General features: G+C 36.6%; 9 protein-coding genes across 12 annotated transcripts; 3 read left to right on the top strand and 6 right to left on the bottom strand.

The window, feature by feature from the left end:
- Positions 1-23,695: 23,695 nt before the first annotated feature.
- LOC149951892 (decapping and exoribonuclease protein-like) lies at positions 23,696-24,879 on the bottom strand. Its single transcript, XM_090169691.1, has 5 exons — positions 24,456-24,879; positions 24,156-24,396; positions 23,962-24,097; positions 23,870-23,890; positions 23,696-23,812 (listed from the first exon to the last, which is right to left on the bottom strand). The coding sequence occupies exons 1-5, from the start codon at positions 24,625-24,627 to the stop codon at positions 23,696-23,698; spliced, it is 687 nt and encodes a 228-aa protein (XP_090025817.1). The 5' UTR covers positions 24,628-24,879.
- Positions 24,880-30,732: 5,853 nt separating this feature from the next.
- On the bottom strand, positions 30,733-34,096 carry LOC149951891 (decapping and exoribonuclease protein-like). Its single transcript, XM_090170148.1, has 6 exons — positions 33,495-34,096; positions 33,193-33,433; positions 33,000-33,135; positions 32,908-32,931; positions 31,199-31,284; positions 30,733-31,124 (listed from the first exon to the last, which is right to left on the bottom strand). The coding sequence occupies exons 1-6, from the start codon at positions 34,009-34,011 to the stop codon at positions 31,007-31,009; spliced, it is 1,122 nt and encodes a 373-aa protein (XP_090026274.1). The 5' UTR covers positions 34,012-34,096; the 3' UTR covers positions 30,733-31,006.
- A 14,988-nt stretch (positions 34,097-49,084) lies between these two features.
- LOC149951889 (decapping and exoribonuclease protein-like) lies at positions 49,085-61,822 on the bottom strand. The gene is made up of 12 exons (XM_090169690.1): positions 61,754-61,822; positions 61,605-61,691; positions 57,938-61,183; positions 56,652-56,904; positions 55,835-56,024; positions 55,743-55,763; positions 55,600-55,685; positions 55,414-55,529; positions 50,423-51,031; positions 49,603-49,831; positions 49,316-49,546; positions 49,085-49,259 (listed from the first exon to the last, which is right to left on the bottom strand). The coding sequence occupies exons 3-12, from the start codon at positions 57,957-57,959 to the stop codon at positions 49,151-49,153; spliced, it is 1,866 nt and encodes a 621-aa protein (XP_090025816.1). The 5' UTR covers positions 57,960-61,183; positions 61,605-61,691; positions 61,754-61,822; the 3' UTR covers positions 49,085-49,150.
- On the bottom strand, positions 55,906-56,628 carry LOC149951890 (decapping and exoribonuclease protein-like). The gene is made up of 2 exons (XM_090168341.1): positions 56,329-56,628; positions 55,906-56,269 (listed from the first exon to the last, which is right to left on the bottom strand). Exons 1-2 carry the CDS (start codon positions 56,498-56,500, stop codon positions 56,025-56,027), a joined length of 417 nt encoding a protein of 138 aa, XP_090024467.1. The 5' UTR covers positions 56,501-56,628; the 3' UTR covers positions 55,906-56,024.
- On the bottom strand, positions 61,571-62,249 carry LOC149951888 (decapping and exoribonuclease protein-like). Its single transcript, XM_090168339.1, has 2 exons — positions 62,041-62,249; positions 61,571-61,984 (listed from the first exon to the last, which is right to left on the bottom strand). Exons 1-2 carry the CDS (start codon positions 62,247-62,249, stop codon positions 61,720-61,722), a joined length of 474 nt encoding a protein of 157 aa, XP_090024465.1. The 3' UTR covers positions 61,571-61,719.
- Positions 62,250-62,501: 252 nt separating this feature from the next.
- LOC149951887 (decapping and exoribonuclease protein-like) lies at positions 62,502-62,960 on the bottom strand. The gene has a single exon (XM_090169689.1). The coding sequence runs from the start codon at positions 62,958-62,960 to the stop codon at positions 62,502-62,504; it is 459 nt and encodes a 152-aa protein (XP_090025815.1).
- A 1,160-nt stretch (positions 62,961-64,120) lies between these two features.
- Positions 64,121-68,324, top strand: LOC149951885 (acetyl-CoA acetyltransferase, mitochondrial-like). Its single transcript, XM_090168335.1, has 4 exons — positions 64,121-64,252; positions 66,814-67,035; positions 67,101-67,352; positions 67,427-68,324. The coding sequence occupies exons 2-4, from the start codon at positions 66,823-66,825 to the stop codon at positions 68,144-68,146; spliced, it is 1,185 nt and encodes a 394-aa protein (XP_090024461.1). The 5' UTR covers positions 64,121-64,252; positions 66,814-66,822; the 3' UTR covers positions 68,147-68,324.
- On the top strand, positions 64,140-66,715 carry Acat1 (Acetyl-CoA acetyltransferase 1). Of its 2 annotated transcripts, none has more exons than XM_090168333.1 (2): positions 64,140-64,252; positions 65,373-66,715. In XM_090168333.1, exon 2 carries the CDS (start codon positions 65,421-65,423, stop codon positions 66,612-66,614), a length of 1,194 nt encoding a protein of 397 aa, XP_090024459.1. In that variant the 5' UTR covers positions 64,140-64,252; positions 65,373-65,420; the 3' UTR covers positions 66,615-66,715. The 2 variants fall into 2 exon arrangements, with proteins under 2 accessions (XP_090024459.1, XP_090024460.1); XM_090168334.1 differs by having other exon boundaries at positions 64,177-64,252; positions 65,414-66,715.
- A 68-nt stretch (positions 68,325-68,392) lies between the features above and the next one.
- LOC149951884 (acetyl-CoA acetyltransferase, mitochondrial-like) lies at positions 68,393-69,974 on the top strand. Of its 3 annotated transcripts, none has more exons than XM_090168337.1 (4): positions 68,393-68,515; positions 68,592-68,763; positions 68,818-69,069; positions 69,156-69,974. In XM_090168337.1, the coding sequence occupies exons 1-4, from the start codon at positions 68,508-68,510 to the stop codon at positions 69,849-69,851; spliced, it is 1,128 nt and encodes a 375-aa protein (XP_090024463.1). In that variant the 5' UTR covers positions 68,393-68,507; the 3' UTR covers positions 69,852-69,974. The 3 variants fall into 3 exon arrangements, with proteins under 3 accessions (XP_090024463.1, XP_090024464.1, XP_090024462.1); XM_090168338.1 differs by lacking the exon at positions 68,393-68,515 and having other exon boundaries at positions 68,536-68,763; positions 68,818-68,873; positions 68,994-69,069; XM_090168336.1 differs by lacking the exon at positions 68,393-68,515 and having other exon boundaries at positions 68,536-68,763.
- The last annotated feature ends 295 nt before the right edge of the window (positions 69,975-70,269 follow it).

The following is a 70,269-nucleotide window of genomic DNA, read 5'->3' as shown; positions in this document are numbered from 1 at the left end:
CTCCTATTTTTCAAGATGCATCTCCTTAAAGCACCTTCGATAATAATTAATTTCCGTTGCATCTCTGACGTCATTAATGCTAGTTAATTTGGTTGGCTCGAATGTAAACCTAATTTAATCCGTGTCACTAATAAACTCGTTTAGGCTACCGCAGCGCCAACGGTTAAATAATTATTCCTTCGTCGAAATTTTTCTTTTGTGCGTAGATGGGGTAAAACTAGTTTCATCCTTTGGTATTTCAAATCATGTTACGGTAAACAGAGCCCTCTATTGTTGTAATTTTTGATAGACTTTTATCGTATCACGCGATTTAACTTGCCCTGGAAATTTAGCTTTGTTATTTCTAAGGTGTTTCCATACCTAATCATCACCTAGCCAATTTGGCGGTTTAAGTTACATTGATTTCGATTGTCTTCTAATACGTCATCAATTCAAGATTTCGGGTATTCCAGTCAATTGAAAACCGAAGTTTGTCTGCTAAAACTTGCGTATTCAATTTGCAATAACTTTTATTATTTTAGGTTGAAATTTTTACAGCGTCGACAATTAAACATAATTCATAAAATATTGAATTTAAATGTTTCGTTGCAGGTGGACTTTAATGGATAGAGTTGAAAAGAAAATCATCTATTAATTTTTCAAATATTTTATCCCTTCTTAGATTAATTTAGACTACACTTAAAACAGCTTAACTTAAAATATAAATTTTTAATTACAAGGTGTCCCATAAATATCCCCCTATTTTCGGATTGAGATAGGACAAAAAGTATCCAATGAATTTTGATAAATTTTCTATTTAAACATTTAGTTTAACATTTCGCTTAGTGGTTTCGCCACAGCGCCATCTATCTAAAATAAATTCCAATTCGTAGCTTGCTCGTGGGTCTGGCCTGTATTTGTTGAAAAATTATTAAATTCATGGATTTCTGTTAAATTTAAATTTTCATAACTTTCGATCGCTCATTATTTATTATACAAATTTCATTGAATACCTTATTAATGAAAAATAGGGGGTGGGAGGTTTTTTGGACCCCAGTATAATTGTTAATTATTTTACATATAGTACGTAGAACACAATCCCTTTAACGTCTGAACGAACAAATATTTTAATTTTTAGGAATATGGAATGTTCAAGTGTCCAGTTCCAAGCTGTTTTTCTACAAATATTTACAAAGAATATGTGAGGCACTTATCTTTTCACAAATATGAGTACAATATGCAATATCTATGCGCAATCAATCTTGTAGGAAAGTATATGCAAATTATGCGTCTTTCCAAACCCACGCGAAACGTATTCATAAAGATTGGATAAACAAAAAGCCTAATGATACCACTTATTCGACATTATGCGGACTAGAAACCCACCAGTGCAAAGTAAATGACTGCACCGCTACTTTCCGCAATCCAACTCTTCTAATTGCCCATCTGAAAACTCATATTAAAAATAAGACACCGGTCTCTTGTCCTTTGTGCACGGCTTCTAAGGTTAATTATAGAATAATTGGATCCTTTACAAGTCATATTACGAGAATTCATAAGACAGATCTCATTCAATTTCGAAGTCACAATTCAGACCGGAATGTATTTCTACTACAGATACCACAGTGAACTATAATCATTTAGAACAATTAACTTCAGTTGATGAACATCAGTTAGTAGATAAATCTGACGGTCAACCTTGCAATTTGGTTGAATTGTACAAGAGAAATTTAGGCCTCTTTTATTTAAAGTTACAAGCAGTGAAGTTTGTTCCGAGCTCGACAATTCAGATAGTGGCTGAAGAGATAGGAAATTTGCAATCACTTGAAAATAAACTTCTTACTAACAAACTATATAACAATATGAAAAACACTGGTATAAAAGAGAGTGTAATAAAAGAAATTTTAGAACAGGATAATGGCTGTAATTTTGCCGAAAAAGCCAGCGACGAACTAAAATCTATTTATCGACGACATGAATATTTCAAGGAAAATTTCAATTATATTGAACCAGTACCTGTGTTTCTTGGTTTCCACAATCTAAAAAAACAATTTCTACATTACGTTCCGATTAAAGAATCTTTGAAAGCTTTACTTTCTAACGTTGATATTGCTAAGATCTTAACATTCCCCAAACCTTCGTACATATTCGGAGAGGATCAAACTCTTTGTGACATTTCCGATGGAAAAATATTTTGCCAAAACTTTCTTACTAGTGAAAATAAATCTATACAACTATTAATTTTTCAAGACGCTTTCGAAATTGTTAATCCTCTTGGATCTGCCAAATCCATACATAAAATATTAGGAATGTACTACACCCTTGTAAATATACCCCCTGAATATAGATCTACCATTAATCATATACAACTTATATCATTATGTAAAAATAAATACATTAAAAATCATGGACTTGCCAACTGCTTGAAAATGCTCGTTAATGAGCTGAAGCACCTTGAAAATAATGGAATAGATTTAAATGATAGTACAAATTTGAAGGTACATTTAATAAGCCTTATTGGGGATAATCTTGGTCAACACGAAATTGGATATTTCCAGTGTAATTTCTCTAAAGGCTACATTTGTAGATTTTGTTTGGCAAGAGCGGAAGAACTTAATAACAGAGATTTTTTCGAACGTAGAACTATAGAAAACTACAATCAGACAATTTCAAAACTAACAGACGAACCAAATTTGAAAACCTTTAACGGAGTGAAAGGCAATTCTCCTTTAAATGAGCTTGCATACTTTCATGTTTGCTCTCCGGCCCTAGCACCATGTCTAGCTCATGATTTATTCGAGGGAGTTGTTGCATATGATATATTTCAATTTCTATCATATTTTATCGAAGAAAAAAAATGGTTTTCTTGGGTAAACTACAACTGGCGTGTATCGGAGTTCCCATTCCAAGGCACTGATACTGGAAACAAGCCTTGCCAGATTAGTAAAAGTAATAATAAGGTAACAGGGGATGCGTCGCAAATCTGGTGTCTACTTCGGTTCTTTTCACTTATTGTTGTAGACAAAATCCAAGATGTTTGCGATCCAGTGTGGGAAGCGTATTTATTGTTGAAATCTATAGTCGAAATAATTACGTCTCCCAAGATTTCCAAAAATGGAGTCGCTGCATTATTATTTATGCTACCTGACTATAAAAAGCGCCTTCTTAAAGCTTTTCCTGACTTCAAGCTTAAAGCGAAACATCATTATCTAATCAACCACTATCCAGAGTTAATTTTGCAATTTGGGCCTCTAATAAGATTATGGACTTTGCGTTTCGAAAGCAAACACACCGTTTACAAAAAAATTTCCAACAGTACAAAAAACTTCTTAAATATCACTAAGACACTATCAGAAAAACATCAATATCAACAAGCTTACTTTGGAGGGGGGTCACTTTTCCCCCCGCGAATACAATATACAAATTCAACGCAGTATCATTCGGAAAATTTTTAAGAAAATGTGATAATAGATGCTCGTGACCGTGATTTTAATTCGAACAACACATTATGTACTACAAAGTTAAAATTCAAAGGCACATCATATGAGAAAGGAAACTTTTTAGTGTGCGAGGTACACGACAACTATATGGTTATGGGACAGGTTATATCTAACTTTGTAAGAAATCACAATGACGTGTGTCATTTGATGGCTATGTATAAAACTAAATATTTAGCTAATTTACATGCATATGAGCTTATAGAATTATATCAAACGAAATTAGTACCCAACACAGAACTAGCGGATTACTATCCACTGTCGAGTTATCATATTTTGGGGAAAAGTATAATCACCCTAAAACATGACGTTTACCACCGTTAGCTATTATATTTCATGTATAGAAAGTCTTTTCTAATACTGTGGGTATTTAAATATATTTCTCTAATTGTCAAATTAAATTTAAACTATCTGGTTTTAATTTCAATTTGTCTCGAAATATTTATATGGTTTTTGGAATCTCAATAACTGTTTCAACTTTAAAAACTATTTTTGGTATATTCTTTTCATATTACAATATAATGAAGAATAAAATATTCCCTCATTCAAGTCTGTGCTTTCTTACCAAGACACTATTTGTTAAACTTTAATATCAATATTTTCCATCATTAATCCGACTTTTATTATTTAGATAAATGAAAATCTTGCTTCTGCAAATTTGGTTACTACACACGTGTCTGTAAACGCCACAGATGATTTAAAAAAGTGTGTTTCTGGTCTTTGTACTTCCTTCTCTGTAGAAGAAATCTCGCAAATAGTGTCACAATTTAGAGATTTAGGTATAGACGACGTAAAGGATATGGAGTTTTTGACTGAAGATGATTTAAAGTCTATAACAAATTTAAGACCAATTCAAATTAGAAAAATTCTTCAATTCGGACATTCCCAAAAACACGGTAAGAAAAATAATCATTTTTAGTATAAAAAAAGGGACAAAATCTGACTTATTGAAAAATAATGTTAAATAGCTACAAGAGAAATTATGGATGATTCAAATAAACCTGGCAGTAGTACTGGTAGCACGACTAAACTTGACCAAGGGACTTCAGAGACTATGATGCCAATTACAGGGGAATTTCTCAGTGTAGATTGCCAAATCAATTCGAAGGTAAATATTCCAAAATATAGAAGTGCCTGGGATTTATATTATTTTTTGTAGAATTTGGAATGCAATCCACCGCGATGTGATAAATGGCTCGAAAACTACAAACTATCCGATGAAATATTTCCAAAACATGTACAACAATGTTTAAGAAAGGGAAAAAAAATTAGCGAATCTCTGAAGCGCGAAATTATTCGATCAATTTACATAGATATTTTTAAAAAATGCGAACGACCTAGTCGTAATAATATTAGAATAATTACGGAAAAGTTTGTCAAAAGATATCCTAACGCAATTGATGATAGGATTAACGGCGAAAAAATTGGAACAGGGTATTCTAGTTTCCTAAAACAAATGTTCTACAAACTCGATAACTTGTCAAGATCCTCGGAAAAAAAAATGCCAGCAGTAAAGAGAAAGTCATCTGAAAAATCTAAAAATTCTAAAAGACCATGTGAAATCTTGCCAACGAATAGAGCATTCCTACCAGATCTTACTAATACAGACGCTCAAAGTGGTCGAGAGCTCATGGAACAACTGAAGCAAATGTTTTGTCTAACGAGTAATCCTGATAAGGAAGTTGTTCAGGATATGTTAAATCAAAGCTACGCTTTCCAGAGATCACAAATCAATGAAGGTATGGTAGTTGAAGAACTAAAGTAAAATTGGCCTTTCCTCTTTGAGAGCTACGGCATTGCAACCCATATAAAACAACTCTTAGGCAAAGACCTATATGCCGTTTTCGAAAGATTTTTTGTCGAGAAAAGCATCCAAATTATGAGTTACTTTTCTAAAAGTAAAAAACCTAGCGTGGAAAACATCATCACCGTTTTCAAAGAGGATGAGCACCGAGACAAAAATCAAGCAATGGTTGCAGCGGTAATCTTATTAATAATGGATCATTTCAAAGAAGACTATAAAACAATATTTCCAGTTTTTGAGGTAATTTCCTAAATATAGTGTTTTTCAAAATTATATATCCGAGTTCTATATGGTTCCCTAAACTTATGAAAAGTTTTAATCATTTTTTCAAATTAGTAATAACTTCAGACGGTTTTCCATTAAATTTAGGCTGGAACGCATTTAAGTGATATAGAAAAACGAATTCCTTCATATCCATGTCTAATTATTATAGGTATTAATAAAATATTTAAACCAATAGTATTTAAAAATTCCAAAAATTACATTTTATCCTTGTACAGGTGAAACATTGGGCAAGGCTAGCCAATATCTTGTGTCAGTTGACCGAAAAATTGTTAACGATCACATTTATCCATCTAATTTGATCACTGGACTTTTCATGTTCTTTGCCCTGTATTACATTCTGAATATAGAATACCCAAAAAAAGCACTTATTACTATGGAGTTTATACAAAGGTATAAAATTTCATTAAAATTCATTGTTTCAAAGACATTCTGAAAATTGGAGCATAAAAATATTTTAAAAATGTTATTTTACAGATGTATTGCAAAAATTTCTCCCGAAAATCCAAAAGAAGAAATTAACGTAAAAGTATTGTTTTTAACGAACAAAATTTTTCAGTTTGAATGGTTGTAATGGTTGTAATAAGAAAATAAACAAAACTTGAACATTTGATTTAATTTCCTATTTAAAATGTACGAAGTACATAGAATTGCCATTATGTTTTGAAAAATGTATCGATATTTCTGTTAAAACTACAGACTATGAACACGGGGGATAACAGTCAAATGTACCGATATTTCTGTTAAAACTACCGACTATGAACACGGGGGATAACAGTCAAATGTACCGATATTTCTGTTAAAACTACCGACTATGAACACGGGGGATAACAGTCAAATGTATCGATATTTCTGTTAAAACTACCGACTATGAACACGGGGGATAACAGTCAAATGTACCGATATTTCTGTTAAAACTACCGACTATGAACACGGGGGATAACAGTCAAATGTACCGATATTTCTGTTAAAACTACCGACTATGAACACGGGGGATAACAGTCAAATGTACCGATATTTCTGTTAAAACTACCGACTATGAACACGGGGGATAACAGTCAAATGTACCGATATTTCTGTTAAAACTACCGACTATGAACACGGGGGATAACAGTCAAATGTACCGATATTTCTGTTAAAACTACCGACTATGAACACGGGGGATAACAGTCAAATGTACCGATATTTCTGTTAAAACTACCGACTATGAACACGGGGGATAACAGTCAAATGTACCGATATTTCTGTTAAAACTACCGACTATGAACACGGGGGATAACAGTCAAATGTACCGATATTTCTGTTAAAACTACTGACTATGAACACGGGGGAGAACGGTCAAATGTACCGATATTTCTGTTAAAACTACCGACTATGAACACGGGGGATAACAGTCAAATGTATCGATATTTATGTTAGATATACAGATCACAAACACAGTAACGAGCGGGAAAAATTACCGATTGTTCTGTAACATGTACTGATTTACAATACAGACGTACCCTGTGGATATTACATGAATATTTACTGTAATTTCGAAAAAGTGAATACCTGTTAAATTTGCAGAATGAAATTGATATATCCAGGTAGCAGACATAGCTGTAAAATTAACAGACTTTTTCTGGACCTTTGCGCTGCCAGAGGTTTTCTGTAATTTTTAAAGAATATTTTTCTCTCAGTGTGCGTACACTGAGAGAAATTTAGGTAGAATTTACTGAAATATTTTACAGTATTGAATTGTTTTCAAATTTTACGGTACTTTTTCTTATTTGGATAAAGCAGTGAAATGGTATTTACGAAAAGCAATATTCGTCTGTATGTTCTACTATGGGCTCTGATAATTTTATAACTTACTGATGAAATTACAGAAATGCTCCTGCAATCTATCAACAAAGTTTTTTCTGTCACTTTCACAGAAACAGTTGACTGGTTCAACTGTAAATTATACAAATCGTTGTAAAACTTACAGTGGTTTTTGTAAATTGTTTGAAAAACAATTCTGTAAATATAACGGACATATTTTATAAGGAAAGCTGTAATATTTACGTATAAAAATTGAATAAATTACAGTCGAACGTCTTTGATTTGAAATAGGTTTTCCTGCAAATGTTTCATAAAACGTTTACTATTTTACAGTTATAACAGTATTACAGCTTTAATGCGTTTAGGTTTTTTTTCTATTTTTATAACTGTAAATATAACAAAACCCTTAAATAAAAGTTTATAAAATAATGCTGAAGGAGTTTTAAAACATTTTACTTTTATGTCTAACTATGTTTCATATCCGTTTTTGGACCGTGATCATGTTGCTTCCTCAGCCAACGACGAAGTTAAATTCGGATTACTTAATTATATTTATGCATCGTTTACGTGTACGTTTATTCAATATGAAGATTATTTTCTAAATATTTCCGAGAGTCAGGTCACTCGCTTCATAATTTTGACACCCTCGGATGATTAAACGATGATTAAAAACAAATCTGTAGCTTTGACTGTATACAGATTAAATCATTATTAAATTTGTAATCAAGATTATTAGGACATCCTGTAACACGGTGAATTGCCTTCACCAGTGGCGTAGCCACTGTCCTAGGGGGAGGGCATTCGAAATTAGGACCATACATTTGAAAAATACAAAAATAAGAACTAATTGTCAGTCACTAAATCCACTGACTAACTTTTGCTCCTTAAAAAACATCCAAAAGTAATCATTTAGTTATGTATTTAGCTTCTTTCGTCTCATCTATGACTTCTACCTTAAGTTCAAACAAATTTGATTACGACGGACGAACGTTTTCTTGTTTTTAGTCGTTTGCAGATTTATCTCATTTGTAGATAAATTGGTAAATTCCAAAAAAAAGGGCCCATGGAGTCTAGTTGCTGGCGGGCCCAAAATCTGAAGCTACGCTACTAACCTTCAGTCATGTTTTTGTATTCTATATCAATTAAATTTTATATCTTCCGAAGTTATCAATTCAATATGTTTACCGTCTTCTATATTTAAAGTTCATTTGCCTAGAGAGCTATTTACTTATTGCTTATCTAAAACATTTGTTATATAATCGCAGTCATATTTAATGATTGTTTTCGGAATTTTATTTCCATATTTTTTACTCACATTTTAGACAATATTCTTTGTCATTTCATTACTTATTTTCTTAATTGTTCTGTATACTGATTTACAGTTAAATTCATACAGGGTGGCCCAATTTGCTCTGACCAGGCATTTTTCTCGAAAACTAAAATAGGTAGAGCTTTGAAATTTTCAGGGTATCCGTATGAAGCAAGGAACTATCTAATGTCTAAATTTCAAAAAAATTAAGAATATTTTCATGTTTTTCAATAATTTATGTTTTGACCGGTAGGTGATAGACAAAAACTGTCAATGATAAAGTTGTTGATCATACTCGAAAAAGTACAAATGAAGTTGATTTGGTCGAAAAAGACCAATTTCTCATAGAGATATGAGGTCATGAAAAATAACAAGGTGGTCAAAGGAGGCAATAGCTTTTTTCGGGAATTGTAAGAAAACAAATTTTAAGCATAACACAAATTAACCAAAGATTGATATTTTTATTTAGATTTGTCTAATTTTTGTCAATATTCAGATATTTTTGTATTTAAAGCGACAGTTTCCTGTTGTGAAATCATTTTACCTAGCTACCGGAATCTAATTAAAATTTTTATTCTCGTGATTATCGTGCATCAATGGTTCCATTGTTTTACGGCGAAGTGAATCGCTATCCGAACAGAGCATAACGTCTGAACGGGCAGAACTATTATTTGGAGCTCTTACCAGACTTAAGTAGCGAATGCGTTGGACGAAATTCCTATGGCCGACTACTACCGGCTGTGCATTCAGCATGACGGCGCACCACCACCATATCAGCGAGGGATTGGAAGGAACTGTCCCGTTCGATGGCCTCCAACATCACCAGAGGCTTCATTATGGAGTATGTTTACCAGACGCCTATTACTACCATCTAAGAACTGCGCCAACGCAATTATTGATGTCTTCTAACTTGTCAATCCCGATATGATACAGCGTTCATTTCGAGACATACGTCATCGTGCGGAAACATGTATTGCATCAAACGGATGAATAATTGAACCACGCCTGTAATTTGTTGATGCTTGTTTTTTTTTGGTTTTTATAAAAGAAAAATATCAATCTTTGGTTAATTTGTGTTATGTTTAAAATTTGTTTTCTTACAATTCCCGAAAAAGCTATTGCCTCCTTTGACCACCTTGTTAGTTTTCATGACCTCATATCTCTATGAAAAATCGATCTTTTTCGACCAAATCAACTTCATTTGTACTTTTTCGAGTATGATCAACAACTTTATCATTGACAGTTTTTGTCTATCACCTACCGGTCAAAACATAAATTATTGAAAAACATGAAAATATTCTTAATTTTTTTGAAATTTAGACATTAGATAGTTCCTTGCTTCATACGGATACCCTGAAAATTTCAAAGCTCTACTTTTTTTAGTTTTCGAGAAAAATGCCTGGTCAGAGCAAATTGGGCCACCCTGTATAACTAATCCTTCATTTTTGGGAAAAAAATAAATGTGTTCATAAATTAACTTTAATTAAGAGTACAATTAATTTGTTTAAAAACAATATGTACTGTCTCGCTATCGTCTTTTGGCACCAGGGGTAGTTTGTGCAGACAAATACAATTGTTTGAATGAAAATATTTAGAAATTTAAGAACGTTGGCTGAGTTGGATCCAAAAGCTTTTATGAAATTTTAGTTAAAACAAAAAAATATTTTACCACTCTTATAAAATAGTTGTCCTGAATTTTGTACAGAGCTTTAAATTTACTATTTTAATTCATTATCTTAATTTTCACTTGGTTAATATATTTTATATACATTAACTGACATTCTTTAATCTATATTAACAGTTATATAAATATCACATTGCCAGATTTTACTATAAACAATAATATTTATTTAAAAAAAAACATATAAATGTTATACAGTTGTATAAATGAATTTTAATGTTTTTTTTTTATAAATTTGAATATTATAGTAATATCTCGGTGCCAGAAAAAATAGGCTAAAAATAACTTAGCATGCGATAAAAGGCTAAAAAATAAGGCTAATGAAATATACGGCTAATTAACGAGATAATGACCGCTTCCCTGGACGGGGTTACATGCCTCCCCCCCCCCCCCTAGAATCGAATTTAATAAAACCAACTACGAATCAATTAAAAATGGCATGCATTTTTTGCTTGCGCCTATCATAATATGAAAATATATATACTCTTTTTGCGTAGGTATTAATTTGGTCTGTCAAATCGAGTGCCACAAAAAAAAACTTTTAGGTCTAGGCCAAGGTCAACCATTTGGTTTTTTAGCCTCCCGTAAGGAAAGCATCACAATACGTTTCGTGATAAGAAATTCGGTTAATTTTAATTTATAAAAGACCTCTGCTTTCAAAATTGTTTTCCCTTCAATTTCGTGGGGTTTTTTTTGTGCCTGAACTGCCCGACAGGGTAAAGCAAAAAAAAGTGTTTTGACGTTGAAGGTAAGGGGTTCGCGTAAAAAGAGTGGTTCTTTGTTTAATCACCCGAGAGGAATATTGCTCAAAATATTTAAAGAAGCTGAAAGGTAAGGAAGTTTAATTTACATACTATCGAGGGGCTAACCACTTCCTAAAAATCTGTACACTGATAACAAGGATTACAGCCTTTGGTAATGCTAAATCTGTAATCAGTTACGTAATCACTTTAGTACAGTCAAAGCTACAGGCTTGTACACCGATTACGGGGAGAGATCAGCCCTCGCATACTATAAGTGTAAAATCTGAGCTAAATCGCTAACCATTCCAATGATGCAGAATAATTTCGAGTTACCCATTATTGATAATAATAATAATATATGTTAATCATTCTTCATTCCCAACAAAGCATACAATCGATTTGATAATTATTCATATAATGGGTATAAAAGTTATATGACATAGTTAAAGATATTTCAAATAATTGAAATTGAAATGAATAATTAAACGAGAGTACTGTGATTAATTCGATTAAGATATACTCAATTGTAACGTTAAAATTAGGTGGTTACCTTTAATTATGAGTCAAGATTTAATCGTACAGATAAATTACGTATGCTTGACAATTATCTATTCAATTATCAGTTCAAGTATGACAAAAATAGAGAATACTGTGCCGGCCTTTCGGTGCGTAAATTTATACCCATTGTTGCGCGGCAGACGTTTCGGTCAGTAAATTCATGAAGTATATACGATTTATACAATTATACCAAAATGTCTGCGCCGTAACGTCCTAAACTGCAAAATAGATATACTAAAAAACAATTCTCTAGGTTCTTCTCACTGGGACATTTTAACCGTACCCAGCCAAATTGCTAAATGTCACTTGAGACATGGGAGATATGGAAGATAAACAAGCAAGTTATTTTCAACTGTCTAATTTTTTAAATTTAATAAAAAGGATCTCATCAAAGGGAGAGGGTATCGTAAATGGTCAAATAATTTGAATAATATTACACAGACTTGAATGAGGCAAAAACCTAATGTTTGTTTTGTTTTCAATATATTCTAGAGCGCATTTGCCGTTAGTAATTTTTGTGTCGCGCCTAGAAACCTCAAAGTTACAAATAACCATAAATCTTAATATTAAATTAAAGTGATCACTCCGGAATTGTATTACAATAATATTGGGTTCATTAGATTATCTCACTATTATGGAGTAGATAATTAAAAAGCTAGTAAATAAAACTAAAATGAAAACACGTTAAAGCTAAAATTCTAATTTAAAATTGCGCAGCGACGTATCTATTCATTCATAAACATATCCTCTTCTACAATTAAAGAGGATAGCACCCTCTCCACTTCCTTTTGAAGCGGGTGCAGTAGGGGAATTGCAAAAAAAAAGTGAAGAACTGCTTGCCCTTTTTCTGTAGTCCCCTTGTTCAACCGTTTGAGGGAGTGGAGGGGTCACGCCACTAACTAAGGGTGACATCCTAAGTAGCATTATATATATAACTATCAAATTTTGTATTTTTGTTTCCTACATCCTTGGGTACGTTCAGTAACTCTCATCGATGACACTGATTAGTAACCGCTGACACCGCTTTTTTAATGTACTTTATTTCGCGTTTCCGGTTTTGACTTCACACTACTCATCGTTTGCTTATCGTAGTCATCGGCTAGAGGAGTCGATTTTTCCGATAACTGACGTCATTACTGTGGCGGGAAGGCAAGCTGCGGACGACGCAGCAGACGATGTTTTCAAAATTTATAATCATAAAAAGCGTTCAACAACTTGATGACGTAGCTTTGACTTAAGAACTAAACGGTTTTTTCGCCGTTGATAGTTACTGAACGTACCCATGGGGTCACAGTGACGTTAGAAAATTTTATAAATAACGGCACTCGGTAGTGACTTCCGGTTACGTAAATTCCGAGAATGAAGCTGGCAGTTATGAAAATCGACATAATTTATGCCTAGCTGCGCTAAAGTTAGGGTTTAAATATGAGCTTTGACGACGGAGGAAATTCATTAAATTGTTTGTATTTTACAGAAAAATATTCTTCATTTCGGGCAAGTGTAGCTAAATGAGAAATTCACCAACAAAATTTAATTTGTTAGATCTAATACTTGTTGCTTATTAGTCTGAGCATTTTCGCCGAAATAAAACCATTTAGGCTTAATTAATTCTTTTCACCAGGTTGCGTATGAAATGTTTTTAAGAAGTAAAGTTCAATTACATGGAGTAGATTTAGTGAAGAAAGTATTTAGCAAGAAAAATGCGCGAGTACTATTACAAGTGTGATACTTAGGGTATAATGCTACTTATGGTAACATACAACAGCCAAATTTCCATCAGAAAAGCCTCTGGGAACATGCCCTCGGTAATTGCAGTCCTTTTTATAACTAAAATTATCTCACTATTTCACTACTTTATTAAGGGAGATAAACCAAAATAAGAAGTAGCTCAAAATCCCCCCCCCCCCCCAAAAAAACAATTTTTTCTGCAAACAGTTTCAAAAGTAGCCCAAATGGCAACACCGATCGTTTAAGCTCTTATTTAAATATTGGGAGCTAAAACCTATTGGCAAGTTAATGAACCTCCACGGATGTTTATTAATGACGGATGTCGACCGCTTTTGTAATATCAGGTAACATTGATTTACAGTATAGAAGTGTTTCTGTTCACTTTTAAAGTTCACCTGCACTGTCTCCTATTTTTCAAGATGCATCTCCTTAAAGCACCTTCGATAATAATTAATTTCCGTTGCATCTCTGACGTCATTAATGCTAGTTAATTTGGTTGGCTCGAATGTAAACCTAATTTAATCCGTGTCACTAATAAACTCGTTTAGGCTACCGCAGCGCCAACGGTTAAATAATTATTCCTTCGTCGAAATTTTTCTTTTGTGCGTAGATGGGGTAAAACTAGTTTCATCCTTTGGTATTTCAAATCATGTTACGGTAAACAGAGCCCTCTATTGTTGTAATTTTTGATAGACTTTTATCGTATCACGCGATTTAACTTGCCCTGGAAATTTAGCTTTGTTATTTCTAAGGTGTTTCCATACCTAATCATCACCTAGCCAATTTGGCGGTTTAAGTTACATTGATTTCGATTGTCTTCTAATACGTCATCAATTCAAGATTTCGGGTATTCCAGTCAATTGAAAACCGAAGTTTGTCTGCTAAAACTTGCGTATTCAATTTGCAATAACTTTTATTATTTTAGGTTGAAATTTTTACAGCGTCGACAATTAAACATAATTCATAAAATATTGAATTTAAATGTTTCGTTGCAGGTGGACTTTAATGGATAGAGTTGAAAAGAAAATCATCTATTAATTTTTCAAATATTTTATCCCTTCTTAGATTAATTTAGACTACACTTAAAACAGCTTAACTTAAAATATAAATTTTTAATTACAAGGTGTCCCATAAATATCCCCCTATTTTCGGATTGAGATAGGACAAAAAGTATCCAATGAATTTTGATAAATTTTCTATTTAAACATTTAGTTTAACATTTCGCTTAGTGGTTTCGCCACAGCGCCATCTATCTAAAATAAATTCCAATTCGTAGCTTGCTCGTGGGTCTGGCCTGTATTTGTTGAAAAATTATTAAATTCATGGATTTCTGTTAAATTTAAATTTTCATAACTTTCGATCGCTCATTATTTATTATACAAATTTCATTGAATACCTTATTAATGAAAAATAGGGGGTGGGAGGTTTTTTGGACCCCAGTATAATTGTTAATTATTTTACATATAGTACGTAGAACACAATCCCTTTAACGTCTGAACGAACAAATATTTTAATTTTTAGGAATATGGAATGTTCAAGTGTCCAGTTCCAAGCTGTTTTTCTACAAATATTTACAAAGAATATGTGAGGCACTTATCTTTTCACAAATATGAGTACAATATGCAATATCTATGCGCAATCAATCTTGTAGGAAAGTATATGCAAATTATGCGTCTTTCCAAACCCACGCGAAACGTATTCATAAAGATTGGATAAACAAAAAGCCTAATGATACCACTTATTCGACATTATGCGGACTAGAAACCCACCAGTGCAAAGTAAATGACTGCACCGCTACTTTCCGCAATCCAACTCTTCTAATTGCCCATCTGAAAACTCACATTAAAAATAAGACACCGGTCTCTTGTCCTTTGTGCACGGCTTCTAAGGTTAATTATAGAATAATTGGATCCTTTACAAGTCATATTACGAGAATTCATAAGACAGATCTCATTCAATTTCGAAGTCACAATTCAGACCGGAATGTATTTCTACTACAGATACCACAGTGAACTATAATCATTTAGAACAATTAACTTCAGTTGATGAACATCAGTTAGTAGATAAATCTGACGGTCAACCTTGCAATTTGGTTGAATTGTACAAGAGAAATTTAGGCCTCTTTTATTTAAAGTTACAAGCAGTGAAGTTTGTTCCGAGCTCGACAATTCAGATAGTGGCTGAAGAGATAGGAAATTTGCAATCACTTGAAAATAAACTTCTTACTAACAAACTATATAACAATATGAAAAACACTGGTATAAAAGAGAGTGTAATAAAAGAAATTTTAGAACAGGATAATGGCTGTAATTTTGCCGAAAAAGCCAGCGACGAACTAAAATCTATTTATCGACGACATGAATATTTCAAGGAAAATTTCAATTATATTGAACCAGTACCTGTGTTTCTTGGTTTCCACAATCTAAAAAAACAATTTCTACATTACGTTCCGATTAAAGAATCTTTGAAAGCTTTACTTTCTAACGTTGATATTGCTAAGATCTTAACATTCCCCAAACCTTCGTACATATTCGGAGAGGATCAAACTCTTTGTGACATTTCCGATGGAAAAATATTTTGCCAAAACTTTCTTACTAGTGAAAATAAATCTATACAACTATTAATTTTTCAAGACGCTTTCGAAATTGTTAATCCTCTTGGATCTGCCAAATCCATACATAAAATATTAGGAATGTACTACACCCTTGTAAATATACCCCCTGAATATAGATCTACCATTAATCATATACAACTTATATCATTATGTAAAAATAAATACATTAAAAATCATGGACTTGCCAACTGCTTGAAAATGCTCGTTAATGAGCTGAAGCACCTTGAAAATAATGGAATAGATTTAAATGATAGTACAAATTTGAAGGTACATTTAATAAGCCTTATTGGGGATAATCTTGGTCAACACGAAATTGGATATTTCCAGTGTAATTTCTCTAAAGGCTACATTTGTAGATTTTGTTTGGCAAGAGCGGAAGAACTTAATAACAGAGATTTTTTCGAACGTAGAACTATAGAAAACTACAATCAGACAATTTCAAAACTAACAGACGAACCAAATTTGAAAACCTTTAACGGAGTGAAAGGCAATTCTCCTTTAAATGAGCTTGCATACTTTCATGTTTGCTCTCCGGCCCTAGCACCATGTCTAGCTCATGATTTATTCGAGGGAGTTGTTGCATATGATATATTTCAATTTCTATCATATTTTATCGAAGAAAAAAAATGGTTTTCTTGGGTAAACTACAACTGGCGTGTATCGGAGTTCCCATTCCAAGGCACTGATACTGGAAACAAGCCTTGCCAGATTAGTAAAAGTAATAATAAGGTAACAGGGGATGCGTCGCAAATCTGGTGTCTACTTCGGTTCTTTTCACTTATTGTTGTAGACAAAATCCAAGATGTTTGCGATCCAGTGTGGGAAGCGTATTTATTGTTGAAATCTATAGTCGAAATAATTACGTCTCCCAAGATTTCCAAAAATGGAGTCGCTGCATTATTATTTATGCTACCTGACTATAAAAAGCGCCTTCTTAAAGCTTTTCCTGACTTCAAGCTTAAAGCGAAACATCATTATCTAATCAACCACTATCCAGAGTTAATTTTGCAATTTGGGCCTCTAATAAGATTATGGACTTTGCGTTTCGAAAGCAAACACACCGTTTACAAAAAAATTTCCAACAGTACAAAAAACTTCTTAAATATCACTAAGACACTATCAGAAAAACATCAATATCAACAAGCTTACTTTGGAGGGGGGTCACTTTTCCCCCCGCGAATACAATATACAAATTCAACGCAGTATCATTCGGAAAATTTTTAAGAAAATGTGATAATAGATGCTCGTGACCGTGATTTTAATTCGAACAACACATTATGTACTACAAAGTTAAAATTCAAAGGCACATCATATGAGAAAGGAAACTTTTTAGTGTGCGAGGTACACGACAACTATATGGTTATGGGACAGGTTATATCTAACTTTGTAAGAAATCACAATGACGTGTGTCATTTGATGGCTATGTATAAAACTAAATATTTAGCTAATTTACATGCATATGAGCTTATAGAATTATATCAAACGAAATTAGTACCCAACACAGAACTAGCGGATTACTATCCACTGTCGAGTTATCATATTTTGGGGAAAAGTATAATCACCCTAAAACATGACGTTTACCACCGTTAGCTATTATATTTCATGTATAGAAAGTCTTTTCTAATACTGTGGGTATTTAAATATATTTCTCTAATTGTCAAATTAAATTTAAACTATCTGGTTTTAATTTCAATTTGTCTCGAAATATTTATATGGTTTTTGGAATATCAATAACTGTTTCAACTTTAAAAACTATTTTTGGTATATTCTTTTCATATTACAATATAATGAAGAATAAAATATTCCCTCATTCAAGTCTGTGCTTTCTTACCAAGACACTATTTGTTAAACTTTAATATCAATATTTTCCATCATTAATCCGACTTTTATTATTTAGATAAATGAAAATCTTGCTTCTGCAAATTTGGTTACTACACACGTGTCTGTAAACGCCACAGATGATTTAAAAAAGTGTGTTTCTGGTCTTTGTACTTCCTTCTCTGTAGAAGAAATCTCGCAAATAGTGTCACAATTTAGAGATTTAGGTATAGACGACGTAAAGGATATGGAGTTTTTGACTGAAGATGATTTAAAGTCTATAACAAATTTAAGACCAATTCAAATTAGAAAAATTCTTCAATTCGGACATTCCCAAAAACACGGTAAGAAAAATAATCATTTTTAGTATAAAAAAAGGGACAAAATCTGACTTATTGAAAAATAATGTTAAATAGCTACAAGAGAAATTATGGATGATTCAAATAAACCTGGCAGTAGTACTGGTAGCACGACTAAACTTGACCAAGGGACTTCAGAGACTATGATGCCAATTACAGGGGAATTTCTCAGTGTAGATTGCCAAATCAATTCGAAGGTAAATATTCCAAAATATAGAAGTGCCTGGGATTTATATTATTTTTTGTAGAATTTGGAATGCAATCCACCGCGATGTGATAAATGGCTCGAAAACTACAAACTATCCGATGAAATATTTCCAAAACATGTACAACAATGTTTAAGAAAGGGAAAAAAAATTAGCGAATCTCTGAAGCGCGAAATTATTCGATCAATTTACATAGATATTTTTAAAAAATGCGAACGACCTAGTCGTAATAATATTAGAATAATTACGGAAAAGTTTGTCAAAAGATATCCTAACGCAATTGATGATAGGATTAACGGCGAAAAAATTGGAACAGGGTATTCTAGTTTCCTAAAACAAATGTTCTACAAACTCGATAACTTGTCAAGATCCTCGGAAAAAAAAATGCCAGCAGTAAAGAGAAAGTCATCTGAAAAATCTAAAAATTCTAAAAGACCATGTGAAATCTTGCCAACGAATAGAGCATTCCTACCAGATCTTACTAATACAGACGCTCAAAGTGGTCGAGAGCTCATGGAACAACTGAAGCAAATGTTTTGTCTAACGAGTAATCCTGATAAGGAAGTTGTTCAGGATATGTTAAATCAAAGCTACGCTTTCCAGAGATCACAAATCAATGAAGGTATGGTAGTTGAAGAACTAAAGTAAAATTGGCCTTTCCTCTTTGAGAGCTACGGCATTGCAACCCATATAAAACAACTCTTAGGCAAAGACCTATATGCCGTTTTCGAAAGATTTTTTGTCGAGAAAAGCATCCAAATTATGAGTTACTTTTCTAAAAGTAAAAAACCTAGCGTGGAAAACATCATCACCGTTTTCAAAGAGGATGAGCACCGAGACAAAAATCAAGCAATGGTTGCAGCGGTAATCTTATTAATAATGGATCATTTCAAAGAAGACTATAAAACAATATTTCCAGTTTTTGAGGTAATTTCCTAAATATAGTGTTTTTCAAAATTATATATCCGAGTTCTATATGGTTCCCTAAACTTATGAAAAGTTTTAATCATTTTTTCAAATTAGTAATAACTTCAGACGGTTTTCCATTAAATTTAGGCTGGAACGCATTTAAGTGATATAGAAAAACGAATTCCTTCATATCCATGTCTAATTATTATAGGTATTAATAAAATATTTAAACCAATAGTATTTAAAAATTCCAAAAATTACATTTTATCCTTGTACAGGTGAAACATTGGGCAAGGCTAGCCAATATCTTGTGTCAGTTGACCGAAAAATTGTTAACGATCACATTTATCCATCTAATTTGATCACTGGACTTTTCATGTTCTTTGCCCTGTATTACATTCTGAATATAGAATACCCAAAAAAAGCACTTATTACTATGGAGTTTATACAAAGGTATAAAATTTCATTAAAATTCATTGTTTCAAAGACATTCTGAAAATTGGAGCATAAAAATATTTTAAAAATGTTATTTTACAGATGTATTGCAAAAATTTCTCCCGAAAATCCAAAAGAAGAAATTAACGTAAAAGTATTGTTTTTAACGAACAAAATTTTTCAGTTTGAATGGTTGTAATGGTTGTAATAAGAAAATAAACAAAACTTGAACATTTGATTTAATTTCCTATTTAAAATGTACGAAGTACATAGAATTGCCATTATGTTTTGAAAAATGTATCGATATTTCTGTTAAAACTACAGACTATGAACACGGGGGATAACAGTCAAATGTACCGATATTTCTGTTAAAACTACCGACTATGAACACGGGGGATAACAGTCAAATGTACCGATATTTCTGTTAAAACTACCGACTATGAACACGGGGGATAACAGTCAAATGTATCGATATTTCTGTTAAAACTACCGACTATGAACACGGGGGATAACAGTCAAATGTACCGATATTTCTGTTAAAACTACCGACTATGAACACGGGGGATAACAGTCAAATGTACCGATATTTCTGTTAAAACTACCGACTATGAACACGGGGGATAACAGTCAAATGTACCGATATTTCTGTTAAAACTACCGACTATGAACACGGGGGATAACAGTCAAATGTACCGATATTTCTGTTAAAACTACCGACTATGAACACGGGGGATAACAGTCAAATGTACCGATATTTCTGTTAAAACTACCGACTATGAACACGGGGGATAACAGTCAAATGTACCGATATTTCTGTTAAAACTACCGACTATGAACACGGGGGATAACAGTCAAATGTACCGATATTTCTGTTAAAACTACCGACTATGAACACGGGGGATAACAGTCAAATGTACCGATATTTCTGTTAAAACTACTGACTATGAACACGGGGGAGAACGGTCAAATGTACCGATATTTCTGTTAAAACTACCGACTATGAACACGGGGTATAACAGTCAAATGTATCGATATTTATGTTAGATATACAGATCACAAACACAGTAACGAGCGGGAAAAATTACCGATTGTTCTGTAACATGTACTGATTTACAATACAGACGTACCCTGTGGATATTACATGAATATTTACTGTAATTTCGAAAAAGTGAATACCTGTTAAATTTGCAGAATGAAATTGATATATCCAGGTAGCAGACATAGCTGTAAAATTAACAGACTTTTTCTGGACCTTTGCGCTGCCAGAGGTTTTCTGTAATTTTTAAAGAATATTTTTCTCTCAGTGTAGTTATAATGCCCTTCGAAGAATTTGGTGCTTACAGTAGGTAGTGGGAAGATGAACTGGCCATTTTGGCAAGACATCGTCGCGAATGAATGAGCGTTTCGCTGTTTGGTAGAACTTCGAGAACAGCGAAGGCGCGAGTAATAAAGTCGGGAAAATTAAAACTGAAATTTTTATTCTTTTCTGATCACAATCCCGCGTCCGATTAAACCTCTGATTACTGAACTAAGGTGACCAAAGCTACTAAATCAGTTATCGATGAGGTTTGAAATAAGATATAAAAGTTTATCGTACATGATTACCATCAAACTATGAAATCGTTAAATACAAATCAAAACGCATTCTCCTCCGATAAGGGAAATATTAGAATAGGCGAACCAACGCTTGTAAATTAAGTCATATTCACGCATCGTCAACTTAATTGTCTAACATGCTCGGAAGAACTTTAATTTTCAATATTCTTCAATGTACTTCGCAGTAGCATCCTTTACATTCGATGATTCCCTTTCTAAAGTTCTTCTTTTCTTAGGAAGCTTAGGTTGCATATAGTAAGGATATTCAGGGAATATACTAGATACCGGCCCTGTTTTAAGCTTTCGCCTTTTTAAACCTAGAATAATATTGTTCATTTAGTAAGGGTTTGTAATTATATCTGACTGAAAATGTTTTCCAACCTGAACAAAAATCATCCTCCTTGAAATGCAGACTGCAGACCATCTGTATATCTTTTGGTACAAAATCATCCCGACTAATGTTTTTTAACTATAAACTTCTAAAGCTTTCTTTGCTTGGAAACTCGTGAAAAGATAGGTCTTTCCTATTTACATGGTTTGATGTACAATATGGTACGCAACACGAATGCATTGTGATGAATCTTTTAAGTATTTAGTTTTAAAGATGTGTACCTAAGTATCTTTTATCTTCAATAAGATATCTAATTAGTTTTAAGATTCTTATTCTTCAAACTAATTAGATATACAAAAATACTACCTAAGAGCTGTCACATGGTCACATGTGAATAACTTGGATGACCCCCGCTAGGGGGAAATGAGCGTTACTAGGTAAACAAGGAAGGGTACTCAGAGAGTATCCAATGAGAATAAACATGTAATTCATCGGTCTTAAATCTATTTATGAAGTTTAACAAGAACGGTTAGAAACTCGTGAATTTGCTTTTCTTTTTTACATACATTATTTATAAAGATTTATAAAGTTTAAGAGAGACATTATTTACACGTCAAAACACCTCTACAGCCTTCAAAACTATGTGCTCGAATATGGCGCCTTCGCGTAAAAAACGCGTATCTTTTTCTTCCTTTAAATTACTAATCCTTGTTTTTTCTAAAAATGAAAGTGGAAAACTGAAGAAAAACATTTTTCCGCGATTTTGCTTGCATTCCCCGCCTTTGGCGATAATTTGATTTTGGTCGTACGTAGCGCCACTAGCGGGATTATTCATACACACAAATTAACATTAGATGCGAGGTGATTGACGGGGCCGCTAAAGCGCGATACGCGAGATTGAAGTTGGCCGTGGTCACACAAACGCTTTTGTTGAAACGTTTTGAAGAAAGGTAGGGTTTTCTGACCAAGGCCCATCTTTTTGATACACAAAGTTTACCCGTGTGAACGCAGTTTCGGAAACTTTTAGCTTGTTAACTTAATATAAAATTTCTATAGAAATTGGCAGATCTCTATAGAGTAGCAATTTGCAGATCTCTCGGGTATTTTTTTCTTTAGCAACATTGGATGCTTTCACATTTAGTCCTAGCCGTCTTTGTAAGTAATGATGATATAAATCAATAAAAAATATGTCATACCTTGGACTATATTTCCACCATTTTGGGGACAATGTTCTGCTCTATAGGAAAGGCACGGTCGACATCTAGGAGCAACAAACTCAACACCTCACACAAGAAGAACGCAATCCGTCAAACGTCGTGGATTTTCTTGTGTACAGTTTTCATTGGTTAGACGCTTTAGCGCTTGCTGCCGTCGGAATCGGAAAATTAGAAAATTGTCTTCCCCCTTCGTCCAATGAAATTTGTACACAACATTGTTTTAGCGTGTTTAAAGGCTAGCTGCGTTCTCCTTGTGTTTGTTGCTCCTAGGTCGACATTGTGCAGGTTAATAAGCCTGCTATATATGATGATGTAATTTTGAAATCGATGAATTTTGGAAAGGCGTGTTATTCAATGCACCAATAACGAGTTAATTCCATTTTCAAGAGGACACAAATCTGATTAAGTTTCATTCGGTTTTGTTAACACTAATGTATTTTGCTGGAAAAATAAATCAAGTTTAATTAATAAGACATGCCGATTTTATCATAATATATTATTTAATGACAGATATACTTTAAAGAGAGAAAACGGAACAAGTGCAATTGAATTTGTTGCAACAATTATTTGGTTTTTGACGATGGAAAATTTTGGGGTAAAAATAAAAAGTGTAAATTAATATGTTACAAATTTGCATTTAAAAATCAACAGCAAATAGCCGGTTCATTTACCCTCGTTGGAAAAACTGTCGATGTACCAGTCTGGAAGTACCTTCAATTCGCAATTTTCCGCCTTTTCGCAAGTGACTACGTTTTGTCCCCATTACCAGTAAATTTTGTAAACAATCCTTAATTGTTGTGAAAAACATAAATGTTAGCCAGTCCAATTAAAAAGAACCAAAGCTGTTTGGAACATACTCCGGGTTATCCTCAATTACATTTTCTTTCAAAAATGTCAAAAATTGATCCAAGACATTCATGCAGATATTAGGAGACCAAATAAACTATAAAAGAACAGGTATTTCAGTACAAATTTTGGGAAGTTTTTGAATAATACTTACACTTTTTTTCTGGGAATGTTCCTATATTAAGAAATTGAAAATGAAATGTGTTATTGATGTCTTCAAACATCAAGCGTTAGAATAATTTTTACCTGATAGCGTAATGGAATCTCATCCGTTTTGAACATTTCAATTTTTTGGACAACGCCTTCTTTATCCCGGAAAGCTACAAAGTTTTTAGAGCAGCCCGACAGCGCTGACTGATACCAAACGAGTTTCAGTTTGCTCCTGTCATTATTCAAAGAATAAACCTGAAGGCTACCATCGTTATTTTTACGATACCTACAAAACAAACAACTTTCTTTGGCATGGTACACTAGGATCCGGTATTGGTGTCGTCCTGAAGGTGACGTATTTATCCATCTTCATCGTCTTCTCGGGATAGTCCGGTGGGCAGTCGTGGTCCAAAGCGTGCATTCGAGACGCAAAGATCACTATGTTGTCGTTCAACTTCGATCGCACCACGCCATGGAATTGCTCGTTCATATTCAGCGGCTCATCCAAAGTCCGCGATTCACCTGGTTTATCTTTAAAGTGATATACATTAGCGCCGAAGATGTGCTCAAAGAACATTAGATTTTCATACCACATGTCATGTAATGATCGAATTTGGCGTTCCAGTAAGGATTTTTCGAACTGGTATCAACCCAACTATTCCGTTCCCGTTCAGTGAGAATCGAATGCAAGTAGATGACGCCTCTGAATTTGGAAGCACCAATTATCCAGTCGGAATCCTTCCTTGGGTACGCTGTTTCCATTATCTTCCTTAATACGTATCTGTTGGTAACGAATTGGACGTCGGGCGTCAGGCATTGAGGGTTGAGAGATATCCATTTCAACAACAATTCCAAGCCTTCTTGTTCGAGATCCGAGTGGATAGCTTCATCGTAGCCAACGTTTCAATCCAACTTCGAGTCGTTCAGGATCACATCTGGACGCAAGTACTTCTGATGTCCGTTCCCCGGTACAAATTGACGATTTCCATCCACGCCGAAGGATCCGATTTGTTTGGGCTCTGCGTAGTTATACCGAGCTTCGAATAATTTATTGCGTAAAGGAGATAGTGGGAAGCGAAACTGGCCATTTCCGCAAGACATCGTCGCGTACGAGTGACTGTTTACAGCTTTACTTCGAGTGTTGGAAAGTGTTGATAATTCCGTTCCTTAAATAATAAATTTAATGAAACAAAAACTATTTGAGACGCTTAAAAATATTGGTGAAAGCTTTAAGGCTCCTACTGCTTATTATACTATTACTAGCCGAGAAGCCCGCCCTACGAGCAGGCCCTCAGCTAGTTCTGTGTTTCGAGATGCATTAATTAATCATATAAAGTTATTTGTGGTATTGGTCAAAAACTCGTATCTTTCTCGTCCCATAAATCTATAGTAGAACCACCCCAGCAACCCCCCCCCCCCTATTTCCCATGCGAGAATTACCGTGGTACCCTTTTCCCCACAAAAATTACTCAAAAACACTCGTCCCAAACCCCTCAGTAAAGCACCCTTCCCAAGGGCGTATTTAAGGGGGGGGGGGGGGGTTTGGGGGTTCAAACCCCCCCGAAATGCTGATGACTGGGGGGGGGATGCCTAATAAAAATCGGTGAAACTTCCGTCAGCACCCCCCCCCTTGAAATTTTCCGTCAAAACCCCCCCTGAAATAAAATCCTGGATACGCCCTTGACCCTTCCCCCTTTTTCCCATGCGAGAATAACCGGGGTACTCTTTTCCCCCGCGACATTAACTAACAAACCCCCCTGTACCCCTGTAAGCCCCCAGTATCCAATGGCAGATATTCTCCCCCCACGACGAACAGAAAACTCTGTTTATAGTCGAACCACCTCAGTAACGAAGCAAAAGGCAGTCTCGGTTTTCCTCTGTTCCGCGGGTCGCTTTTTCCTCGCCGGCCCACCTTCGCCTTCCTTACTGACTATCCAAAAGCTCGAACGAACGAACGAACCAAGTGGTTTTTATAATACAGATACCGCTATTTTACGAAGACCGGAAATTGGTTTTCGTAAAAATTTCAATTCTGCTGCACTCTTAGAAAAAATGTTCCAAACCAAGTCCAAAATTGCACACAGTGTGCCAACGTAGGACGATATGTACAAATTTGTTCAATTTGGGAACCAGTAATCCAAAGTTTTCTCTCTACACGATTTTGGGTAAAATTGTGTTCAATCGTTTTCAGAAGCGTCCAATATACGCGGCTGAGAGTTAACCCCCGTCATTACCCCTACGCTCGAAATGTATTGTCTGATTTCTCAAGACAACTGTTTTTTAGAGGAGAAAGTATAGGGACCGCATGGAAGGTGTTTTACAGTTTCTCTGTGTCGTAGAAAGGTTGACAATTTAACACCTAGCGCCACGTAGTATTCGCGGCAGAAACTAAAAGAGTTGCACTTCTCTGCCATCTATCTTTGGTTTCTAGAACTTGAAATGGGTTAATATAGCTATAGCTGATATAGTCTTTGAGACCATCCTTCCGGCGCGGCGTCGGGAGCGGTTTTTTTGACGAAAAACTCCTTCCGCGACTACTTGATGGCGCTGATGCTTGGGCAACCTTTTCTCCGCAGAACACGCCATTCTTTGAAGCCATAGCTACTATAGTCTTTGGTTTGCTAATATAAACGGGGTTTTGACCCAAATTGTTTAAAATTTACAAAAATAATATAGTTTCTATTTGGTTTAATTCCACGGGTTCAGTTTTATGGAATTCCTCAAAATATAATTAAAATTGAAGCTAATTAAACATACGATAACATGATTTTTAAAAGTTGTAAATATAAAGTATCGTAATTTAAATATAACTTGACAAACATTAACTGAAATTAAATTTTAGGTTTTATGCGCCATCTATTATTTTGAAAATCTCGAAATTACGATTGATAACGTTGGCTATTTTTTTTTAAATTGTCTCCATATCTTAATTAGGTTTCAATATATTTAGTATAATGTTAATTTTTAACACTCTTCAAAACATAATCGTTTAAATATTTCAAAATTAATAGGTCGAAACGTTCATTACCTTTTTCTTGATATCTTTACAGAGCGATTTCGTTATGTAGTTTTTACATTAAACTTAAAATAGAGTGAATATTGGTCCTTTAAATAGCACCATCTATTATAGAATCGATGTGATTTTCAAACATTTTATCGTATGTTTTTTTTAAAATTCATTATAAATTATTACTTTCTAAAAATATAAACTTCCGTATCTATAACTATAAGTCTTGAAGCCTAGACTCTAGAGTAAACCACTCACATAGAGTGGAAGCATCAGCGAAACTTGTTAACACTGTTCGTACGCAACGTCTTGATTCCGAGGCGTGAAATAAACAAGTTGGCCTAAAGGTAATGTACAATATGTAGATAAAAAAGTAAGTTTATACTCTAAAAAATGTAAAACCAACACCATCGCTCTTCGGACTATATTTATTCACGCCTCGAAAACAAGTTGGCCCGTTGGGATGGATGTTTCATGCGCTTCCATAGGGCTTTCCACTCTATGCGAGTGGGTTACTCTATGTCTTGAAGCTTGTCCTTTTATGTATGCGTGTATGCGTGGATATATGTAAATTAATCTTTATAATTAGGCGGTAGCACCATCTATATTTTGTAAAGTTATATGGCTAAAAATAAATAATTATTAGCTAACTCACCGTAACTTGAGTTAAAAAGGATCGTGTTGACAGAATAAAATTATTTTTAAACAACTTCAAAGATTTGTTTGTTACGAGTAATCATACATTTCAATTTCGCATCAGATTTGCGAAAAGATTCCATTGCAATATAGTTGCCACCACTAGAGACAGATGCCGCCACGGTAGAACGATAAAGTTGATAAAGTCTCCTTATTGAACGAAATTGGTCCCGCGCCAGCCAGATTTAGTTGTACCTCTATTTATTCCCAACTCAATGGCTCTAAATTATCGAACTCAATGGAACACATTGTTAACCAGTTATTATTATAAATACAATTATTACTTCACTTATTCTTTCAATTATACCTTGAAACATAATTGTAACACTAATTTAAGACCCTGTAGTGAACATTTAATTTAAAAGCGTATTTTGAAATCAAAATAAGGAAATAAGGCGCTCTAACAGTTCATTGTCTAAAGTCAACACTAAGTATTGGACGGTACTACGAAAAGAATTAAATCTATTGAATCGCTATTATTAAACATTTGTTCATTCGTTATTATTTAAGTTATTGCTCAATAGCGAATAGTTTCAGCTCAAAAGTCATACAATTTAGAAATTGATGTTGTTGGGTTTAGTGTTCACTATCGAACAGGACCAAAAAACTTTCAAAATTAGACAAAACAGTAGCATATATTACACGAATTAAAATCCAATATCAGACAAATAACCTCCCAATTTTGAACATAACAACTTTCAAAATTGGACAAATGAATAGTTAATATTACACGAATTAAACTCCAATATCGGACAAATAACCTCCCAATTTCGAACATAACAACTTTCAAAATTGGACAAATAAATAGTTCATATTACACGAATTAAACTTCAATATCGGACGAATCACCTCCCAATTTTTGACAATTTGAGTCCCAAAATTAAAATATATTTGATGCTATATTGTACAATAATAGACAAATTAACTACCAATATATCCCGTAATAATGTGCAATATTGGATCCACATAAAGTCCAACGTTGCACGTTTTGTTTTTGTGCAATTTTGGACAAAAATACGTACCGTATGAGTGACAACAATTTGGATCATGTTTTATACAATGATGGACGAATTTTTCTAAGAGTGTATCCTTCTGTAATCTTTTGTTCTCATTTGTAATCCCGTTATCATTTGTAATCTTCGTACTCATCTGTAATCACCGTAATCATTATGAAATAACGCGTACTCATCTGTAATCACTTGTAATCATTTGTAAAGTGCGTAATCATCTGTAATCACGCTTATTCATTGGAATTATCCCGTACTCAATTACTCATCTGTAACAATTTAAAATTTTTGGTTTGCCTGTGTACTCATCGTAATCATTATGTTCTCATCATAATCATTATGTACTCATCGTAATCATCTGAACTCATTAATGATTACGTAATCGGTGTACAGGCAAATTCTTACTGGCTAGCCCCACGCTACTACCCATGCTGGATTTGTCACCTGTCCGGTCTTGGGGACGCTGGCGTAGGGCACTATGATGATAGGCCTCCGGTGGTATGGCCCCTGTTGCTAGGTACACCGGGCTTTAATTCTGACACACTTCTATTCTTGTAGTATCGCCCAACCACTTTTGCTTCTTCATATTATATACCCTGGTTTATAATGAAAATACCAGGAAAAAGCTTTATCCGTCAGAACTATGCGTAATTTTATGGTTTATTTACTATTTTAAAATAAATATTCGCAAAAAAAAACGATTATCGACGATGTTGGACATTTTGGTTGGGAAAACGGTTTGTATTTCTAATTAGCTAAAGATTTTTCAAATTATGTTATGCTTTCATTAAAAATTTTATAAACATATCCAACTCTTGGTAAACTAAAAAGGCGCACAACTCAATTTTGGCGCCCCTCTCAAAACGGCGCCCCGGGCAGTTGCCCGGGTTGCCCGGCCCTTAAGCCGCCCCTGATAATAGTCCATATAAATTTCCGCTAAAATAGGGGATATAGTGGAACCCATTGCAAGGCCAGAAATTTGTTGATCGAATTTTCCATCGAATGAGAAACAAGCGGCATAAATACATGTGTTCGTTAGATTTAAGATATCAAGGATATACATTGTATTACATTTTTGTAACCTTATTTCTAATGCTTTAAGAGCACCTGTAGTGGGGATGCTAGTAAATAGAGAGACTACATCTTTTTTTTTTGACATCCACACATCGGTGTCGACCCAAGGCCTTAGACACCAGCACACAATAACTGATTAATCAAGGTGAGATATGTGTAACGGCCACGCCAACGGGTTGATACGTGGCAGGGGCGTAGGAACCGGGAGGGGCAGGGGGGGCAATGCCCCTCCCTAGAATTTTGTTGGGAGGGGCAACTAATGTTATTGCCCCCTCCAACCTTTGGTCAGTTGAAATCTTCAAAAGGCTCAAATTATCATTTTAAAAGCATATACAGTTTATAGAACCTCAACTGTGTTTAAATTTCAGTCTTTTCCCGCCAATTTACATAGTAGTAACAAGTACACATGCATTCGGAGAAGCTACACTCCATTATAAATTAAAAACCATTCTCCAGACCCCTTTTCGTTTATCTTTGCCCCCTCCAACTTCTAGAACGTTCCTACGCCCCTGATACGTGGAGACAAGGGTGGGGACACCCGCGGCGAAAGAGAGACTACATCTAATGATAATAGTATATCGTTCTCGTCGAATTGGAATTTTTTTATTTTTTCTACGAAATCGATTGATTTTTTTACGCTATACTTATGTTCTTCCAATAAGAATTTAATTTTTTTTCACAATAAATTTGGAGGTCAGGTAACATGAAGAATTTTTGTTATCGACAATAGGACGAAATCCTAATTCTTTTTTATGAGTTTTTTGATTATGGGTTATTGATTGTAAAGAAGTTAAACTTCTACATAAAAATTCCAATTACAAAGCACTTATTTTTTTGGAAACAATAGAGATTTTTAAAAATAAAAATAACTTAAACCGCGATAAAGGACCGGACACAGATAATATTGTACCCTGAACTGAATTCTTTTAAAAAGTGTATGTTTTTTCTCCATTGATATCGACTTTTTGACGTTTTCGTTTAAGACGGAATAACGATTTTTCTCACTCCTGATGATGACAGCGTAATACGCATTAGCCGAAACTAGTTGAGTCGTGTTTTTAATTTTTATAATTAAAAGAAAAATTTATAGTGCACTAAAATACGTTGTTTTTATTTATTTTAACTATGTGGCTCTTACGCCACAGTCTCTTACTTTGACAAGTCTACGAGCCCACGCTACAGTCGCCAGAGGAATATAAGTTTTTCTAGAGCGCGTGCGAAGATTAATATACTGACGTAAGAGCAACTAGATTTATCATTTACTTTTTATTTTAATGAAACAACTATTACTCGTAAAAATTAAAAGTATAAATTAATGTTACAAATTTGCATAAAAACAACAACAAATTCTGTTGGTTTATCCTCCTTTGAAAAAACTGTTGATGTACCAGTCGGGAAGTACTTTCAATTCGCCCCTTTCATCCTTTTCGCAAGTCACTCTCTGTCCGTGTCGCCAGTAAAACTCGTAGACAGTCCTGGTGTGAAAAACAAGCATGTTAACATCATCCCGTCATCCAAATAAAAATAGCCAAAACTGTTTAAAACATACTCGGGGTTATCCTCAACTACATTTTCTTTCAAAAATGTCAAAAATTGATCCAAGACATTCATGCAGACGTTAGGCGACCAAATCCACTATTAAAAGAACAGGTATTCAGTACAAATTTGGGGAATTTGCTGAAAAACTGGCTGAATGCCCGCCCCCATCTGTTTATTGAACAGCACGAGCAACAACCAACAGCAATAGAATAAAGTACAAAAACACAAAAATTGCGTACAATACCGTTATTGTTATCATTTAAACTTTTTACGTAGTTTAGAATAATTTTCTTATAATCAATGAGTTTTCGCTTTGGCTTAAATTAACGGAAAAATTTAATCACGACAGTGCAAAGATTCCGAGTGGCCAAAGCCCTACGCCAAAGATGGTGGGATGACCCTTCGGTAGAGGTGTTCCAACGTTTTTACGATAGCGGGGGTAAAAACAATATTATAAGCACATACCTTGTTAAATAGGCTGCGTCCGAAAAAAAGACGAGAGAGAGAAAACAAAACACAAGGGTGTCGCGTGTTTAGTCGGCCTGTCAGGTTGGCAAAGAAGTATCCTGAGTGAAGTAAAACTCTGCGCAAAGTCTTAACCGCTGCCCCCGTGGTTAGCACTCTCCTGCCCTCCAGTCAGGCCAGGTTTGTTGACAATCAAAGCCATACCCAGTGATATATAGTGTGATGACTCTCCAGGCTCGCAATAATGTTGAACATTCATAAACGCGAAGTAGTAATAGACCAACAATTGGGGAAAAGCTCACTTTAATGTTAAATAAAGTTAATTTTTCCCACCAATTGTTCGCCTTTTTTAGTGAAAATATTAGTTTTTTTTCTTCAATAGAGCGCCCTGATAGCTTGTATCGAGCATTTAAACCTCAATGTTTTCCTCGGAGGTTATTCTGGGAAACGCAACGTATAGTTGGCCGTGAGCGAATAGTGGTTCTGGTAAATGTATTCGAACGCTCCTGAGTATTTGACCCTAAGCTTTATTGATAGTTCTTCCGAAAGCAACTCGAACAGGCGTGATACCAGACAAACATATGGGGGTGGGGGCATCACATTGTTCCTGGAAGCAGACGAAGATAGGTCGACTCGCGAAATGAATACCCCTTCTCGAGTTAAGCTACTTTCATCATTTTAAATCATTAAGAATAACGCTTCAGAGTTTTATTTCATACATTCTACCAGTTCTACCGAAACCTAGCCAACCGTGAATAGTTAAGTAAGAAGGAATGATAATATTAAATCTCTTCCGAGGCCTCCCAATTAAGTTTTCAACAGAGCTCTCTTTGACTGGGGGAAAATGTAATTACATAACTATGTAAGATTTGCTTGCAAAATAAATAAAAGGTTAATTAAAATCAGACATGACAATGTCCGAGAATCGATATCGTGGTTTCCTTGACACAACTCAAAACGATTCTTTTAAAGCCCAAACGCTCCCTACAAAGAACCGAATACGGCAGAAAACGTCTTTTGCTTTGCAAAACGCGCATTTTCATCAAGTACACGTTTTTGTAATAAAATAAATAACCGGCTAATCCGAAAACGAACAGCAGTCAGCACAGACGGTAAGAACTCAGACCGTACGTTAAAACAAAAAATTAAAACAACTCTGTAAAACCCAAAACAGTGAACGCGTAGAATTTAAAATCGCAGAAAATGTTTCAGAATGATGTGATGAACTAAGGAGCGAAGTACCGAGGAACTTACAGTGTTATTCGGAGAATATTCCTTCTGTAAAGAAATTTGGAATGAAATGCGTTATTAATTTCTTCGAATATCAAGCTTAGAATATTTGGTACCTGATGGCGAATTGGAATCTCATCCGTTTTGAACATTTCAATTTTTTGGACAACGCCTTTTTCATCTCGGAAAGCCATGAAGTTTTTAGAGCAGCCCGACAGCGCGGACTGAACCCACACACGTTTCAATTTGTTCCTGTCATTATTGAAAGAATGAATCTAAAGGCTACCATCGTTTTTTTACGATACCTACAAAACAAACCACATTTTGTTCCGTGGTTCACTAGGATCTGGTATTGGGGTCGTCTTGTAGGTGACGTATTTATCCATCTTCATCGTCTTCTCGGGATAGTCCGATGGACAGTCGTGGTCTAAAGCGTGCAATCGAGAAGCAAAGACCACTATGTTGTCGTTCAACTTCGATCGCACCACGCCATGGAATTGATCGTTCATATTCAGCGGCTCATCGCAAGTTCGCGACGGAGTTTGATAATCTAGCAAGTTTAATTTGATAATTTTATTCACCTCCTTTTTTTGCTTTTCCTTTTATTATACCAGTTGTCATGAAATCGTTGAACTTCACGTTCCAGTAAGAGCGTCTCTTATACGTTTCATTAAGTTTCATGTCCTTTTCCCGTTTCGTAAAAAACGAACGTACGTAGATGACACCTTTGAACTTCGAAGCGCATAGCAGCCAATCCGATTGACGGTACTGGTACGGAGTTTCCATTATGGTCCTAAGGACGTATCTGTTGGTGACGAATTGCACGTCGGGTGTGAGAGATGTCTGATTGAGAGAAATCCATTCCAACACCAAATCCAAGCCTTCATCCTCTTCATGAAATGTTTTGATAGCTTCATCGTAGCCAACGTTTAAATCCATCTTCGGGTCGTTCAGGTTGACATCAGGACGCGAGTACTTCAAATGGTCGTTTCCGGCTACGAATTGACGATTTCCATCCACGCTAAAAGATCCGATTTGTCTGGGCTCTGCGTAGTTATATCGCCCTTTAAAGAATTTGGTGCCTACAGGAGGTAGTGGGAAGATGAACTCGCCATTCCGGCAAGACATCGTCGCGAACGAATGAGCGTTTCGCTGTTTGGTTGAACTTCGAGAACAGCGAAGGCGCGAGTAATAAAGTCGGGAAAATTAAAACTGAAATTTTGATTCTTTTCTGATCGCATTCCCGCGTCCGATTAAACAAAATTGATTAAGTGATTACTGAACTAAGCTGACCAAAGCTACTAAATCAGTTATCGATGAGGTTTGAAAAACGATAATAAAATGTTTATCGTACATGATTGCCATCAAATGATGAAATCATTAAATACAAATCTAAACGCATTCGCTCCTCCGATAAGGGAAATATTAGAATAGGTGAACCAACGCTTGTAAATTAAGGCCTATTCAAGCGAGTCAGCATTTTTGCAAACATTGCTCCGTGTGAATGCGCAAAATATTTCCACAACGTGTCGCGGATTTAGCGGTCCCATCAATCGCCGGAATTTAAAAAGTATATATTTTCCCACCAGGGTTCCGCTACGACCAAAATTTAACTTTAGTCACATAGGAAAAATCAACAAAAAAACAATTTTTTTAAATATATTTTATTTATTTATAATTGAACCGAATGTAGGTTAATATTTAAATAATGGTATACAATTTCTTTAAAGATTCTATTTTTTTAACGGTGTTTATTAATTATAAAAGTGTTAAACAGAAACCAAGAACTTCCTCAAGACAGTGCCAGCTAGTGTTCGTACGGGGACCCCGACCCCGACCCCGACCCCGACCCCGACTGTTGCAAATCAAGTCGGGGTTTTCCATTTTTCGGGGTTATGCTTTCGTAGTGTAATTTTAAATTTTCGCGCCGACGCACCCCGCTAAAATCCTAAAAATATAAAATAGATAGGTTCCTTCTAGTGTTGTAAGTCGGAAAATTTTCCGCGGAAACTTTTCTGGAAAATTTTCCGCATTTTATTTTTCCGGAAAATTAACATCCCTAGTTCCTTCTCTCCCCTTTTCTCGTGGGCGACAATAGAATGATCCGAATGACCTTCGGCTGATGCCGCTGACGTAGCTCTCGCTTGACGCTTGATTATAAGTTTTAGTTTCATAATTGCCGTTGTTTCGAACTCTCTCAGTCTCAGCTAAGGAGTGTGGAGTTACAACGTTTGTAAATAACTTGTGTATTTATAAAACAACTTATTTACACAATTACAATGCCTAAGCTATAGACCTCTATTTTAAAATCTACCTATCTTGTCTATTTTTACTATAGTCCTAGTCGATAATTCAAAATAACGGTAAAAAATGCCGCCGATCAGTTTTGTAAAATATTTTCGGCAGCGTAATCGTCGGCCATTTTCGGTATGGAGATACAGGCCGGAAGGCAGGCAAGGCTGCCAGATTTCGATAGATCGAAAAAGGCCAACTCTCTCCAATGTTTTCGTTTTCAAAACGAAAATTTTGCGGCGTAGCTATCGACTAAGACTATTACTAATAGTCCCTAGGTTCAGAGGCTGGCTTACACAAGATACAAGTATATCTAATCTTAACCAGTAAAATTGGGGTATTTTGATAATTTTTCTATTCTTAATAAATACAAAGAATTTTCCATCCCCGACCCCGACTTGTTTTTCGCGGGGTTAGACCCACCCCGACCCCGACCCCGACTTTATTTTGACCCCGTACGAACACTAGTGCCAGCAACATAGTATTATTGCGTAATACTTGAAACACATGGCTCTATAATGCTTTGTTTTGAAGATAAATTTTTGATTGCAGATTATGGATGATGATTTTGAATCTGCTAATTTCCAAGATTTCATCATCAACTTGCGGAACATGCTCGGAAGAACTTTCATTTTCAATATTCTTCGATGTACTCGCAGTAGCATCCTTTAAATTCGATGATTCCCTTTCTTCTTTTCTTAGGGAGCTTAGGTTGTTACTTTTACTTTGGCCCGACGTAGCTTTAATTGGGAGAGCTAAACTTAAGTTAAAATCCGACGGACTGAAACATTGAATTCTAACGGCACTTAAATAATAACTGGGAACTGGCACGTTGTTATGCGCGTAATAGATTTACTTAGGAACTTTACTCCAAAATTTAAAAACATAACACAAGTTTAATAACTATCAGCACAAATTTTCAAGATACAAAAAATTAAGAGGCGCACGATGCCTATATTTTTAACCCATCACTTAACTTGGACTGAAACAAGTTAAGGGAAATTAATTCGGTTCTTATGTCATTTGGCAAACACCTCAATATCGCCGGGCAAACGAACGAAGCCTTTTCTTTAATATTTACCCCCAGGGCCTTAAGACTTCTAATATTAACTTCTACCGTATCTAACAACTCACGAAGAGCTTTAACATTTCCCGAATAGCGCACAGGCTGAATTTTTTCTAACCTTTCCTTATGTTTATGGATCGCGAATTGGGATTTATCAAATTTAAGTTTTAAAAGGTCTACCGCTTGATCGTACGACTCTTCGGATTCAACTAAGCCTTCGATAGCCTTAAGAGCTTCGCCTTCCAAAAACGAAGTTAAATAGTAAAAATTTTCGATCTTACATAACCTTTTGTTGTTGTCGACCGTTGATTTGAAGCGTCCCCAGAAGAGATTCCACTTTTCGTACTCTCCTCGGAACTTGACGATCGGGAGCGGCGGCAGTTTCGTTGGATGCGCCGTATATGACCGATGGCGGACCTTGGTTGACCGGCGCGGTGGCGACGGAGTTGGTTGATGTCGACGGTGTCCCTCCTTGTTGTTGGAAAATCCGCTTGATTTTGGTTTTCAGCAGGGTGATGTCTTCCCGGTACCCGACTGCTTCATCGGCGTGGGCGTCCATCTCCTTTTCGTCCGTGATCAGCCATTCTAATTTGGCGTCGATCCGCGAGAGCTCTTCTTCCTTTTGGAGCAACACCGTCAGATCATCGTCAAGGTCGTCGAGGGTATACGTTTTATCCTTCAATAACTGTTTGATGGCGTTGATGCGCCTCGTTGCGGCGGTTCTGGTGCTCTTTCTCGCTGCTTTTACGGCCAGAAGTTCCTGGCTTTGCTTTTTTGACCTCGCAGACTCCGTGGAAGTTTTCCCCGAAGTTGTGGTTCTTTTACTTGACTTATCCGCTTTCTTCGCTGCGTTTTCAGCGTCCTCGATTTCATCTTCGGTTTCTGAAGATGAATTCGAAGATGGTTCCTCTGGAGGCGGCATTTGTTGAACTTGGCGGCTTCGGTTTTGAATCCGCGATTTTGGATACCAGGATGATTCCCGGGTTTCTTACACCATGAAGAAAAGGGGTTTTTGTCCCTTCTCTAATTTTACTTAATTACTTTTGGGAGAGCTAATTTTTAACCCATCACTTAACTTGGACTGAAACAAGTTAAGGGAAATTAATTTATTTTACTACGCGCCTTCTCTAGTTCCTAAGTTTTAGGTCAGAAAAAAATACCACGTTACGTTTGTTTTTTTGCAAGGTTTATTTTAACCTTATACGGTTGAGAAAAAGTGTTATTCTCCTCATCTCCGCTCCCTGGACCCTCGAAGAAAGCTCGGTTAATCCTTTAACAAGCGGGGGAGGAAACGAGCGCCAACATTCTATGGAATATTACTGACGCGCTCGTTTCCCGGATTTTCCAGAGGCGCGGAATTTTTTGAGAATGTCCAGAGAGCGTCGAAAAGATTCAAATACAATACATACATACAAATAATTTTTACTTCGAGTTTCACAATTATAAAATATTTAAGTTACACATTTATAAGGTTTAGGGTTTACTAGTTTAATTTACATTTATATTTATTTATTTTAGAATTTAATTGAATTACATTTATTTTAGAATTAACATTTAAATAAGATTAATCGCGCAATCACTTATTTTACACGCACAGTGGGCTTTCGAACCAATTCTACCTTGTCTTTCTTTTCGAGGGACTGAGGAAAGCTCCCAATGACTCGCTTCTTTTTCTTGGGGCTTTGTCTCCCCTTTGGCGACCTTCAGTTACACTCAGTAATGGGGAAAAACCCACTCTTTCACTCAAATTCCAACGAGCCCCCGACAACTTTCCTCGCATCCTGTTCCTACAGCTTTGAGAAGACTATTATACCTTTGGTCGAAAGAAATACAAGTATATTTATATACACGACCCACCGAAGAATACAGTAAATGTGGAATCACACAGCAAAATCGAGAAAATTATAAAACAAATGGAATACAATTAATACAGAAACCCATAACCATTTTTTATACAAACATTTCAATTAAATTTTAATTGATCGTAATTCGATTTTTAACATAGGTTGCATATAGTTATTTAGTTAGGATATTCAGGGAATATACTAGGTACCGTGCCTGTTTTAATCTTTCGCCTTTTTAAACCTAGAATAATATTGTCTATTTAGTAAGGGTTTGTAATTTTATCTGACTGAAAATGTTTTATATAATATATGTACAAACCTGAACAGAAATCATCCTCCTTGAATTGCAGGCTGCAGACCTTCTGTGATAAACTCTTATCAAGAAGACTGTATTACTCTCTTCATAAGAGAGGTTTAATGAACTCAGCCCAATATGGATTCAAACATAACCGCTCTACGACGCATGCTTTATATCACATCATCGAGAACGTTAAGCATAATAAAAAGAGTAATCTGCACACTAATCTAATCTCCCTTGGCATATAAGGGGTCTTCGACAATGTCTGGGTTCCGGGGGTCCTGTCAAGACTTCAGCAAGTTGCTTGCCCAAAAATCTGCATTATTTATACAAAAGTTTTCTTAGCAACAGAATAGCATCTATTGATGTAGGCGGTAGTGTTCTTAGCAAGTCACTCACCAAGGGGTGCCCGTAGGGATCTTGTAGTGGACCTCTACTCTTTAATTCGGTTATGGATGACGCTCTTAGTCGGGTTTAACCGGCTGCGAGTGCTATTCAGACCTTTGCAGATGACCTACAGGCGATGGTCTGGAGTTCTTCCAGGAGTGGTCTTGAGGTTCTCGGTAACGAAGTTCTGGATACTCTCAATAATTGGAGCACAATTTATAAGTTGAAATTTTGTGCTAAGAAGATCGTTGCAATCAACTTTGCTACGACAAAGGTGATGAATTGACTTCCTATTTTCTCTCTTAACAATGAGAGAATCCTTTATGTCAAAACCGTTAAGGTTTTGGGCGTTACCTTGGACCAAACTTTGTGCTTCTTGCCTACCTTGGAGGAGGTTAAGAACAGGGTCACTCATCTCGTTCAGTCCATTGCATGCCTGCTTTGCAAGGTTCGAGTGGGATCTGGACTATAGAGAGTTGAGGGTGGTGTATAAAGGCTGTATTGAGCGGATTGTCACTTACGGTACTGGCGAATGGTGGCGCGAGACAGATAATTCTTTAATGATTCGAAAGCTCAGGTCAATCCAACGAATAGCAGCTCTTAGAGTCTGCTGTGCTTATCGTACTATATCTACCGATGCGTTATTGGTAATTACCAACTTAACCCCGATAGAATACGTTGTAAGTGAGGAAGCAACTATCTTTAGGTCTTTCTACCAACAGCTGGGAGCGCTAAGCACTGTGAATACAATATTGTAGGTGGAAATTTTCTTTACCCGGGCGATCCTTGGTCAAGTTATCCGGGCTCTCGTGTAGAGATTCCTCGTGGGGACGTTCTTCCCATTAATGTGGGGTTAGAGATTTTTCATTTGTCGTTTACTCTAACGGATTGGAAGTCTTGTCAAAGACATTTCGTCTAGACATGAGTTATAATCCTAAAATTTATTTATTGAGCTTTACTTCATTTTGGTTAGGTGGTTCGCGAGGGAGCGACCCCACGATGAAGAGGTAGCTATCTTTAGTGAAAGTTTATCTGCTCTACGAGCCATTGGAAATTCTTCCAACCTTAATGGTATGTGTGTAAACATTAGGGATTTTATTCTCAATCATGGTGCTAAAATCACCCTTAATTGGGTTAATGCACACAGTGGTATTTTAGGTAACGAGATGCGCTGGCCAAGGGCGCATTAATGAATCAGGTTATCCATTCTATTAAGCCCGATAAGGGCAGTATTAAAAATATTTTGAGGGGCATTACCAATAGGTATTGGCAGAGTGGTTGGAGCGATAGTACTAAAGGCGTTGTAACTAGGAATTTTATTCCTATGGTGGGCGACAATGGGGTCAACCCTAACTATTTCTCGACGCAGATGCTCGCGGTAAATTCCCTAGTTACGCGCATAGCTTAGGACATGTGCTCAGTCCTGCCTGTGTTTGTGGGTCAGATACAGGCGATTCTGAGCACTATTTAGCTAATTGTCCGTTAACACTCCATCTGGTCCCTAGGGACAACATTGGAGATATGAAACTCACTGAAAGTATAAAATTTGTATTCGAAAGAATCATGCGTTACCTTACCAACAACTTCGGGGACGTTTGTCCAGGTTAATTGTTGGTTTTTTATCGTCTTTTTACTCTACTCAGTCGTTTTAGCGCTTTTATTTTACGTTTGTTTGTCCACCTTGTTGTTTTCGTTCAGGTTTGCCCTGGTTTGTGGTTTCGTCTTTGACTTAAAAAGATATTAGTGGGATGCGGGTTGATGCTATCTGTTAAGTAAAACAAAGTAAGTTGTATATGACTTGTGGTACCCCATTAGTGCCTAGCGGAACTGGGGTATAGAAATGCAGTAATCCGATTTTTCGGTTTACCATTTTACAGTCGTCATTAACGACCTAACTTTGATATTCGAAATGTCGGGTTAAACAACTATCTGCCGACGTAAAATAAATGTACCTCAAATTTTGATTATGAACTGATTTGCTGATAGGTAATTGTCGTCTCAATTTATTAACGGTTTTACCGACTCTGGAATTAGTTTCTGACTTGAATGCATGAGAGTGGCTAAAATAAGATAGAGGATATGTTATTTGGGTAAGCGTCAACGACAATTTGCCACCCATATAACCAGAAATACATGTACATGTATTTCTGATATAACTAGACCAGTTTATATAGTTGGCTTTACCGACAGGTCAGATATTTATTATATCCTTATTTAAAAATAGTGCTAGATTTTATCATTTAAATGACATCTATATTTAAAATGTAAAATTTATTAAAACAATCTATCCAAATTAGTTGAAATAATAATTTAATGTTATTAATTTGATTGATATTCATCAACATTTAGTTTTAAACATATTAATTTATGTGTTATAACAGTTTTAACCTGCCACCTGTTGGTAGCGTCAATTTCAAACGGTGGAACTAAAGTTCGTTAGCCTTTAACCATACAAATTCCTTTTCGTCGCGTACCACGTGATACTCAAGACTCTGAGAGGGAAGTGGAAAGCGGGTAACTGCTCTGAGTTCGCTGCATGTCGTCTGTCGTCAAGTGACCTTGGTCTGTCGTGGCCAAAATTTTAGTTTTACTTTACACGACCGTGATCTCTATAGACTCTATGGTGTAAATATTTATTTATTTATTTAATTACTCAAGTACTTGGAAAGCCTCAGGGGCTTATGCCCAAGCATCGGAATACAGGGAGTAGAATGAGTAATGATAATTAGGATAATTTTTGAAATTTACGAAGTTGAAAGATAGCAGTAAGTTATTATTTCTTTAACGAGCTATTATTTGAGTGAAAATAAGACAAAGTCATAAACGATTAAACGTACCCGTGCCTGGCAAATTTTAACCTTTGCTTTATCAAATAATCATTTACCAATATGCTATTGTAATATAGTTCAGCGAATTAATCGTAATTATTCAGGTTTATACTCAGTTTTCCTACATTTATCTATCAAATATTGATCCAAAATATTTTAAGTAATTTTATTAGCTGGATATAGTTTAGGTGATGATGTTAGTACAAATTTAAGCTGAAGCGCCGGCGAAAAGACAGCTTACGTGTAATCGTGATAAGATAGTTTCGACTGAAAGTCTCAATTTATTTTAAAAGTGGGTGATCCGTCCTGTAATATCATAATATTATTATTCTTAAGAATTTTTTATTTATTTTTAGGTTTTCTTTAATTGATTTGAATGTTTTTGACGCATTTGTTAAAAAAAGTTTTAATTTTTTGGTATATTTCTGATTCTTGAAAGTTTTCAAAATATATGTTACCATGTTTTTCAACTCTGGTAACGATTTAGCTCCTAGAAATAATCAACTGGAGGTCTCAAAGTTTTTGATTATTTTTGTTATATTGTGAATTGTTCAATCTCTAAACTTAATCTTATTCCTTTGCATCTAAACCAAACTCTCATTAAAAAATTATATTTGACTTAAGCTAAATAAAAGTTCAAAAGAAACTAATTTTTCATGTGATAAAATGTTCTTATTAAGAAAATTAGTTTTGTAATAAATTAATTTACATAAAAATCAAGAAATTATAAATTGGAAATCAAAAACGGAATTTTGTTCAGTTTCTTAGCGCAGCTGCTTGGTGGCGTCATTGGATGCCCATTCCAAATTAAGTTCGGGGAGATAATTTGCCAACCTTTTCTTGGATAGATTATCCCGACTATTTTGGGTGATATTCATCATACTGAAGGCTTGGCAATAAAATGACCTGTTAGATAATACTGTAGGCCAATATCGAATTCTTAGGTGGGAAAACCAACATTTAGATGTCGGCCAACTAAAGATCTACTCTTGGTTAATTTGTATATTTACAAAAGGCCAACAGTAGGGCCGACTAAAAAATTACCAGCTGAGCTACCCACCACTTATTATTCGGAAAAGAGGTCAATATTCTGTCGGCCAGTTTGTGTGACTTTTATTAGTCGGGTCAACCATGGCGCGGTTAGGACATCCCGACTAATGGCCTAGTATCAGGGCCGTCTTAAGGCATGGGCTAAGTGGGCTACAGCCCAGGGCCTCCAGCCAGTTTGGGGCCCCCGAAAAGGCCATCCATACCGCCTCTACTCTAGGGATAAGGGATTAGTTAATTAAATATTATTTATACTCATTTAATATTATGTATCTTTTAGTTACGTCTAAAGTAATTTTACTCATCGCCACATCGCGCATCATACGGTACCAACAATTTCTAAAACCTAACAGCGAATCACTGTCAGTAAAAATTTTATTTTCAGTAGGCATTTGTTATATTTTTGAAATTAAAATCTTTGGTTTGATTATTGTGTAGTTGAATTTAGACAACGGACATACAAAGGCTGATCGTTGGGGATCACAAAGGTCTTAAGAAATAATTTAGCCCATGGCCCCAAAAGGTCTTAAGACGGCCCTGCCTAGTATTGTAAAGACATCACCTAGTTCCAACCCAGTCGTCCCTACCAAAATCGTAGCGTTCAGGCATGGATGAAGGAATATGACTGGAACACACGGGTACAGTCATAAGGATGAGCATCTCAATAGGAAATTTGGCAGACTAAAATACGCTAGCGCCACCTGCGCGCGGGCGCTCGTACTGCAAAAATAAATTAAATTTATATTTTTATTTCCGGGGGGCGGGGACCCGGGAGACAAACTTTCAAAATGGAGGGTGTTAGCAAATCGTCGAAGTGGTATTCACAAAATTGCGCGGCCGATAATTGTGTAAATTCGAGAGCTAATAACCCAGATTTATCATTTTTTCGTTTCCCTAAGAATTCTTTAAGGTAATTACTACTCTTTACGTTGTTAAAACATTTCTTACGCCTATTATCCAACTACTACTTATTAAGCCTTGTCACGTCACTTTATTATTATTAAGATGTTCCCAATGGATTGAGAATTCTGGGAGGATGGATTTATTTGGACGAGAGGCGGAGTTATTTAAAGCTGGGGTTGTTCTGTGTACTAATCACTTTGAAGCACACTCTTTTTATGATATCTCCAAGAGGTTAGATATGCTATTATTCTTTAATGTCTTTAAAGAAACAACCTGGTAAAAAATAAATTGTTTTGGGGGTGAACTTTACTACTAAGTGACTCTAAACCATGAAATTTATATATCATAATTACAGAAACCCTGGATGTAATTTATCAACTGAGAACCATATAGAAGGAATAAAAAAGTGGTGATAATACTTGAGTATATGAAAATGAACTATTGAAGGCCAGCTATATAATAGAAACCGAAAATATTCACTACCATTATGATGTTATATTTTCTAGTAGAATTAACAAGCACATAAACATATTCATTTCATAGGTCAATTCTGAAATTCAGTGAATGAAAATTCCAGTCCCCTTATAAAGTGAACAGTCACTTCCCCTACATTATAATGTTGTCTTAATCATAGGAAAGTCTAAGGGAAATTGTCTTGGCGGTTTTAAGACATAAGTGAATTCCCTTCTCCTGAATTTTGGAATTGACCTATAAGTCGCAAGAAGACTTGTCTCTTGTACCCCCATGGTTGCAATATCATAGGTAAATAAAAAAAATTTGAATTTGAAATCTGAATTTAACTGAAGAGCTAAAATATATATTTTAATAGGAAAACTGAAGTTTTAAAATAAAGAATCATGAATGGATGATAGCTATAAAAATATTTGATAATATCAAATAATTTGGTATTTGGTCAAATAGTTCCAAATCAAATAAAACTTTCGTAGTGTTTTCCTTAATTTTAACAATTCATAATTTGCAAACCAAATATGCATATTATTTAACACTATTTGAGAACCAAATTGTCAAATTATTAGGCATTATTTGAAAACCAAATTTTTTGATATTTGATCTAGTATAAGACATTAAATACTATATGGTATTTGATCAAATATTTTTAACCAAATACTATTTGACCAAATTATTTGACTTTTCAAATATTTGATCTGGTAGAGATGCTTAATTAGTGGTGAATTGTTAGGCGTTCTCAAAACATTAAATGTGAAACCAATTTCATATAAACCAAAAATACCATTAGGCTGATTCACTATTAAAGTTTTCTAAGCGTGGTTAACGGTAGTTTGCACTAGGAAATTTATATAGGTAGGCTACAAATTGTGGTTCACAGTATTTCAAATTTTTCATTGATTCTCCATTTCTAATAAATCTGTGGTCCCTAGCGCTAATAGATATAGAAATTGAAAACAATAACTCCAACAACATCTTAAGAGATGAGATAAATCCAAGTAAAATAGTGACTTTTATTATTAGGGTTCTTGAAAAATAGTGACTTTCATTATTAGGGTCCTTGAAAAAAGTGACTTTTATTTTTAGTACTGCTGTAAGATGGTTTAGTTAATCCACAATTGAACAAAACCTATTTAAAATCATAAGACTATTTTAGTAAGTGTGACATTTCCTATTTGCGTCATACCATAAGTAATATTAAAACAATTAATATGACAATTTGCACAACTTATTATGAAACTGATTGAGTTATTGTGCAATCAAGGTTTGGTTCAGCACAAAGTCCCCTAGTGTCTAAAATAGGGCGAAGCTGAAATATAATACTACCAAGTGGAAATAATTAACTACTCAGTTAGATTGCAAATCCCTGTCGGAGCTGGATGAAAGGGTCAGGGTCAAGGAAAGGTTTCCTCCAAAAATTAGCATTAACACAAAGTGTCATACTTAAAGTTATTATGTTACTTATGGTAATACTTTTATTATTTAACTTACAGTTATAGGTGTAGAACTTTAGCCAGTTTTCTATTCTTCCTTTCATTGTTGTCACTTTTAGTGTCTTTTTTTCTCATAGCAGCTTTCATTTCCGCATTTTCTTCATTATAAACAACAAGTGTACGATGGATCTTAAACTTAATAAATAACTGACGGACTTTGGTTTTGATGTCTTCACACATTATATTTGGCAGTTGAATTTCTTTCATTTTATAATCCAGTTTGGCCATCACATTAGTTTTGTGCATGGTGTGACAAAACAGTTGATCAAAATATCTGTCAAATTTCATAATAGCATCGGCAAATTGCGTAGTTGGCATTTTCAGATTTCCACACTCTTTCTCTGTATCATTGACATATGACCTTAAAATAATTAATATCTCATTGTCACTTTCAATTTTAGTGGTTTCTTTTAACATGGCTTTTATACAGTCTTCACAATCTGGATGAATCTGAATAAATTTTTTGCCTATGTACCCAGCCAAATTAGTCAACACATTTTTGTGACACAGTGGAAGGTATTCAACTGAGTTAGGTAGATTAAGTCCACTTAGCTGATCACAAAAATTAGTTTCCTGATCTTCTACCAAAGTGGTTTTAGCACAAGTACCCATGAGTTCCGTTAACTTGAATATATATTCTTCATCTACATCTTGGCAGTTGGACGTGTCAGATTTACAAAATAGTGACGAACACTTAAGCTTACGGAAAGTAAACCGGAATTGCTGACATGTTGGGTTTTCATTACTGGCAGTCAAAGACCTTGCTTTGGAGAAAAAAATTTCAAGAACATCTTGGTTAAGATATGATGTCATAATGTATTTTAGTTTGAGTGTTTCAAAAAGATCTGTGCTTAGCTCCAACAAACATGATATTGCTATTTTCCAACCCTTTATACATGGTGGTTGTCTTTTGCAATCCAAAACTTTGATATTATCGAACCATTCTTGTTTCTCATTCAAAAAAGCGAAGTTTGGAGAGTCTTTAACTAGTGGTTTCCTCGAAGGTTTATCTGCTTTCAAATTGCTGGAGTTGAATAAATCAAAAAGTCTGTCAATTTCTTTCACAAAATTGGCTGTAGCCAAGCACTCTGGTTTCATCTTCTTTGTCAATGTGTACATATAAATACCCATCCCAACGGAATGGCTAAATGCGTGACAAACTCGTTTAACAGACATTTTCTGGAAATTGTTCGGATTAAGATCTTTTTCCGTTAATTTGGCAGCCATACGAAACGTTTCAGCAGAATCAAGTCCATGAAAAAGTTCTATGTGGTTCCATGACACTATTTCCCCATTTACTTCAAAATCATATTTTAAAAGCATGTAACGTAGTGATTTAAGAAGATGTGGAGGATCTGGCATAAAGAATATCTTAAGTGTTTTTATTATGGCATAAGGGGTTTTTTCATTGATGTTCAATCTTCTAAATACTGCTTGGTTGTTTGACCCCTGATCAGATATTACCACTTTTACTGTTAATCCAATGTCAATTAAAGTTTCGACTGTTTCGATCAAAATATCATGAAGCATATTTTGTTTCATTGAGTTTTTAACAAAGTAATATGATAAAGGTTGTTTCCAGTAATGAGTAAGCCCTGATATCATAAATACTACAACATGGTTCGCATACTCTGAAGTTCTTGATTTATCATAGTCCTCAAAGCCATCAACAGTATCAGTTTTCCTATCGTATTGAAGACCATCTTTTAATGACATTTCATCCACAGTAACTACTCTCAGTTTCTCTTCTTCAGACATAGTTTGGGCTCTTAACTTCAATAATTCAATTATTTCTATTTGAAACCCAGTATGGCAAGGCACATTTTCAAGCCAAGAGTTGAGTGTTCGTGGCGCTGGTAAATGGAACATTTTTCTCAACTGCCTGTAAACCTTTGGTCCCTGGAAATGTAAGGCTAGGCCCATTTTTTTTTCGTCATTTGTAAATCTTCTCCCTTTAGCAGCCTTATTATTTAGTCTTAATTGCATATTCAGAAACAGTTTGCCCCTTTCAGGTAAATTTGAAAAATGGGTCTCAATTGGATTACACTCGGTAAGTGCTCTTTCAAGTTTGTTCACTTTCTTGGTTAGTTTTTGGTTCCTGTTATATTGCGTTTTAAGTAAAAGTTTAGCCTTACATAGTTTTCTTTCGTAAACTTGAGTATTATCACCGCTAATACTAGGGATATCCTCTATATTACTGTCACATGTTAAATTTTGGCTGGTGTCCATTACTACATTTAAGTTTTCTACATCTTTGATACTTAGATTTGATGGTTCTAATTCACTTTGTGGTACTTCTTCAAACAGTACAATTTCAGGTTGTTTTAGAAATATTGTTGGAAATGCATTTTTTACCAGGTGGTTTCTTTAAAGACATTAAATTCAGTAAAAGAGAGATTATAAAGAATAATTGCATATCTAACCTCTTGGAGATATCATAAAAAGAGTGTGCTTCAAAGTGATTAGCACACAGAACAACTCCGCCTCTCGTCCAAATAAATCCATCCTCCCAGAATTCTCAATCCATTGGGAACATCTTAATAATAATAAAGTGACGTGACAAGGCTTAATAAGTAGTAGTTGGATAATAGGCGTAAGAAATGTTTTAACAACGTAAAGAGTAGTAATTAGCTTAAAGAATTCTTAGGGAAACGAAAAAAAGATAAATCTGGGTTATTAGCTCTCGAATTTACACAACTATCGGCCGCGCAATTTTGTGAATTCCACTTCGACGATTTACTAACACCCTCCATTTTGAAAGTTTGTCTCCCGGGTCCCCCCCCCCCCCCCCCGGAAATAAAAATATAAATTTAATTTATTTTTGCAGTACGAGCGCCCGCGCGCAGGTGGCGCTAGCGTATTTTAGTCTGCCAAATTTCCTATTGAGATGCTCATCCTTATGACTGTACCCGTGTGTTCCAGTCATATTCCTTCATCCATGGTTCAGGCCGCTGCTTTGTGCTACATGGGTTATTTACCTAAAGTGACCGATGTTTGTAAATCTGTGGTCAAAGAGATCAATGCCCTTCGTACAGAAGGTCAATCTAATAGTTTCTATAAAATATTTATAAAATGGTCCTACAAAATTCTGTTAAATTTTTATTCTATATTTCATATTTATAATTGAACTGAGGAAGGTTTAAAAAACGTTAAATTGCAATAAACTGATGCTATGTTCAGGAAATAATTTTTTTGACGGCCTTGATTAGGGTGGAAAGGTTTCCTCTTCCTCCGTGTAGAGGCTGTTAGAATATTATAAATTGATCAATTAGCTACTAAAAATGTACATAGTTTCACCACACTTATAAATAGTGAGATTTTCATGTTTTTCCTCGTGGTATGTAGTTTTCAATAGTGGATACATTTGATATTCGCCGTTTTAATTTGCAAATTTTGGAGGTGTAAATTTCTGACAATTTGGGATTTCTATCTTACAATTCCCATAATTTGGGGAATATTGACTGCCACAATAAACCAACTTTTTACTGTACAAAATAATATTTATCAAAATGACCTTATAATATGTGAGATCATTAGCGCGGGCAATGTTGAAATGAAAATAAAGTCAAACAAGCCATTATATGTAAAAGGACTTTATAGTCTCAGAATAAAACACATGTGATAATAAAAACACTCAGAATTCAGTTAAAATTTTGAATGTACCAATCGGGAAGTACTTGGTACTGCTCATTACGGAGTTTCTGACAACGAACTTTCTGCCCGTGTTTCCAATGAAACTTAAAAACAATCCTTGAAAAAAAAATATTTAAGCTTATGGAAATTGCAAAGAGTATGGGCCACAGTACCTTGGATTGTCCTCAACAACGCAATCCGTTAAATATGACAAGAATTGATCCAAAACATTCATGCAAACATTTGGATTCCATAATGGTTCCTCTCTATTGGCGAGTGCCGGTATGTCCTTGGTTCGGTACATTTCGAGCTTTTCAATAACGCCAAGGTCATTCCTGAAGCCCACATAATTCTTCTCGCACCCGGTCAAAACCGACTGGGTCCATAAGGCTTTCAATTTGTTTCTAGAAGTTTGAATCGTAAGATTTCTGTGAATCAAATCAGTATTTATAAAAGTTACAAGGCGAAACTTTTGAAATGCCACGGAACATCAGGAGACATGACTTTGGCCGTTTTAAACTCAATGTACTTGTCCGTTCTACCTGTACTTTTCGGATAATCCAATGGGTAACCTTGGTCCAATGCGTCAATTTCAGCGGCCATGAGTAAAGGATGGCCGTTCAACTTCGACTTGATGACGCTATCAAACTCTTCGTTCATATTCACCATCAACTCATTTCTGGTCTGGTCTATATTTTAAAACTTCTTGTTGTTTAAAAAGTCTAATAAACGTAACCTTAAATCATAAATCTATAATTTGGTCCATAAGTGTTCAGTTAGTCGAAATGTGGAAAATAAATATGGGAAAAAAAGGACTTTTCATATTAAAATTAAACAAAATTTTTGAAAATAGGAACCATTATGCAAAATGAAATATTTATTTGAATGACATTATCTCAGAAGCTATTTTGGTTTTAATCACCGGATTCCAAAAAAATTATTTAGTTTTTATTTTTATTTATTTTGTGTACTAGCTAATTTATAAGTTATAACTTTTGTATTACCCTGTTCACTGTTATCTAACCTCCTTCTTTTTAAAGCCGGTACTAAAGCCGTTTCTAGTTTTACCATTGCTGCAGTCTACAAATCTTGAAATTACTGATAGCTATATATTTGTGTACTGACGTAGAACTGACGTCATACCAAAAGGTCGCTACTCAAAGGTTCTGACGGAGCCCTTATAGTCCACCAAACAAAACAACGCAGCAAAGTAAAAACGCTTATTACAGTAATTGAGCACTTATGTGAAATATAATTATAAATTTATTTCAAAACCTTACCAACGGTCAAATACCGTTCAAATCGAATGCCCCAGTACGTCTGTAGATGGTCTTGATTAGTCATTGAACTGAATGACATCTTATCTCGATCAGTAAAGAAAGAATGCAAATAAATGACGCCCCTGAATTTAGTGGCGGCAATTACCCACTCCGCCGTCTTCCTCTGGTACGGGGTCAGCATAATCATCTCTAGAACCCACTTGTAGGTGACGAACTTGACACCGGTCGTCAGAGATTCCTTGTGTTCGACGATCCATTGCAACAAAAACTGCAACCCTTCGTCCAGATTGTAGTCCTTCTTGACGGCGTTGTCGTACCCTTCGTTCAAATCCAGAAATGGACGACTGAGATTAGCTGGAGGATTGAAGGACCTCAAATGGACACTTGAAGATAGGTATTTTCTTCTTCCATCGACACTGAACCATCCAATTTGTTTCGGAATGTCATACACCCAAGGGGCTTCGAATTGGGATGTCCTGTGACCTAAAGGAAACTCAAAATCTTTCACTCTACGCGACATGACGAGACGATGGTTGCTGATTATCTGAGATGTTTTTGTTAAACAATGCGTTGAGTGAGGATGACTCAAATCCGAAAGTAAAAGTAAAAATCATTGGCAACTGTACACCAGAAAAGGTTGGGGTGGGGGGGTCATAAAATCAGACGAGATTTCTATCGCCTCGATTGCGCCGCTACATTGTTTGGATTATTACGTTTATCATTTCAATACTGAAAGCAAGCGAGGTAATTAGAGATTTTTGTTGATATATAAAAACATTTCAGTACAATCGAAATGTTTCAGGCGATAAACAAAAACGTCAATTAGGTGAATTTATCCTTCCTTGGATAATCTCTTGACGTTCCAATCGGGAAGTACTTCAAATTCAGAATATTTGACTTTTTCAGCGACTTTTTCGCATGTCCGTAACTCTAATAAATTTTTAGACGATCCTTGTTTTCCATATGTAAGATATGTAACGATGCAATATTAAAATTAACTATGAAGATTTGGAACATACTGGGGGTGTTCCTCGAGTACTCTCCTTCAAAACTAATCCAAGACACATATCAAAAGCACGCACCCAAAAAACAAGTTGGCAAGCTTTCCAAAATATACCTCTCCTCGGAAGAATTGGCCTCAAAATAAATAAAACCAACGTAACCACATAATTGAAAATGTATCACACGTTTAAAGCCGATAAGAAAACACGTAAAATATATTACGAAGATATGAGTTAAGTAAGCAAAACAAAACAAGAAGCAATAAACATCTACGTAAGGTGTTTATAATTTCCCCACCCAAACAAATATAACATTTATTTTTATCTCGCTTTAACTGGTATTTAAAATTTAGAGATGTTCGCAGCCCAAACAGACCCACACACAGACCCACCCACAGACAGACAGACGGACAGACACAATGATTGTATAACCCCTCCAATGATTGTATAACCCCTCCCAAAAACAAAATTCAATAAAAGATATCTACCGAAGTATTGTACTCTTCCGTACTATACCCCTATTGATGTCAATGACTCATCGGCAAGTCGTCCGGGGGCTGACAAAGTGACCCGGGTTCGATTCCTACTTAAACCTCAAATAATTAATTTTACACATTTCACAATTAATAAATATCTAAAATAAAATATACTATGAATTAAAACAAGCGTCGGTGGCTCAATGGTAGAGCACTCATCTGCCATGCAGAAGGGTCCGTGTTCAAAAACCGTCCGATGCGATCGCAAATTGATAATAGGTGCCTTATGGACGTTGAGACGTTTTTCGTAACCCTCAGCATACGGTCCGTCCGAAAAGTCAATACATAGACGTTGGTGAGTAGATCGCACACGAAACACAAACAACAAAACATCACAAAAACACAACACGTCACAAGTGCACATTACCCTCGCAGGCTATTTTTAACAATAGGTACTTTTGTTTTTTTTTGGGTTTTGTTTATTTTTTTAGATGTATTATTTGTCAAGGATTACAATAATGCAAAAAGTTTTAACCGCAATTTATTATTTATAAAGTTATGATAAATTTAAAATTTTTACTTGCCAGCAATTTCTACCTAGGAAAATACGAGATATTTCGAGGTTTTGTACGTGTTGGATGAGGTAGGACTGATGACGAATTAGATTTAACGACAAGATATTACTAAATTTTTAAAAAGGGGGCACACCGAAAATGTGTTAACGGCTTTTTTCAAGGGCGTATTTAAGGGGGGTTTTGGGGGTTCAACCCCCCCCCCCCCCCGAAATGCTGATGACCGGGGGGGTGTGCCTAATAAAAATTAGTGAAACTTCCGTCAGCACCCCCCCCCCTTGAAATTTTCCCTCAAAATCCCCCCTGAACTAAAATTCTGGATACGCCCTTGGCTTTTTTGGTTTTGTTATTGTTATTTGCCAGCAATTTTGGGTTAAGTGTAGAATAGCTGCCCCCCAAACGATTTTTTTATATATTTTTTTGGATAGAGGGCAAGATGGGGATTACTCTAATTTTAATTTTTTTTTGGCGAAAATGAATATTAACAAAGATATGCATTTTTAAACATTGGCCTTTTGCAGTGAATTTTCCCTAGGACGATTCTTTAAATTCCTAGATTTTAATGCGTTGTGGATAACGTGGCGCTGATGACGAAAAAGAAAATGTGGAAATGCAAAACATACTAACTTACTTTTTTATTTCAGGTATTTTCGCCGTATTTCAATGCATTTTAGGGGTTTTGGCGGGGATAATAGGTTAGGTTATTTATATTATTAGGTTGGATTAATATCGGGTTGACGATACTTGATGCCTCAGGCTTGGTGCTGTCTTCTAGTTTGCGTTATAGATGGCCCATAGCTTTTTTAGTATGGGGTTGGGGAGGCGCCGCGCGCCCCCAGCGCTCGAGCGAATACATTCGACGTTGTATAAGTGAACATCACACAGACGACATATAATATGACATAGTATGGTTAAAAAAAGGCTAAAATGCGTTGAAATACGGGAAAAATTCCCAACCCTTAAAAGTTACTACTGTTTTGCATTTCAGCCTTTTTCTTTTTCGTCATCTGTCCTACTTTATCCAACACATACAGAAATCTCGAAATATGTCGTATTTTCCGTTGTAAAAATTGCTAGCAAGTAGCAATTTTACATTGATCATATCTTTTTAAATAATAACTTGCGGTTAAAACATTTTGCATTACTGTAATCCTTGACTAATAACAATTAACCAAAAAAACACAAAAAAAACAAAAGTTAATATTGTTAAAAAATCCCCAATCGGAACATCTCGAAAAAAACTACCAAGTCACAACTGTCGTGACAGTGAGCGTTGACGAACAAAAAACCCCAAACGCAAATATTATCCGTTAACGCTCATCATCACGGCAGTTTTGCCACAATTTAGAATCAAAGAAACTGCGTACGCAGTGATTACGCATTACGCTTTGCCCCGAAACTGCGAACGCATTCGCAGGACACACACACACAGACACGGTGTATAACCCCTCCTAGGTTACATAGTACCCTCGGAGAGGTAATTAACTCTTTTATACATGTATTTGTTGAGATTATATTTCAGAATCTCCTAATATTTTGTAAATATTTTTAACGATGAAACAATAATTTTTTTTATAAAGTAACGTGGTCATGTGGCTCTTACGCCACAGTCTCTTACTTTGACAAGTCTACGAACGCGCGCTACAGTCGCCAGAGGAATATAGGTTTTTAAGAGAGCGTGCGAAGAATAAACTGGTAAAAATTAAAAGTATAAATTAATGTTACAAATTTGCACAAACAACAACAAAAAATTCTGTTAGTTTATCCTCCTTTGAAAAAACTGTCGATGTACAAGTCGGGAAGTACTTTCAATTCGCCCCTTTCATCCTTTTCGCAAGTCACTCTCTGTCCGTGTCGCCAGTAAAACTCGTAGACAGTCCTGGTGTGATAAAACAAGCGTGTTAATATCATCCCGTCATCCAATTAAAAAGAGCCAAAACTGTTTGGAACATACTCGGGGGTTATCCTCAACTACATTTTCTTTCAAAAATGTCAAAAATTGAGCCAAGACATTCATGCAGACGTTAGGCGACCAAATCCCCTATTGAAAGAACAGGTATTCAGTACAAATTTGGGGAATTTGCTGAGGAATTCGCTCCTCCGACAACGGAAATATTAGAATAGGTGAACCAACGCTTGTAAATTAAGTCATATTCACGCGAGTCAGCATTTTTTCAAAACATTGTCACGAACCGAGTTGCTCCGTGTGAATGCGCAAAATATTTCATCCTTCTGTGTATCTTTTGGTACAAAATCATCCCGACTAATGTTTGTTAACCATAAACTTCTAAAGCTTTCTTTGCTTGGAAACTCGTGAAAAGGTAGGTCATGGTTTGATGTACAATATGGTACGCAACACGAATGCCTTGTGATGAATCTTTTAAGTATTTAGTTTTAAAGATGTACCGAAGTATCTTTTATCTTCAATAAGATATCTAATTAGTTTTAAGATTCTTATTCTTAAAACTAATTAGATATACAAAAATACTACCTAAGAACGGTCACGTTTATTTCCTCACTTCTTACTGTAGTATGGTATAAACGCAGGTTAATAAGCCTGCTATATCTGATGATGTAATTTTGAAATCGATGAATTTTGGAAAGGCGTGTTATTCAATGCACCAATAACGAGATATATAGCTAATTCCATTTTCAAGAGTACACAAATCTGATTAAGTTTTATTCGGTTATGTTAACACTAATGTATTTTACTGGAAAAATAAATCAGGTTTAAGGAATAAGACATGTCTATTTTATCATAATATATTATTTAATGACAGATATACTTTAAACAGAGAAAACGGAACAAGTGCCATTGAATTTGTTTGCAACAATTATTCTGTTTTTGACGATGTAAAATTTTGCGATAAAAATAAAAAGAGTACATTAATATGTTACAAATTTGCATTTAAAAATCAACAGCAAATAGCCGGTTCATTTACCCTCCTTGGAAAAACTGTCGATGTACCAGTCTGGAAGTACCTTCAACTCGCCATTTTCCGCCTTTTCGCAAGTGACTACGTTTTGTCCCCATTGCCAGTAAATTTTGTAAACAATCCTTAATTGTTGTGAAAAACATAAATGTTAGCCAGTCCAATTAAAAAGAACCAAAGCTGTTTGGAACATACTCCGGGTTATCCTCAATTACATTTTCTTTCAAAAATGTCAAAAATTGATCCAAGACATTCATGCAGATGTTAGGAGACCAAATAAACTATAAAAGAACGGGTATTTCAGTACAAATTTTGGGAATTTTTTGAATAATACTTACACTTTTTTTCTGGGAATGTTCCTATGTTAAGAAATTGAAAATGAAATGTGTTATTGATGTCTTCAAACATCAAGCGTTAGAATAATTTTTACCTGATAGCGTAATGGAATCTCATCCGTTTTGAACATTTCAATTTTTTGGACAACGCCTTCTTTATCCCGGAAAGCTACAAAGTTTTTAGAGCAGCCCGACAGCGCTGACTGAATCCAAACGAGTTTCAATTTGCTCCTGTCATTATTCAAAGAATAAACCTGAAGGCTACCATCGTTATTTTTACGATACCTACAAAACAAACAACTTTCTTTGCCATGGTACACTAGGATCCGGTATTGGTGTCGTCCTGAAGGTGACGTATTTATCCATCTTCATCGTCTTCTCGGGATAGTCCGGTGGGCAGTCGTGGTCCAAAGCGTGCATTCGAGACGCAATGATCACTATGTTGTCGTTCAACTTCGATCGCACCACGCCATGGAATTGCTCGTTCATATTCAGCGGCTCATCCAAAGTCCGCGATTCACCTGGTTTATCTTTAAAGTTATAGACATTAGCGCCGAAGATGTGCTCAAAGAACATTAGATTTTCATACCACATGTCATGTAATGATCGAATTTGGCGTTCCAGTAAGGATTTTTCGAACTGGTATCAACCCAACTATTCCGTTCCCGTTCAGTGAGAATCGAATGCAAGTAGATGACGCCTCTGAATTTGGAAGCAAAAATTATCCAGTCGGAATCCTTCCTTGGGTATGCCGTTTCCATTATCTTCCTTAATACGTATCTGTTGGTAACGAATTGGACGTCGGACGTCACACATTGAGGGTTGAGAGAAATCCATTTCAACAACAATTCCAAGCCTTCTTGTTCGAGATCTGAGTGGATAGCTTCATCGTAGCCAACGTTTCAATCCAACTTCGAGTCGTTCAGGATCACATCTGGACGCAAGTACTTCTGATGTCCGTTCCCCGGTACAAATTGACGATTTCCATCCACGCTGAAGGATCCGATTTGTTTGGGCTCTGCGTAGTTATACCGAGCTTCGAATATTTTATTGCGTACAGGAGATAGTGGGAAGCGAAACTGGCCATTTCCGCAAGACATCGTCGCGAACGAGTGACTGTTTACAGCTTTACTTCGAGTGTTGGAAAGTGTTGATAATTCCGTTCCTTAAATAATAAATTTAATGAAACAAAAACTATTTGAGACGCTTAAAAATATTGGTGAAAGCTTTAAGGCTCCTACTGCTTATTATACTATTACTAGCCGAGAAGCCCGCCCTACGAGCAGGCCCTCAGCTAGTTCTGTGTTTCGAGATGCATTAATTAATCATATAAAGTTATTTGTGGTATTGGTCAAAAACTCGTATCTTTCTCGTCCCATAAATCTATAGTAGAACCACCCCAGCAACCCCCCCCCCCTTTTTCCCATGCGAGAATTACCGTGGTACCCTTTTCCCCTCAAACATTACTCAAAAACACTCGTCCCAAACCACCCCAGTAAAACACCCCTCTCCCTTTTTCCCATTCGATAATTTCTGTTGTACCATTTTCCTCATAGTCGAACCACCCCAGTTAGGCATTCCCCCCCCCCCTTGTCCCGGGGTACCTTTCTCTGTCGTCCCAAACCCCTCAAGTAAAGCACCCTCCCCCTTTTTCCTATGCGAGAATTACCATGGTACTCTTTTCCCCACAAAAATTACTCAAAAACACTCGTCCCAAACCACCCCAGTAAAACACCCCTCTCCCTTTTTCCCATTCGATAATTTCTGTTGTACCCTTTTCCTCATAGTCGAACCACCCCAGTTAGGCATTCCCCCCCCCCTTGTCCCGGGGTACCTTTCTCTGTCGTCCCAAACCCCCCAAGTAAAGCACCCCTCCCCTTTTTTCCCATGCGAGAATTACCGTGGTACCCTTTTCCCCACTAAGACACCTCTTCCCCTTTTTCCCATGCGAGAATTACACATGGACCCACCACCTTCAAATCGAATAATGCAAAAGGGTTATGAAGATTGCCATGTAATAAAGCGCTGTTGTCGGTTAAGAGACTGAGAGTCGGTTAAAGGTCGGGTCGGTTTTGCTGACTGAAGCCAACTACAGTCCAATTTTTTTACTTTTCGCCATCGGCGGTTCAAGTGGTCACTAAGCATACGGCCATTTCAACACTCCCAATTAAATATTTTCGTATGTGAAGACTATTTACCCACGCTAATTAAGATAAACATTTTAAAGTCGGCATTCGCTACCCCACATTTTGATAGAACGAGAGGTCGGCCCAAGCAACCATCTACCGACTTGAAGTGATTCGTTCTTAGGTCGGTGAAATTAACGGACAATGTACTACTGATCTTGAGGACTTTTTTGCCGACCTTTCCGTTTTATAAGTGTTGTAGGTGAAGGCTGTTTACCAACACTGTTTCGGTACTAAGACTTATAACTCGGCTCCCTGGTGGAACGATGGTCTTAGCAGGAAGCGAAAACTAGTACGTATAGCGTGAAAACGTATGCAGGTGACAATGGATCGTTTGGTGAACGAACTCTACAAGCATGATTTCTTGTCTCTCCAGCGAGCGTACAAGAGTCTTATTAGTTCGTCTAAGTTGTAGTCGTGGCAGGATTTCTGCTCTTCCTTATAAATTGTCAACCGGCAAGGGCAAACGTAAAAATGCTGTCTCCGTTGTGGAAAGAGAGAATGGCTCGTTGACAGCGGGACTCAATGAAACATATTTAACTATTCTTACTTCTCTTTTTAAAGACGACTCGTATGAAGATGACCTGGAAGTACACAAGAGAATCCGAGAGTTAGTCGAAGCTCCCCCTACGTCGAGAAGAGAGACGACGGGGATTTTAAAGAAGATGTCATTGATTCCTCCAAAACGGGTAAAGCCAGGGCTTTCGACGGCATTACAATCAATTTTTTAAGATTATATTCTTGGTCTGTCCCTTGGTTTTCGTGCGCCTCTACAATGCATGTTTGACTCTTGGTCACTTCCAGAAAATTTGGAAAGTGACTAGGATTGCACTGATTTATAAGGAGGGGAGAGATAGGCGGATTGCTAGATCATACCGTCCGATCTCTTTACTATCAGTAATGGGTAAGGTTCTTGATAAACTCTTATCAAGAAGACTGTATTACTCTCTTCATAAGAGCGGTTTAATGAACTCAGCCCAATATGGATTCAAACATGGCCGCTCTACGACGCATGCTTTATATAACATCGCCGAGAACGTTAAGCATAATAAAAAGAGTAATCTGCACACTAATGTAATCTCCCTTGACATATAGGGGGTCTTCGACAATGTCTGGGTTCCGGGGGTCCTGTCAAGACTTCAGCAAGTTGCTTGCCCAAAAATCTGTATTATTTATACAAAAGTTTTCTTAGCAACAGAATACCATCTATTGATGTAGGCGGTAGTGTTCTTAGCAAGTCACTCACCAAGGGGCGCCCGTAGGGATCTTGTAGTGGACCTCTACTCTTTAATTCAGTTATGGATGGCGCTCTTAGTCGGGTTTAACCGGCTGCGAGTGCTATTCAGATCTTTGCAGATGACCTGCAGGTGATGGTCTGGAGTTCTTCCAGGAGTGGTCTTGAGGTTCTCGGTAACGACGTGCTGGATACTCTCAATAATTGGAGCCCATTTTATAAGTTGAAATTTTGTGCTAAGAAGACCCTTGCAATCACCTTTGCTACAACTTTCTATTTTCTCTCTTAACAATGAGAGATTCCTTTATGTCAAAACCGTTAAGGTTTTGGGCGTTACTTTGGACCAAACTTTGTGCTTCTTGCCTCACTTGGAGGAGGTTAAGAATAGGGTCACTCATCTCGTTCAGTCCATTGCCTGCTTTGCAAGGGTCGAGTGGGGTCTGGACTATAGAGAGTTGAGGGTGGTGTATAAAGGCTGTATTGAGTGGATTGTCACTTACGGTGCTGGCGCATGGTGGCGCGAGACAGAGAATTCTTTAATGATTCGAAAGCTCAGGTCAATCCAACGAATAGCAGCTCTTAGAGTCGGCTGTGCTTATCGTACTATATCTACCGATGCGTTATTGGTTATTACCAACTTAACCCCGATAGAATACGTTGTAAGTGAGGAAGCAACTATCTTTAGGTCTTTCTACCAACAGATGGGAGCGCTAAGCACTGTGAATACAATGTTGTAGGTGGAAATTTTCTTTACCCGGGCGATCCTTGGTCAACTTATCCGGGCTCTCATGTAGAGATTCCTCGTGGGGACGTTCTTCCCATTAATGTGGGGTTGGAGATTTTACATTTGTCGTTTACTCTAACGGATTGGAAGTCTTGTCAAAGACATTTCATCTAGACATGAGTTATAATCCTAATATTTATTTATTGAGCTTTACTCCATTTTGGAGAGGATTAGGTGGTTCGCTATAGGGAGCGACCCAACGATGAAGAGGTAGCTATCTTTAGTTAAAGTTTATCTGCTCTACGAGCCATTGGAAATTCTTCCAACCTTAATGGTATGTGTGTAAACATTAGGGATTTTATTCTCAATCATGTTGCTAAAATCACCCTTAATTGGGTTAATGCACACAGTGGTATTTTAGGTAACGAGAGAGCGGATGCGCTGGCCAAGGGCGCATTAATGAATCAGGTTATCCGTTCTATTAAGCCCGATAAGGGCAGTATTAAAAATATTTTGAGGGGCATTACCAAGAGGTATTGGTAGAGTCGTCGGAGCGAAAGCACTTAGGGCGTTGTAATTAGGAATTTTATTCCTAGGGTGGGCGACAATGGGGTCAACCCTAACTACTTCTCGACGCAGATGCTCGCGGTAAATTACCTAGTTACTTGCATAGTTTAGGACATGTGCTCAGTCCTGGGACTCCTGCCTGTGTTTGTGGGTCAGATACAGGTGATTCTGAGCACTATTTACCTAATTGTCCGTTAACACTCCATCTGGACCCTAGGGACAACATTGGAGATATGAAACTCACTGAAATTATAATTGTATTCGAAAGAATCATGCGTTACCTAACCAACAACTTCAATATGCTGTCGGCCAGTTTGTGTGACTTTTATTAGTCGGGTCAACCATGGCGCGGTTAGGACATCCCGACTAATGGCCTAGTATTGTAAAGACATCACCTAGTTCCAACCCAGTCGTCCCTACCAAAATCGTAGCGTTCGGGCCGCTGCTTTGTGCTACATGAGTTATTTACCTAAAGTGACCGATGTTTGTAAATATGTGGTCAAAGAGATCAATGCCCTTCGTACAGAAGGTCAATCTAATATTTTCTATAAAATATTTATAAAATGGTACTACAAAATTCTGTTAAATTTTTATTCTATATTTCATATTTATAATTGAACTGAGGAAGGTTTAAAAAACGTTAAATTGCAATAAACTGATGCTATGTTCAGGAAATATTTTTTTTGACGGCCTTGATTAGGGTGGAAAGGTTTCCTCTTCCTCCGTGTAGAGGCTGTTAGAATATTATAAATTGATCAATTAGCTACTAAAAATGTACATAGTTTCACCACACTTATAAATAGTGAGATTTTCATGTTTTTCCTCGTGGTATGTAGTTTTCAATAGTGGATACATTTGATATTCGCCGTTTTAATTTGCAAATTTTGGAGGTGTAAATTTCTGACAATTTGGGATTTCTATCTTACAATTCCCATAATTTGGGGAATATTGACTGCCACAATAAACCAACTTTTTACTGTACAAAATAATATTTATCAAAATGACCTTATAATATGTGAGATCATTAGCGCGGGCAATGTTGAAATGAAAAGAAATTCAAACAAGCCATTATATGTAAAAGAACTTTAGAGTTTCAGAATAAAACACACGTGATAATAAAAACACTCAGAATTCAGATAAAATTTTGAATGTACCAATCGGGAAGTACTTGGTACTGCTCATTACGGAGTTTCTGACAACGAACTTTCTGCCCGTGTTTCTAATGAGACTTAAAAACAATCCTTGGGGAACAAAAATAAAGATCTTAGCTTATTTAAATTGCAAAGAGTATGGGCCACAGTACCTTGGATTGTCCTCAACAACGCAATCCGTCAAATATGACAAGAATTGATCCAAAACATTCATGCAAACATTTGGATTGCATAATGGCTCCTCTCTATTGGCGAGTGCCGGTATGTCCTTGGTTCGGTACATTTCGACCTTTTCAATAACGCGCAGGTCGTTCCTGAAGCCCACATAATTCTTCTCGCACCCGGTCAAAACCGACTGGGCCCATAAGGCTTTCAATTTGTTTCTAGAAGTTTGAATCGTAAGATTTCTGTGAATCAAATCAGTATTTATAAAAGTTACAAGGCGAAACTTTTGAAATGCCACGATTCATCGTGAGATATGACTTTGGCCGTTTTAAACTCAATGTACTTGTCCGTTTTACCAGTACTTTTCGGATAATCCAATGGGTAACCTTGGTCCAATGCGTCAATTTCAGCGGCAAAGAGTAAAGGATGTCCGTTCAACTTCGACTTGATGACGCTATTAAACTCTTCGTTCATATTCACCATCAAATCGTTTCTGGTCTGGTCTATATTTTACATTTTCGTGTTGTTTAAAAAGTCTAATAAACGTAACCTTAAATCATGAATATATAATTTTGTTCCATAAGTTCCATATTAAAATTAAACAAAATTTTTGAAAGTAAGAAGGAATTGAACACTTATGTGAAATTTAATTACAAATTTATGTTAAAACCTTACCTACGGTCAAATACCGCTCAAATCGAATACCAAAGTACTCCTGTAGATGGTCTTGATTAGTCATTGAACTGAATGACGTCTTATCTCGATCAGTAAAGAAAGAATGCAAATAAATGACCCCCTGAATTTAGTGGCGCCAATTACCCACTCCGCCGTCTTCCTCTGGTACGGGGTCAGCATAATCATCTCTAGAACCCACTTGAAGGTGACGAACTTGACACCGGTCTTCAGAGATTCCTTGTGTTCGACGATCCATTGCAACAAAAACTGTAACCCTTCGTCCAGACTGTAGTCCTTCTTGACGGCGTTGTCATACCCTTCGTTCAAATCCAGAAATGAACGACTGAGATTAGCTGGAGGATTGAAGGACCTCAAATGGACACTTGAAGATAGGTATTTTCTTCTTCCATCGACACTAAACCATCCAATTTGTTTCGGAATGTCATACACCCAAGGGGCTCCGAATTGGGATGTCCTGTGACCTAAAGGAAACTCAAAATCTTCCACTTTACGTGACATGACGAGACGATGGTGGCCGATTTTCCGGTATGTTGTTGTTAAACATTGCCTTGAGTGAGGATGACTCAAATCCGAAAGTAAAACTAAAAATTATGATGAGATTTCGATCGCCTCTTTGCGCCGCTACATTGTTTCGATTATTGCGTTTCTCATTTCAATACCGAAAGCGAGATAATTAGAGATTTTTATTGATGTATAAAAATGTTTCAACCCAGAAACAAAAATGTCAATTAAGTAAATTTATCCTTCCTTGAATAAACGTACGTCAATTGCAATTAGGAAGTATATAAAATTGGGTATTTTCGACTTTTTCAGCAACTTTTTTGCATTTAACCCTTTGTCCGAGATATTTAACAAAAGTAGGGACGTTATCGCCATCTGTATCTTATAGTATTTGCGCACACTATGGAATTCTTCATTCATATTCAGCGGCTCATCCGAGATTCGCCATTGACCCGGGTGATCTAGTAATTTAAAAATATTAGCTATTAGCTCTAATAGCAGTAGGCTATCGCGAGATCCAAAGGCCGTCAGCTAGAGCATAGCGTGGATTAAATTTGGATCGGTGGCGGAGTTTTACGAAAATCTCCCGGTGGCAGCGCAGCGCGCCGATTTTTTGAAAATCCTCGGCGACGTTGAAGGGGCAAAAGTTTATCACCCCTATTGAATATTTAAAATAAAATCCAAAATTTTTTTGAGGAAAAAAATATTGAGTGGCGATATCAAAATTTATCGGCGGCGGCGGTGGGTCAGCACCAGAGAAAAATCGACGATGGTGGCGTTGGATCGGTGGTGCTAGGCTCCACCGTCAGCTACTGCTTAAAGTTAGCATTTCATAATTTTATTCCCAAATTTTTGAACCAAGGAAAACGTCACTGCGCCCTTGAAGAACTATCACTATCACTATGCGAAGTGGTTCGAAATCGACGGCAGCGACACCAAGTTTATCAGATATAAAGTGAAATTGGCCTCATTTCCGAAAATTTATCATATACATTTTTCAAATATTTGAATTTCCCGCGACAAATCTGAGTTCCTAGTTTAGAAAAAAGATGGCGCCACGGCCTCAATACAGGGAAAAACGATAAAGTGAAATATAGGTTTGCGTTAGACAGTGGCAGATGGCATTGGTTGATTATCTGGCATTGATCTTGTAGGGGTCGAAGCTACGCGTACGTCTCTCGAACTCTGGTCTTACATTCCTGGGTTCATTGGTGACGAGTACATCTTCTGACGGGAAGAAATCGGCTGCTTTAAATTCAATTTCATAAGAAATTTATCCATTCTTATAGGTGAGCATAAATTCGACTATTTTCTATTAAAAATGTTACTTAAAAATATTTAATATTTAAATAATTTCCAATATTTTCTACATACCCTCTTTATCGATATATTTTATGCAGTATATTTTTACCTAATGCGGTAAATTAACCTTGGTAAAATTGTACTATTGGGGATCCGCCGCAATTTGGTTTTTATTATTTTTTTTTAAACATTCCTTGGAGAATACAATTTTATTAAATATTAACCCCCGCTTTTTGAGAATCATTGAGAATTTAAGTTATACTTCCAAATTCATACATTCCGTTATATTTCCTAATATATGTAGATTATACAGCGCAATTTTGGTCCTAATTATAAATTTTGATATATCGTATGGTACATGACGGTAGTATTACTACTTTTGAACTTTACTACGATTTGATATCTTTGTTGTAATATAGAATGATATAATAATAATGATAATATATTGAACCTAACCTAACCTAACCTAACCAATTTAATCGTATCATAGGTTAGGTTAGACTATTTTTACCAAGTTTTCGTATTGTCTGTACACCACTAGTGTGTTTCGCGTGTTCTACTAGACCTATCTCAAAGTAAAAGTTAGCAGAAAAGTAAAGCGGAATTTATGAAATGGGAATATAACTGAAATTGGAAATATAACGTAAATACTCAATGTTTCTCAAAAAGCGGGGGTTTATTTTTAATAAAATTGTATTATCCATTGAATGTTCAAAAATAAATAAAATAAAAAAAACATTGCGGCGGATCCCCAATAGTACAATTCTACCTTAACCTTAATATGAACACGGATGTAAATAATAAATTAATTCAAATCAATTAATAACCTAAATTCGATTAAAGGGTTAATCTTAATTATTCTAGCTATTATACAAGAACCGTAGACGACTATTATAAGCGGTCAACCTACCTCTACGGAGTTAATTCTTAAATTTTAAAAAGCATTGGGGTGTAAAATAATAAATTATTGTGGGAAGTTAATTCTAGTTAATTTTAACAATGGGATGTATAGGTAAAGCCAATACACAACCATACAGTTTAGTTGAGTTAGGTCGTCCTTGTTTTTGAATAAATTCCAAGGCCATAACGGTTGGAATTATTTGGCAGGGTTTCGATCAAGATTAAAATTAAAATACTGTCTGCAATAGTACAAAAATGAATAGAGTAGCCTCAGCTATCCATGATGTGGTCATCGTGTCCATCGCTCGAACGCCTATTGGGTCCTTCAGAAGCGTACTGTCCCCGTTATCAGCCCCTCAACTGGGAGCCATCGCCGTGGAGGCCGCGGTCAAACGTGCTGGCATCGAAAAATCGGCGATACAAGAAGTCTACTTGGGACAAGTACTTCAAGGACATTCTGGTCAAGCACCGGCGAGACAAGCCGCGTTAGGAGCCGGACTCTTAAAAACAACGCCTTGTACAACCATCAACAAAGTATGCGCTTCCGGTATGAAAGCTATCATGCTAGCCGCTCAGAATCTAGCGTTGGGACAACAGGACGTCATGGTGGCCGGTGGTATGGAAAGCATGTCCAACGTTCCGTACTACATGAAACGCGGTGAGAGCCCATACGGCGGCGTCACGTTATTGGACGGAATAGTCTCTGATGGTTTGACCGACGTCTACAATAAAATTCACATGGGTAACTGCGCCGAAAATACGGCCAAGAAAATGAACATTAGCAGATCCGAACAAGACCAGTTCGCGATCAGCAGCTACGAGAGAAGCGCCGCCTCGACTCGAAACGAGGTCTTCAAGGAAGAAATAACGCCAGTCGTAATGGCCGGGAAGCGAGGCAAACCCGACGTTACCATCACCGAAGACGAAGAGTTCAAAAAAGTCAACTTCGATAAAATATCTTCCTTGGCTACCGTATTTCAAAAGGAAGGCGGAACCGTCACCGCCGGCAATGCCAGTACCTTGAACGACGGCGCGGCAGCCTGCGTCATGATGACGTCGCAAATGGCGGACAAATTGGGCGTCAAACCTCTAGCCAGGATCGTCTCTTTCGCCGACGCCGCTACAGATCCCATTGATTTCCCTATAGCTCCGGCCTTCGCTGTTCCAAAGGTCTTAGAACGAGCCGGGGTCAAGAAAGACGACGTCGCCATGTGGGAGATCAACGAAGCCTTCAGCGTCGTTGTCCTGGCTAACGTTAAGCACTTGGACATTGACCCCGCTAAGGTGAACGTTAATGGCGGAGCTGTTAGTTTGGGCCATCCCATCGGGATGTCGGGTGCCCGGATTGTAAACCATATGGCTTCGAGGCTCAAGACGGGAGAATACGGTTGCGCTAGTATTTGCAACGGAGGTGGTGGCGCGTCCGCCATCTTAATTCAAAAATTGTGAACGAAAATATCTGTTAGTTCCAAAAATTGTGAACGAAAGTTCCTGCTATAATAAATTGTATTTTTACATTGTATAATAAAAATCCTATCTTCTTAATAGAATTGTTTGAATTCAAATATAAATATTAAATCCTCGAGTACCTTACATAATAAAGCTAGCAAAATCAATGTACAAAGAACCCAATATTTATGTCCGTTAGATTGAAACCATGGCGACTATTAACGACGTATACATTGTCTCCGGAGCTCGAACTCCCATTGGATCCTTCAAGGGGTCACTGGCGGGAGTACCAGCCACCAAACTGGGATCAATCGCCATCGAAGAAGCGGTCAAAAGAGCGGGAATTCCTAAAACAGCGGTTCAAGAAGTGGTCATGGGTGCCGTCATTCAATCGGGCCTGGGACAAGCGCCAGCCCGTCAGGTGAGGCTGTAGAAATAATATTACCTAATAAGAGAAATCTTCTAACATATCCGGTTCCGTTTTAGGCTTTAATGGGAGCTGGGTTGGACAAATCCACCACCTGTTGCACGGTTAACAAAATGTGCGCTTCTGGTATGAAGGCCATCCTGTTGGCCACTTCCAGCCTTATGATTGGTCAGAATGACGTAGCGGTCGCTGGAGGAATGGAAAGTATGTCCAACGCTCCGTATTATCTCGCTAGGGGAGAGACACCATATGGTGGAGTGACCTTACAAGACGCTATATTGAAGGATGGTCTCACCGACGCCTATGAACACGTAAGTATTAATATAAACGTACGTTTGGGTCCGTTATACGTAATAATTCCAACATGAAAATGGTCTTATCACAGCTCCATATGGGAGAATGCGCCGACATCGTCGCTAAGAAAATGAACATCACCAGGGAACAACAAGACGCCTACGCCATCCAAAGCTACAAGAGGTCTCTGGCGTCCCAAGCATCCGGTTTACTGGCCAAAGAGATTGTACCGGTTACAGTGCCCGCGAAACGACGAGGTCAACCCGATACCGTTGTCACCGAAGACGAAGAACCCAAAATGGTACATTTCGACAAGATACCAAACCTCAAACCGGTTTTCGTCAAAGAAGGAGGTACCGTCACAGCCGCCAATGCTAGTGGTATCAACGATGGAGGCGCTGCCGTTGTCCTGATGACCCAAAAGGCCTTAGACAAGCACGGAGTTAAACCTCTGGCTAAGATAGTCGCTTTCGCGGACAGCGCCATCGACCCCGTTGATTTCCCGATAGCCCCGGCCGGAGCGGTGAAGAAAATATTGGACAAGACGGGACTGAAGACTGACGACATCACCATGTTCGAATTGAACGAAGCCTTCAGCGTGGTTGGACTCGGAAACATGGCGTTACTCAATATTGACGACAAACGAGTGAACGTGAACGGCGGGGCAGTCAGTTTGGGACACCCCATCGGGATGTCAGGGGCCCGAATCGTGCTCCATATGGCTTTGAATTTACAAGCCGGCCAATACGGGATGGCAGCGGTTTGCAACGGGGGAGGTGAAGCTTCCGCAGTATTAATTCAACGGTTATAACTTCTTCATACTTTAGGTTTAGCTTTATCGGGAAATGGTGGGTAATATATTCGAAATTGAGAAAATAAATTTATATTTACAATATACTGTAATCGAAAAGCATTGTTTTCGTTATCTGGGGTTAAGGACTATTATATACGTTGCTATTTTTTCAATAAAATTACCTGTTGATAAATAAGTAATGAATTTCAAAATAATTTAACTTACCTTATGCTACTGACACAAAGGAACTTTCCAGGGAAATAATTTATTCTTATCTTTTAAAAGGGAAATTTTTTCTAGACTTTGTATGGTCTAAAAAAGACGGGAATCTAAACGATAACGAGGTTGGCATTTGAAGATAAGAAAATACAGTTACGTTATGAACAAGTAATAAATAATATTGACATCTATAATATTGAGGAATGGCGACTATTAATGACGTATTTATTGTCTCTGGAGCTAGAACACCCATTGGTTCCTTCAAGGGGTCATTAGCTGGGGTATCTTCAACCAAACTGGGATCAATCGCCATCGAAGAAGCGATCAAAAGAGCGGGAATTCCCAAAACAGCGGTTCAAGAAGTTGTCATGGGTACTCTCGTACAATCCGGATTGGGACAAGCGCCAGCCCGTCAGGTAATGGTCGTAAAAATAACGTTACTAAGGATTGAGTAAAGTATATCATTTTAGGCTTTACTAGGAGCGGGGTTGGATAAATCTACAACCAGTTTCACAGTTAACAAAATGTGCGCTTCTGGTATGAAGGCCATCCTGTTGGCTACTTCAAGCCTCATGATTGGTCAGAATGACGTTGCAGTCGCTGGAGGAATGGAAAGCGCGACTAACGCTCCTTTCTACTTGTCCAGGGAAGAGACGCCTGTTGGTGACATCATCTTACAAGACGCAATATTAAAAGACGGTCTTATTGATCCATACAATCACGTGAGGCTAAATAAGGGTCAATAATTGTATTAGTCTACACGTAATATTAATGGACTGTTGTAATTACAATACTGCTATCATTATAGAAACACCAGGGTGCTAGCGCCGAGAGCATAGCTCGGAAATTGAGCATAACCAGGGAACAGCAAGACGTCTACGCCATTCAAAGCTACAAAAAATCACTTACGTGCCAAGCATCCAATTTACTAGCCAAAGAGATTGTACCGGTTACGCTGCTGGCCAAGGAAATCGATCAACCAGACACCGTGGTCACCGAAGACGAGGAACCCAAACTCGTCAATTTCGACAAGATACCCACTCTCAAACCAATCTTCGTCGAAGACAGTGGTACTATCACCGCCGCCAATGCTGCCAGCTTAGGCGACGGTGGAGCCGCCGTTGTCCTGATGACCAAGATGGGCTTAGACAAGTACGGGGTCAAGCCATTGGCTAAGATAGTCGCCTACGCAGACAGCGCCTCGGAACCAGGAGCTGTGACCAAAGTATTGGACCAGGCTGGAATCAATATGGACGACGTCGCCATGTTCGAACTAAATGAGGCTTATAGCGTGATAGGTCTGGCTAACCTAAAGACTCTGAACGTAGACGATCGACGAGTGAACGTTAACGGAGGGACTATCAGTTTGGGTCAACCATTTGGCGCCTCCGGGGCCCGTCTCGTAATCCATTTGGCTTTGAATTTAGAACAAGGTCAGTACGGGGTGGCTGGCGCTTGCAATGGCGGTAAGGAAGACTGTGCCGTTTTGATTCAACGACTGTAGTCTCTTAGTATTAGTTATTATCGACTTCAAGAAAATTACATTTTTAATCTTTTAATTCCGTTGCTACATGTACGATGCTATACTAGTAATTTTGTTTGGTCAAATAAATTCATTATTAATCGAGGCAGTATACGCTATTCCCGCAAAACCGATAATGTTTACATCCCATCACAGCTTAAGATTTACCACATGTATCACTTCGTCTGACGTTGTAAAGTGGTTGAAATTACAATACCTAAACAGGTCAAAAGGAAACACTTAGAGCACAGATTAAAAGTTTCCATTATTTCAACAAGCACTATTTTAACAGGAACTTGTAGGTCCTGGCTCTCAAAAATATTAATTCTTCGCGATTTTCCTTGAAGATGTTTTATTTAAAACTCGACATGTACTAGCCTATTTTCAACAGACGTCGCTA

This window comes from Leiobunum rupestre, chromosome 3 (assembly GCF_980474605.1).
Source record: "Leiobunum rupestre chromosome 3, qqLeiRupe1.1.hap1, whole genome shotgun sequence".
In the NCBI taxonomy this organism is placed as follows: Eukaryota; Metazoa; Arthropoda; class Arachnida; order Opiliones; family Sclerosomatidae; genus Leiobunum; species Leiobunum rupestre.
Note: the sequence above shows the minus strand (reverse complement) of the source record. Positions and strands in the feature narration are given on the sequence as shown.

Coding starts and splice junctions, on each gene's coding strand:
- LOC149951892 (XM_090169691.1), bottom strand. CDS start 24,627: ATGGAAACAGCGTACCCAAGGAAGGATTCCGACTGGATAATTGGTGCT. Junction 23,891..23,961: donor AGATTCCATTACGCTATCAG/GTAAAAATTATT, acceptor TTCTTAATATAG/GAACATTCCCAGAAAAAAAG. Junction 23,813..23,869: donor AACATTCCCAGAAAAAAAGT/GTAAGTATTATT, acceptor GTTCTTTTATAG/TTTATTTGGTCTCCTAATAT.
- LOC149951891 (XM_090170148.1), bottom strand. CDS start 34,011: ATGTCTTGCCGGAATGGCGAGTTCATCTTCCCACTACCTCCTGTAGGC. Junction 33,136..33,192: donor AACAAAATGTGGTTTGTTTT/GTAGGTATCGTA, acceptor CAATAATGACAG/GAACAAATTGAAACGTGTGT. Junction 32,932..32,999: donor AGATTCCAATTCGCCATCAG/GTACCAAATATT, acceptor ATTTCTTTACAG/AAGGAATATTCTCCGAATAA.
- LOC149951890 (XM_090168341.1), bottom strand. CDS start 56,500: ATGGAAACGGCATACCCAAGGAAGGATTCCGACTGGATAATTTTTGCT. Junction 56,270..56,328: donor CGATCATTACATGACATGTG/GTATGAAAATCT, acceptor ATAACTTTAAAG/ATAAACCAGGTGAATCGCGG.
- LOC149951889 (XM_090169690.1), bottom strand. CDS start 57,959: ATGTTTATCTTAATTAGCGTGG. Junction 56,905..57,937: donor GTTTATCTTAATTAGCGTGG/GTAAATAGTCTT, acceptor TTATTATTTAAG/GAACGGAATTATCAACACTT. Junction 49,832..50,422: donor TGAACGGTATTTGACCGTTG/GTAAGGTTTTGA, acceptor TTTAAAATATAG/ACCAGACCAGAAATGAGTTG.
- LOC149951888 (XM_090168339.1), bottom strand. CDS start 62,249: ATGGTGAATATGAACGAAGAGTTTAATAGCGTCATCAAGTCGAAGTTG. Junction 61,985..62,040: donor CATTTCAAAAGTTTCGCCTT/GTAACTTTTATA, acceptor TCAAACTTCTAG/AAACAAATTGAAAGCCTTAT.
- LOC149951887 (XM_090169689.1), bottom strand. CDS start 62,960: ATGTCACGTAAAGTGGAAGATTTTGAGTTTCCTTTAGGTCACAGGACA.
- Acat1 (XM_090168333.1), top strand. CDS start 65,421: ATGAATAGAGTAGCCTCAGCTATCCATGATGTGGTCATCGTGTCCATC.
- LOC149951885 (XM_090168335.1), top strand. CDS start 66,823: ATGGCGACTATTAACGACGTATACATTGTCTCCGGAGCTCGAACTCCC. Junction 67,036..67,100: donor GACAAGCGCCAGCCCGTCAG/GTGAGGCTGTAG, acceptor GTTCCGTTTTAG/GCTTTAATGGGAGCTGGGTT. Junction 67,353..67,426: donor TCACCGACGCCTATGAACAC/GTAAGTATTAAT, acceptor GTCTTATCACAG/CTCCATATGGGAGAATGCGC.
- LOC149951884 (XM_090168336.1), top strand. CDS start 68,551: ATGGCGACTATTAATGACGTATTTATTGTCTCTGGAGCTAGAACACCC. Junction 68,764..68,817: donor GACAAGCGCCAGCCCGTCAG/GTAATGGTCGTA, acceptor ATATCATTTTAG/GCTTTACTAGGAGCGGGGTT. Junction 69,070..69,155: donor TTATTGATCCATACAATCAC/GTGAGGCTAAAT, acceptor CTATCATTATAG/AAACACCAGGGTGCTAGCGC.